The sequence below is a fragment of the Sorghum bicolor genome, chromosome 7, assembly GCF_000003195.3.
Source record: "Sorghum bicolor cultivar BTx623 chromosome 7, Sorghum_bicolor_NCBIv3, whole genome shotgun sequence".
Taxonomy (NCBI): Eukaryota; Viridiplantae; Streptophyta; class Magnoliopsida; order Poales; family Poaceae; genus Sorghum; species Sorghum bicolor.
The window spans coordinates 51,344,809-51,415,704 of record NC_012876.2 but is presented as its reverse complement, the minus strand read 5'-3'; the positions used below and the strand labels follow the sequence as shown (position 1 = coordinate 51,415,704).

General features: G+C 43.5%; 5 protein-coding genes, 1 long non-coding RNA gene and 1 other non-coding gene across 8 annotated transcripts; 3 read left to right on the top strand and 4 right to left on the bottom strand.

Annotated features, from left to right (window-relative positions):
* Positions 3,284-8,308, top strand: LOC8073519. Its single transcript, XM_002445409.2, has 5 exons — positions 3,284-3,746; positions 4,752-5,615; positions 5,891-6,334; positions 6,533-6,725; positions 6,795-8,308. The coding sequence occupies exons 1-5, from the start codon at positions 3,354-3,356 to the stop codon at positions 7,718-7,720; spliced, it is 2,820 nt and encodes a 939-aa protein (XP_002445454.1). The 5' UTR covers positions 3,284-3,353; the 3' UTR covers positions 7,721-8,308.
* LOC8070021 lies at positions 10,757-13,692 on the top strand. The gene is made up of 5 exons (XM_002445408.2): positions 10,757-11,304; positions 11,945-11,982; positions 12,165-12,432; positions 12,685-12,968; positions 13,055-13,692. The coding sequence occupies exons 1-5, from the start codon at positions 10,978-10,980 to the stop codon at positions 13,485-13,487; spliced, it is 1,350 nt and encodes a 449-aa protein (XP_002445453.1). The 5' UTR covers positions 10,757-10,977; the 3' UTR covers positions 13,488-13,692.
* Positions 13,735-16,923, bottom strand: LOC8070020 (endoglucanase 20). The gene is made up of 8 exons (XM_002444238.2): positions 16,566-16,923; positions 16,150-16,362; positions 15,873-16,076; positions 15,204-15,281; positions 14,875-15,021; positions 14,674-14,782; positions 14,374-14,540; positions 13,735-14,294 (listed from the first exon to the last, which is right to left on the bottom strand). Exons 1-8 carry the CDS (start codon positions 16,824-16,826, stop codon positions 13,920-13,922), a joined length of 1,554 nt encoding a protein of 517 aa, XP_002444283.1. The 5' UTR covers positions 16,827-16,923; the 3' UTR covers positions 13,735-13,919.
* TRNAD-GUC lies at positions 36,752-36,823 on the bottom strand. The gene has a single exon. It is a non-coding gene; the product is annotated as a tRNA-Asp (tRNA).
* On the bottom strand, positions 37,291-44,606 carry LOC8073518 (golgin candidate 4). 2 transcript variants are annotated; one of them, XM_002444237.2, is made up of 15 exons: positions 44,241-44,606; positions 43,386-43,484; positions 43,087-43,170; positions 42,865-43,008; positions 42,504-42,636; positions 42,337-42,401; positions 42,044-42,214; positions 41,837-41,944; positions 40,551-40,658; positions 40,062-40,358; positions 39,910-39,975; positions 39,532-39,734; positions 38,263-38,317; positions 37,990-38,175; positions 37,291-37,842 (listed from the first exon to the last, which is right to left on the bottom strand). In XM_002444237.2, exons 1-15 carry the CDS (start codon positions 44,442-44,444, stop codon positions 37,540-37,542), a joined length of 2,226 nt encoding a protein of 741 aa, XP_002444282.1. In that variant the 5' UTR covers positions 44,445-44,606; the 3' UTR covers positions 37,291-37,539. The 2 variants fall into 2 exon arrangements, with proteins under 2 accessions (XP_002444282.1, XP_021320891.1); XM_021465216.1 differs by having other exon boundaries at positions 37,305-37,842; positions 43,113-43,170; positions 44,241-44,272.
* On the bottom strand, positions 59,359-60,295 carry LOC110437379. The gene is made up of 2 exons (XR_002455481.1): positions 60,044-60,295; positions 59,359-59,697 (listed from the first exon to the last, which is right to left on the bottom strand). It is a non-coding gene; the product is annotated as an uncharacterized LOC110437379 (long non-coding RNA).
* Positions 60,458-62,205, top strand: LOC8073517 (aspartic proteinase nepenthesin-1). Its single transcript, XM_002445407.2, has one exon. It carries the CDS (start codon positions 60,575-60,577, stop codon positions 61,961-61,963), a length of 1,389 nt encoding a protein of 462 aa, XP_002445452.2. The 5' UTR covers positions 60,458-60,574; the 3' UTR covers positions 61,964-62,205.

Genomic DNA, 70,896 nt, shown 5'->3' with positions numbered 1-70,896 from the left:
ACGACATCAATCTGGGCGTCTACCTTGGTCAGCGACCATGGTCCAGGAACCGCGATGTCCCGCGCACCTCAATATTGTTCCTAATGGGTATCTCGAAGGCGAGATTGCAATTTCATATATCGTCTCCTTCATCATTCTCGACCTCACATGTCATGTTCGCGAAGATGTCGCACATCCTGAGCACCCGTAATGCTGATTCTAGACACCTACCGGTTTTATAGTCTGTGACATATGCAACAATCGTATATGAATGAATGTATATATGCAAAAATTATGTTAGCACGTAAAACTTAAAATATACATACTATTGATGGGTATGGAGAATACGAGACGGCCTACACCGGCAATGGCGCAAATGGAAGATCGCCAGGGTGGAAACCTGATTCATGTGGCTAGGGAAGTCCACCGCCATTCATCATAACTAAAATTAATGAAAAAATATCCCAATAAATATAGAACCCCCATGTAAATATTACACTTAACAATACTCCATATATAAGTGAAACATATAAATAATAAATCATCAAGAAATAATATTGCTAACAAAGTTCTAGAACTCAATAAATGTTTAACAAAGGTTATGTAGAAATGATTTATAAATAAAAATAATATGCTAACTAAGATCAAGATATAATGTTGCTAATAAAGATGCAGAAAATATAATTTTTGTTACTAATAACAAAGGCTACGTAGAACTCATGTATAAATAAAAATAAAAGCGACCATTATTAGAAAAACACTATATTTTTAGCAATGAAGATTAGAATAAGAAGTTGGTAACTTTTAGAAGATTGAAGATGAAGTTGGCGGCCGAGAGTGTTGGCTTGCTCGGTTGCTCCCACAAGCAAGAACAGGTGAACAAGCAAAACCAGTGTGTCTCGGACTGGGGAATAATGGATGAGACGACGTGTATATATATAGGTGAGGATGGTGCTAGAGTACTTTTAGGCTAATCACCATCGGTTTTCTGCCTGTTCTTGGCTTGAGCCGGTAGTGATAGTTAGACGACCAGTTATTGCCAGTTAGAGACACAAACCGGTAGTGGTTGTTTTCATCACGGCCGGTTGTCCTAATTCCGACAGTGAAGCTGCCGGCACTGATGAATCTATAGTAGTGTAATAAGTTGTGTCCCATATTAGAATAAAGAAACAACCGTGCCCCATGTTCCTTTTGCCCTTCTTTTTTTTTATTGTGCTTTCTTTATCTTCACTTCACCACCCATCGTTGCCTCCTCCATCCCTTTTGTTGTGTGTGGTGCCCAGATACCCGCTCCTCTAATTCCTGTAGTCAGCTAGATGTGGCATCCATGTCTTTGCTCCTAGCCATCTCCTCTCTGACGTATTCTCCATATATATGTAAGTAGGCCAAATCTCACCATCATTCCCGCACCTCATATCGCCTACGCGCAGCTCCACCTCGAAGAGGATGAATACTTGCAGAGCACATAAAGGATGAGGGAGTCCAAGGAGGGGGACGCCCGCAGCAGCAACTGAGTGGAGGGGCAACCGCGATTGTTGGTGCTAGGAGGAGCAAAGGCGTCAGTGGTAGGAAGTAGGAACCAAGAAAAATAATCTGTTTCTTACTAATATATGCATATTAGCATATGAGTATCTTTTGCTATGAACTAGTCCATAATAGTTGACTACATTTTACCTCTGACCAATATATATATAAGAAAATATTAATATTTTTATCATAATTAGTATCATTAGTTAGATCATTCACTATATTTTTATTATAGATTTCTTTAGATATACAAATGTTTATAATATTTTCTATAAATTTAACCAAACTTATAAAAGTTTAAGTTTGATCAGCATAAATCTCATATTAACTTTTTTTATGGAACGGAGGGTCTAGAGTCTAGACTCTCAAAATACTTAGGACGTCCCAATTAACATACCTGATCCATGAGCAGGAATGCAGCATAGAGGTAGTCTGGCATGCCTTCTCACTCGGAACACGGTGCCACACCAACTCATCGACCTAAGTTTTCCAGATAAACATGTGGAACTGAGATCTTAAGTATGAGATATGCCATTCACCTTCCTAACATGAAATTTTTGTCCCCTCTAGAAAAGCCCTTGATGCTTTTTATGGCTCGCGTTGATACTGAAAGGTGATAGATGCTGCATGCCTGTATGTATGCATCAAGTGTTGTGTAATGGATGCACGAGGACATGAGGTGGAGTTGGTCCATCAAACCGTCGGCAACCACCTTCTCATGTGTCCCCTCTGTTCGGTCCTCACCTATAAACTATAATAATATTAACTATATTTAATTTCCATCCATGCATTTCGCATTTGCTTGGACCGTACCAAAATAAGCCATGATGCCTTAATTTATTAACTGATGTGTTGGAGGAAGCCGCGCATATATTTATGAAATTTAACTGCTATAGCAGGTTCCAAACTATATTGCCTGCAAGGAAGATTTGAATAACATTAATTCTTGGAATCGAACACTTTTTTTTAAAAAAAGAAAGGGTGTGTGTCTCTGACCATCAATCACCTCCGTCAAGCCGTTTTCCTTCACCTCGTCACCCCCCGCCTATTTTGCTGGCGGTCATGTCCTCCTCCTCCTCATCATCATCATCATCCTCACTCTCACCCTCGCTACTGTGCTAGGGTTTAGCCGAAGCTCAATGGCTATCACCACGGCCACGAAGCTTCGGCAAAACTCTAATGCACTGCAGTGGTCGTCTTTTTCTCTCACTCCTTCCGCAATGAGCTCCAACCAAACTCCCCTGTCCTGCCTTGGCCTAGCCGACTCTACAACCGCCATGGCCCCTAAACCACCCTACCGTCATCCCCACCGTCTGGGCGACCTTCTTCTCTTACCTCTTCTCTTCTAAGCCCGCCAGAGTTGGAAAAGAAGGTCGTCCTTATCTCTTCTCTTCTAAGCCCACCGGAGTTGAAAAAAAAGGTCGTGGGGCGAGACGAGAGCGAACATCGCAATAGGCCAGATGAATAGGGCTTTGGGTGTGGATGTGGGCATGGTTACCGTGTGGTACATGATGGTTACGCAGATTATAAGTCACCTGCAGAGTAGTAAAACTGTTAAAAAAAACACCAAATTTTCACAAAGCAAGTTGATGTGTCAAGCATCAACATATCGTTGTAACGCATAAATCAAGAAAGGCAACACGTAACTTAAGATGAACGATAATTTCCATGGGAAAATAAAAATATAGGAATTTCATTTGTTAGGTGAGCTGGCGTAGGGTTTGTCGGTTAAGTTGGCAAATAAAACCCGGAGTGTTTTTGCACCCAACCAAAGCAAACACGCGCTTAAACTTGCTCCATCACCGATCTGCAAACAGACGAGATACGGGGAGCATCGCAGACGTAGCATGGCGGCAACGGCAACGGCAACGGCAACGGCAACGGCGCGCCGCTTCCGCGACTCCTCCAACTCCAGTGATCCGGCAGCCGCCACCACCTCGCCGCCGCTGCCGCCCCCACTCCCCGACCTCGGTGTGGCCCTGTCCGCCGCCGACCTCCGCGCCACCGCCTACGAGCTGCTCGTGGCCGCCTCCCGGGCCTCGGGTGCCAGGCCCCTCACCTACATTCCTCAGCCCGCGACGGCGGCTGGCAAGCTCAAGGGCACCTTCGGTCCCGAGTCCTTGCCGCCGTCCAAGGTCGGGAGGCCGGCGGTTCTGCAGCTGGTGCGGGTGCGGATGGGGGTCACGGAGCAGGCCGACGCCAGGATCCGCCGGGTGCTGCTCCGCGTCGCCGCCCGGCAGGTTAGGAACCCCAGCTTCTTGAAAGGGACAATACAGCTTAATTTCTTCATCAGGGATGGCCTTTTTTTTAAAAAAAAAAATCCTTGGGGTTGTTGCGTTGTCGGCTGGTTCGGGTTAGTTTCGTGCGGTTGGTAGTACGTCAGTAATAAACTCTTTGCTTTGATTCTTGATTGTTCGGACTTCGGTTTGTGATTGAGGTTGCAGGCTCAATTGCGGCAAATGGCTTGTTATCATGCATGTTCTGTCCTTTCTGTACTTTGGCCACATCTGATTCAGTAATGATGAGAGTACTTATGTTTCTGTCCTTCCACATAAGGGTGTTTCACGTGTGTGATTGAGTAATGAAGGACTACGTTAGCAAACAATTGCAATTGCAATCAGGGGTTTCTATACATTCTTTTCTCTTGGTGATCAACTGCAGCTAAATGTGTAAATTCGATTATTATGTTACTTTAAGCGAGATGTCCAACTATTTCGTATTATGGTGCCCAAGTAGTCTTTTGGATGGTATTCTTGGTTAAATTACGAGGCATTCTTACAATAGTTGTTGCTTGCTATGCACTTCTTGGATTGTTAGGTGACGTTGTATGATGATTTTTTGTTAATGTGTGTGTGCACTAGTTGGCTGACGTCCTAAAAGCCATGAGCTCTATTCCCTTTAGGTTCTCTGAGCTTTCTCTGCTAACCTGAGTTTATTTTTGGTTATGGATTTTAGTACTATACATGATAAATTTGAATTATGGTTTTCCGTTTCGACATGCCAAATCTGAACTGTATGCTCATTTTTCCTTTTTTCTCATTTTTTATGATTGAAGTTCCTAGAAATCACCAAGCTTCAGCAGGCATTCTATTTAGGAATGTAAATTACTTGAGAGTACTGTTGACAGGGGTTGTTCAGTCACTGTTGGTTTCATAGTCCATCATTTACCTGCAATTTTACAGAACCATTTCTGCTGCGTATATACATAGAGGTTTAACTTACGTTTATTTTCTCCCTTGAAACAGCTTGGCACACATGCAGAATCTTTGGTTTTGCCCTTAGAGTTCCTGCAGAAGTGTAAAGCATCAGATTTCCCTGACCCTTTAGAGTACGAGGCTTGGCAGACTAGGAATTTCAAGCTTCTCGAGGCTGGTGTGCTGGTCCACCCACTTATTCCTTTAAAGAAGTCAGACATTTCTGCGAAGAGAATGCGGCAAATAATACATGAAGCATACGCTGGGCAAGTTGAAACTGGGAGGAATTCAGAGTCCATGCAAAGACTGCACAGCGCTGTCATGTCCCTTGCGTGTAGATCCCTTTGTGAAACTTCCGATGAGTGTCATTGGGCAGATGGTTTTCCCTTTAATCTCCATATCTACAAAATGTTGATAGAAGCTTGCTTTGATGTTGAGGAAGGCACTGTAGTAGATGAGATTGATGAAATTATGGAGCTGTTGAAGAAGACTTGGCCTGTTTTTGGAATCACTCAAATGCTCCACAACATTTACTTTACCTGGGCATTGTTCAACCATTTCATCATGTTGGGTCAAGCAGATAATGGGTTGCTTTCTGCTATGGAGAATCTATTAGTTGAAGTTGCAGAAGATGCTAAAATAACAAAAGATCCAGATTATTGTGATGTATTGAGCTCCACTTTAAACTCAATAATGGGTTGGGAAGAGAAAAGGCTGTGTGCCTACCATGAAACTTTCAATACTAGTAATATTTATTCCATGCAATATATTATTTCAATAGGAATCTCAGCTGCAAAGATTCTTCTTGAAGATGTATCTTATGAATACCATAGTGGAACAAACAGAGATATTGATGTTGTGCGCACCAGGATTGAAACATATATAAAATCATCACTCTGCAAAGCATTTGCTCAAGTAAGTTCCAAACAAGATGACTCTTTTTGCTAAGTTATTTCACTATTTAAGTTGGGTAATTCAAAGTTCATTTTTTTTTCTTTTTAATGATTGTATGTCCTATTATCACCAAATGTGCTAGATTCTGTAAGGCATGGCTGAAACCTTAGACACTGAGTACCGCTGATAACTGTCTGAACATTGCTTCTTTCAACTCACATGAGCCTCTTAATCTAAGAGGTTGAAATTTCAACACTTGTACCAGTGCTTATCTTTTGTGTAGTTGAATCATGCAGAAAATGGAAGAGGCAGATTCAAATCGATCATCCATAAACTGTACACCTGTTCTGTCAATTCTTGCAAAGGAAACAACTGAGCTCGCTATTAAGGAGAAAAATGTATACAGTCCAATACTGAAGAAATGGCACCCCTTTGCTGCAGGTGTTGCTGTTGCAACCCTTCATGGTTGCTTTGGAAATGAGCTGAAAAAATTTATAGTTGGTCTTACAGTGCTCACACCAGATACAGTTCAAGTGCTTAAGGCGGCTGACAAGTTAGAAAAGAATCTAGTTCATATTGCTCTTGAAGATTCTATGGACGTTGATGACAGAGGCAAGTCAGTGGTAAGACAAATGCCGCCTTATGAAACTGGAACTGTACTGGCTAATCTGGTGAAAGCATGGGGAAGAGAACAACTAGACAAGCTTAAGATTTGGACTGACCAGAACCTACAACAAGAGGTGATCTTGTTTTCTTTTCATTCTGACCTACAATATAAGGTTTGGGCAAAAGAATAAATTTGTCGAAACTAAAATAGTTTGGTTTAGAACAAACTCGAAAGTCCTTGTATTTTGAATTGGAGGGAGTAATATCTGTGCAACATTCTAGGATGCAATGAATTGATATAATATGGCATTAATTTTGTAATTGCTATGCAGACTTGGAACCCAAAGGATAATAACAGGGACAGTTTTGCTCCCTCTTCTGTGGAGATGCTGCACATAATTGAGGAAACTTTGGATGCATTGTTCCGTTTGTCTGTACCAATCAACTCTACTCTGTTTTCTGATCTTACAGCTGGACTCGATAAATGTCTACATTATTATATCTCTAAAGTGAAAACAGGCTGTGGTAAGTATATTGCTAATACAGTTCTTGCGCAAAATGATCTTGGTGAATTCATTTTGTATTAATTTACAGGAACTCGGAGCACTCTTTTTCCTCAGCTACCTCATCTGACAAGGTGTGACGTTGGATCCAAGTTATTCAAGAAAAACGAAAAACCACAGTTTCTTATGAGGCGAGGATCACAAGTTGGATCAACAACTGGGAATGAAGCCTCGAGCCTTCGTGGACTATGTTTACGAATAAATACCATTTACTACATCCAAACTGAGCTAGGAAACCTACATGTGAAGATGAAAGAACGCCTGCAGCAGAATGTTGAGTTGGCTCAGCCTGATATTGCTGATGGTCTGAACATAAACTTTGGGTTATCCCAGGTAGCTTGCCAAGAAGGAATTCGACAGCTGTGTGAGACAACTGCATATATGGTGATGTTCAATGATCTGAGTCACTTTCTCCTGGATACTCTCTATGTTGGGGGCCCTGCATCAAACAGGATACTGCCTTTGTTAAAAGAGCTTGGTCCTATCCTTAGGATTATTTCTGCCACAGTGCACAATAAAGTGCAAAATCGTCTCATAACTGCACTGATGAAAGCCTCTTTTGATGGCTTTTTGTTGGTGCTTCTTGCTGGTGGACCGACGCGTGCTTTCAGCTGTCAGGACTATCAGGTAATAGAGGATGATTTCCGAGCCCTAAGAGGCTTATATTTATCGTATTGTGATGGGCTACCTGAGGAATTAGTTGGCAAGGCGTCCTCAGAGGTGAAGAACATTCTGCCACTCCTACGGACAGACACCGAAACCCTCATTGAACGGTTCAAGCAGCTAATTTCTGGATCTTATGAACCTACAGCCAATTCTAGGTTCCCGATGCCTCCTGTACCTGCTCGTTGGAGTCCAGATAACCCCAACACAATATTGCGGGTATTATGTTATCGAAATGATGAGACGGCTACAAAGTTCCTCAAGAAAACATATGATCTGCCAAAGACGCTTTGATTTCTGCAACAAAATAACTTGCAGACTATTGTGTATTTTTGCAGCTTTCAAAATATGTGGTAATTGGTAAATTGGATTGTACTGCCTACTTGTGAAGGATAACACAGCATGAACATGCAAGTAGAGAACTATGAAGTATGAATGCGGCAGATTTCAAGAATGGAAACAGGAGATTTGGCTCTGTGAGTTTTGCAGCTTCATTCGATTATTAATGAGCTCTGCTGGCCCTGGCATTTGTGTGCTTGTGATATGCTCATCTTTGAAGAGGAGCCATATACAACAGAATGTAAAGTACCTGAATAGATGCAAATGTTTACTTGGCTATTATGATTGCCATTGATTATACAGAGGAAAACATGGCAGATCTGTTTCCGTGGGATACTTCACTTGACTGCCTTCTTGTTCAATGTTTCGAAATAAACCGAATTGTCTGTGATTGAAATGTACTTGTATTTAACTTAGTCCTTCCACAGAGTTAGATTGCTTTCAACTTCTTTTCTATCTTCTTTTTTCCTAAAGCAACTAGTGGTAAAGTTTAGAAATTCAAATTATTCGTTGTTAAATATAAAGCCTTGTTTAGTTCGAAAATTTTTTGGTTTTTGGCTACTGTAGCACTTTCGTTTTTATTTGACAAACATTGTCCAATCACGGAGTAACTAGGCTCAAAAGATTCATCTCACAAATTACAGATAAACTGTGCAATTAGTTTTTATTTTCGTCTATATTTAATGCTTCATGCATGCGACAAAGATTCGATGTAACGGAGAATCTTGAAAATTTTTACGAACTAAACAAGGCCTAAGTTTATAACCAACAAAGGAAAAAAAGAGTTGGAGATGGGCTGGCGATTAGAGCCCACAACTTGGCCCTGGCCCATGAAAGATGTAATAAATACAACTTGACTAGGAGTAGAGTAATCAAACCCTTGTTGGCTAGGTGACATTTACCTCACTAGTCCAATCATCTCAAAGAGATTCTCAAGAAACAAGATCTCAAGAACATTCTTTGACTCTCGAGATACAAAAGATGTTACATTCCACAAATAAACTATAAATGAAAAATTTGTATGTTTTCAATTTTTCAATACTTGGTGTTGTGAACCATACAACTCTAATATATGTCAAACCCTAGTCAACCTCACGTAGAAAGTTTATTATTTTTAAGGTTATGTATGCATTATTTAATTGAAGATTAGTAATTATATTACTCATCTCATATCTATTTACTCCATGTTTTTGTTGTGTTTGAATTGCTTCTTATGTTCTATGCTTGAATCACTATTCTGATAAATTTGAATCTATAGCTCAATGTTTGTGATGGCATTGCCTTTATTAGAGTTTGAGATGAATCATGCATAAATAATGAGAATGATCAATCATTTTGGAAAAGTGGAGCCTTCGAGCTTCACTCCAAACCTAACCAACATAATGTGAAGTTTTAGAATGTGTTTGAGGCAACTAGTCATAAGTTACAAAAAACATCAAGTTCATTACAATAAAGCTACCCTTGTCCAAATCCATCAATTGAAGTTACTAAGTCCTCAACTGACAAGACATTCAGAATCCCAAGAGTATTGTTGTAATCACTATCACCATAACAAAGCAATTCATCTTTGTTCTCATTGTCACCGTCATCTTTGAAGCATGCACCCTCATCGGTCTTCATAAATCTGATGAAGTTGTTTCTTTTTCTTCTCCTTCACCTACATCCATGCAAATGTATCAAGTTATGTTGCATATCATAGTTCACAGATTATTAATCTAAACATCAATGTTGTATCACTTGCTAGGAATTCTAGGCAAGTCAGCGATGAGAGCCGTCATGATCTCCATATAGGCCTTCCACACTCTATGATGCAACTATGAAGACTATATGGTTGTGATCTTGACTAAGTAATTTGAACTACTCTAACTTGTCAGTGTTTACCAGAAACACAAGATTGCTTTGGCTTTGTTGGGTATGGTTATACTTCTGCATTGGTGTGTGCTATATCACAACCATGTGTGCCACTTTTAGTAGGAGGGCATCCATATTTGGTTCTTATTGAAACCTCACAGCTACTAACTTGTTAGGGAAGCTCTAAAAAACCCTTTTATAGTAAAATCCTTGACTCACATTGTAAGTGAGTACAGAGGTTGGCTGCCTCGTGAAAATAGGGTTCATAACTCATGGACAAAGTTATATGACTTTTGCAGAGTATTTATTTTAAACTTGTATTGCAAACATGTTCTTGGTTATGAGAGGGGCATGATCCTTTTTTATTAGATAATCATCATGGATGGTTTGGGCTAGCTGTTTAATCTTGATGTTAATTATTTCTATTGACATAGGAGTTCTAAGCATAATCTAGCGGCCTAGGCTTAATAAATAAAATATGACCAACTAAAAATACTTAATACAGTGTACCCGTATCAAGCCTTTTTAAACTTTTATATAAACTCGTGCCATATTTGTTTCCAATATTCAACAAAAATCCTAGAGTGGATAGATGGAGGATTTAAAGGAGTCTCATGAGTGGCATGTGCTCCCCTATCAAATGGTCCTTGTGGAAAATAGAGAACCAAAGCAAAAACTAAGGACCATTTCCGTCGTGTGGCTTTTAAAATATAGAAAATGGGAGACAAGATAGGCAGGAGGGTTTTGTTTTGGGTCATTTCTTTTTTGTCTATTGGCTGCTGAGTTTGATCAACTAGTTAAAGGGTTTAGCTAAAAAACAGCTGATCTATTAATCATCTTATTAATATTGTTAATTTTAAACCTTTTTATATAAAAAACACTTAAAAGAGTGTTTAGAACCATAATTTTTAGCCGTGGATCAAACGGGACCTTATTCGCGTCGTAATGTTTAACACAGTAAAATTAGGTGAAAAAAATCAGCATGACTGATTTATACACTGCCACGCTACCCGATCGGAAACGTCCCTTTTATTTATTTATTTTATTTTTTTGAACGAGGTGTTGATGATGCAAGAGGTCGTGGCCTCTCGCCAGCCAACCACGCAGCCGCCTACTTCACCCATCTCATCAGATCCTTGGCGGGCCCACAGCTCAGTGACCGCACGCGCGCGCGCGCGAGTCCTGAACGGCCCGCTGAAGGAACCCCATCTTCCCCGGCGGAGACCACCGGAGAGAGAGAACCCGAGGAGAGCAGGCGGCATCCACCACGCTCATCACTCGCCTCCTCCAGACCTCCACCCACCACCGCCGCTTCAACTCTCTCTCTCTCTCTCTTCTCTAAACCCTAACCCCAGTCAGCGATGCTCTCGACGGCTTCGGCGCCGTCCACCTCGCTCGCCGCGGCCTTCCGCTCGTACCGCGCGCGCCGCCGGCGCCGCGCCCTCTGGCTGCGCCCCGTCGCGTCCGCCGCCTCGGCGTCCGGGGTCGGGGACGACGGAGGGGCGGAGCGGTTCGCCACCAGCAGCTCCATCACCGACTACCTCCGCTACCGACGCCCCGAGCTTGGCGGTGCCGGAGGAGGAGCGGGAGGCGGAGGTGGAGGTGGGGTGCCAGGCGGGGAGCTGCAGACGGCGGTGGTGCGCTTCAAGAAGCGCTTCCCGTGGACGCTCATCCACCCCTTCCTCAACGTGAGTCTGCTGGCTCTTTTGTGCGTGTGTCGCTCGCCTGTTCCCATGGACACGGGAATCCGATGTGCTAGCGTCAAAATGCACAAAATGCTGTTATCCAAATAAGAAATAGACAAAATGAATGTTGGTCAACCAATGATTAATAGCTCGTGCCACAACATTTCCATTTTCCAACATTAATTGGTTCAACTTGTTGATCGCCTGTGAACTTCTCTGCAGAATGAGTAGGAATTTCCTGCGTTATCCTTTAACAATAAATAGGGAGATTAGCTTAAATCTTGTTTCCACTACAATGCCTCGATTTTGTGGGCTTCCATCAGGAATGCCACTTTGGAAGTTTCAGCATGCTGAAATTTTGTCTCAACTCTGAAGACTTAGCTTAGCTTGCATTTACATTATCTTTGTTTACCCAAAACTTGATCCGACTGCCTTTTTCACCATGCTCTGGTGAATTGCAGTGGTATGGAATGAAAGTGTGCATCTTTGGTATAGCATTTCCATAAGTTTGTTGATTGCCACTTAGCTGATAGAAGAATCCAATAGGTGCAAAACAGTGTCGAGTTGAGTCAATGTCCTAGAACCTTTTTTTTATGAAATTTCTCTAGTTTCTAATCAATTGTCAACTCCTGTTATGCTGCAGGTTGATTTGGTTTCTACAGTCCACATTGCAGACAAAGAGTATGTGCTTTTTCCCCTGTTTCATATTAAAGTATTATTTTCTCGCACTAAGTTTTGCTGTCATGTTGATGTACCCTCCCGGTGCATTACATCGTTCACTTATTCAAACATCCTGCCATTCGTCAGTGTTTATAGCTACTATTACTATGGTGTATTGGCTGAGATTTCCAATTTTTCTTCAGATATTTTGATAGACTGCAGCAAGAGCTTGAAGATTATGACTGTGTCCTGTATGAAATGGTTACGAGTCGTGAGAATTTGAACAATCCGAAAGGTCCAATGGCTGCTAAGAAGATGAAATCTTCACGTAGAGGATTTAGTATTCTTGGTTTCATACAGAAGCAAATGGCTCGGGTTCTTTCATTGGATTATCAGTTAGACTGTCTTGATTATGGCAATGAGAAATGGCAACATGCTGACCTTGACTATGAAACATTCAAGCAGCTTCAGGTAATTATTTTATTTAGTCATGTCATTTCTTTTGCTTTTTGAAATGTTTGGTCACCACATTAGTTACAAAAACTAGGTGTCACATGGTAACAGCTGTTTTGCCTATCATACATGAACCAGTTAGCATTCATGTTTATTAACATGATATACATGTGTTAGACTATACATATCTCTAATAATGTTCCCTGATTGTATTACCCTGGCCATTTTTACTAGAGTATATTTTAACTGCAGTGCCTTTTTTTCATCCAGAGTGAAAGAGGTGAAAGTATTCTCACGTTTGCCGTAGACATGACACTGAAATCAACCAAAGCCTTGGTGCAGCCAAGTAACATGCCGGATGGTCTTGACTTTTGGAGATCCAAGTTACTATGGGCCTCACGTGTGCTACCAATGCCGCTCGTTGGGCTACTCGTCATCACTGGGCTGTGTCTGCCAGTGGAAAACCAAGATGGATTTCCTGAGCTGGAGGCATTGTCTAGGCTAGATTTTGGAGCTGCACTGAAGATTTTCTTGGCAAAGCAACTGACATCTGAGTGAGTAATCTGAAACCAATCAGGCAAATAAGTTTTTTAAGTAAATTTTGGCTGATTTTATTTTCCTTTTTTTTGTTTTATTAAAGGTTCACAGCTGTGCCTACACCCGTTGAGGAGAAATCAGTTATCATTGGTGAGAGGAACAGAGTTGCTACTGAGAAGATTAAGGAAGCAATAAACTGTGGGTACAAGAGAATAGCAGTCCTGTATGGCGGCGGACACATGCCAGACCTGGGAAGACGTCTTCGAGAAGAGCTCAATATGGTCCCAGCCGACGTGCAGTGGGTCACCGCATGGTCAATAAGAAGCCGGGAGATAGACAACAAATCCCTTCCGTTCTTGAAGACATTGGCTGAAGCTTCAGGCTGGCCTTTGAATAGATACGAGACGCTTGCTCTGCTCATCTTCTCTTCAGTTCTCGCGGTGGATCTTTGGTTCTGGGAACTCTTCTTTGGTACTGCAGTGAGTTGGGCATCTCTAGCTGGTTCCTGGATTGACCAGGTTAGCAGTTCATTTTGACCAGCAACCATGAAGGGGAGACAAACAGAAACCTAGTGGCACACTACTATACAGATGGCAGTATAAAGAAAATAGAACAATCCACTTTAGTTTTGATTCGTCCAGCTATTGCTGGAGTACTGCAGCGAACCATTGTAGATAAAACATTGTATTCCCATCAAATTCAAATGAGATTGGTGGTAAAGCTGATGTGCTTTCTCTAGTCTTCTGATTGGGTTCTGCTGAATGATGTTTGACTCGGCAGATATAGTTTACTACTACTGTAAACTTGGCCTTATATTTATTTATTTCTTCTTATCATGTCATACAGGATGATCAAGGGTAGGGGTAGATATAAGTAAACCTTGATGTTACAAGGCGATAGCATGATTGGAACTTTTGACAGACCATGTCCTTAGTCCTTAACATATGCTGTGTACCTTTCTGCTCTAGTTAGATGATGTCCACTGGGGCTATGTTGTCCACAGGCTCCTTGAGCTGGTTCTGCTGCCCGAGGGCAGCAGCGCAGGCACCCACAAATGCGGCGTTGATGTACGTTGCTGGCTCGGAGTGCGTGGAGTCCTCCCTGTTGTCACTGAACTGGTCGTTCCCGTCAGGTCCGCCGACGATGGCGCCGACATGGTTGTTAGGGTTGGCGTTGCTGGTCGGGAACCATGACGAGAAGCCCTCGTTGCAGGTGACCTTCCTGGGGAGAACCTTGATGGACGGGATGGAGGAGCCGCGGTGGTGAATCCGCCTTGGGAACTTGGAGCTGAAGCCCACCATGTACGACATGCCCTTTGGATTGTCTCCCAGGATGTAATCCACCTGAAAAAAAAACCCAAGGATGTGATCCACCTGAAAAACCAAGAAATTAGTAGGAGGTAGTGTGTGTGTTCCTTATTACCTGTGACGTTGCGAATGAACTGATCTGATCTGGAGAGAAACTTGCGGCGCTGCACTGGACTACTTGGTCGCCTACAGAAGTCAGGGTCTTTGAGTAGATTGACAGCAGCAGGGCTGCAGTGGTTGTGTACTGCAGATTGACTGAATCGCGGGTAAAGAGAAGCCCTCCTGCAGTGTGTGAGAGAGGCAGATGAGAAAAAAAAAAAATCTTGTCAAGCATACCATATACTACGTTCGTCTAGTGATCATCTGCATGCCCAGATCATTTGAAGTTGATTCATAATAATGATCAGACACATACCAGGGGTGGTGTGGATCTGCGTGTTGCCGCTGTTGGGCATGACAGCGCAGACGAAAGAGTCCAGGCCCCTCTTGTAGCCCTCCAGCTCTGTCCTTCCACCCAAGTACTCCTGAAGGAGATGGTTGATCAAGTTAGTTACTGATGAATAATGACCAGTTGGGAGTTGGGAGGATGTGCATGCAAGATGAGTGACAGAGTAACCTGTGTTGCAAGCAGCTGAGCTCCGGGATACTTGTTGTCCCAGCTGAACTCGGTTCCGCTGCCGCCCTGGTTGTTCTGCAGGAAGTCGAGGTATTTGCTGTCCTTGGTTGCCCGGTACAGCCATGCCGACGCCCACTGGAGCTCGTCCTGGTACAGGCAGGCAGTCAGGGCGTCGAGCAGAGGCCAAATCACTACTAGTAAATAACCAGTAATAAAAGTAATACAATTTGTACGGATCGGATGTTCTTGTATATCAAGTGTGTTGACACTACTAAAGATGCATGATGAATTGTGATTCATTCGACGGTTAATATATATAAATAATCCACCTGGTAGCCTGAGTAGGAGCAGTAGAATGGGCAGGACAACTGGTAGGATCCTCTGTAATTGTTGGCGAAGTCGAAGAGCTGATATAAATCATATATGTTGGTCACTATGGAGTAAAAAATTAAACACTTACTACTATTCAGAAAACAGCGCATGCATATTTTTATTCAATTCAAAGAAAGTTGGTCTTGTTATTAATCTGTGAATCTTTGTCTTGAAAACGGTATGAAAGTTTTAGATTGTTTTTGAAACATCAAAGTTTTAGATTTTTCAAGAACGAAAGAGACGAAGTTTAGCAGTGTAATATGCCCAAGATTCAAAAAGAAGTTACATTACAGGATTATTAGTTGCAGGTTAACTGGGGTTCGTCGAAGGTCTGGAGGATTTTTTTCATGTGGTGAGCGAGAGGTTCTTGGGTCATTTACATGAGCAATTCACGCACGCAATACCAATACATACGATGCTGCTTGCTCGTGGAAAGCTTTGTTCACTTTGGTGGTGACTGGTGCTCGATGCATGTACTATCAGAATTAGAGGAAACAACAACAATTCATGCAACGGAAATCCAGATGCTCCGATACTCTCTCTGACGGCCGGATAGGGTGCGTGCATGCATGGAGGAGGACAAAGAAAATTAAGAAAATATGAGGCGTAATAACGTGACGACGCACGGATCTGGAGGCGGCCAGGAGCTGCGTGGCCAAGGACTTGTCCCGGTCGTCCCTGAACACCAGGTATGCGGCGGCGAGCGCCGCGGCTGCCTCGCCGGCGGCCTCGGACCCCGGCGAGCTCTGGGTGATCTTGTACAGCGTCCTCGGCGTGTCCATGTCCTCTGGCCGCTCCCAGCACTGGTGGTCGGCGTTGCCGTCGCCGACCTAGTAGAAAAGCATCAGCATCAGCATCAGCAGCAGCAGCAAATCTTATGCATGCAACTGACAAATCCTGTACCTGAGTGTAGAGGGTGGTCGGCGAGGTGTGTGCACGGAGGAGGAAGTCGGCGCCCCACTGGATGGCGGACCGGAGGTACCGGAGCTGGCCCGCCGCCGCCACCTCGTCGCGATACTCGACGGCGCTCCAGCTCAGGAGGGTGACGCTGAACGCCATCGGGAAACCGAACTTCACGTTGTCTCCGGCGTCGTAGTACCCGCCCGTCAAGTTCACCTATGTACATACATATATGCATATGGATTATGGAGCAGCGACGACGACGACGACGAGCTTATATTAGCTTCAGTTCTTTTGGGAAATTCTAGCAGGTTCATCATCGTCAGAGCGTAGATCATGCATGCATGCGACCTTGTGCAAATTAATTCAGAAATATGGCGATCGATGCTAATTAAAAGAAAGAGTAGTAAGCAGTGCACGTTTTCGGGTTGGCCGTCGGTGAGCGCCGAGTCCCCGCGCCACTTGACCCTCTGGTTCGCCGGCAGCCGCCCCGACCGCTGCCCCTCGAAGAACAGGATGGCCTTTGCCAGAGCGCCATGGTAGTTGGGCGAGCTCAGACGACAGCGGCTAAGGCTGCCGGCGCCATCCCTACTGCTGCCGTCGTCAGCTCCAAGCCCTACTACTACTACTACACCGATGAACATCAGTGCCACGACGAACACCCACACCTTCACCGCCATGCTTGGCGTTGCTAGCTCGATATGATCCTTCCTAGCTATACCGCAAACTGTATGTATGGATGTGTCTGTGTGTGTTCTCTCTCTGAATTCTTCGTGTAGATCGTGATGCGAATTGCCATGGCTAGGGCAGCGTATTTATAGTGTGAAGAAGAGATACAAAGCTAGCTGATCGATCAATGAACAGCTGACCCTCACACACACAGTTATTAATTTAGGCCCATACACCTGCACCGATCTACCTACGCAAGGTAGGCCAAGCAATGGATCTTTTTGATACTCATTCACGCTACAAGTTTTATATATTCAGGTTTAATTTAACTGCTTGTGTAATGTAAGAAATTAAAAAGATAAAAAAGATGGTTGCCATCAGATTATTAATTAGTTACTACGTCGTCACTGCTCACTCCCCTCATCACTCCCTGGCGTTGCTGGGCAAGCTTGATCGTCACTGATCATCCCTATGCATGTGAAGCAAGCAAGCATCTTTGGCTTTGCTCATGCAAAATCTGCTTCGCTCTATGGTATCCTTTATTGCGGAACATGGGTATCATTGGCTCGACGTAGCAAGAGATGAACTTGCGGTTTTCTGGGAGGGCCATCCAATATAATGGCGTATTGGGTGCGGCCTGTGTGTCGTCGTCTCTAATGATTGACGATCGGGATAACAAACTGTGACAGCATTGGCTTCTATATATATCGGTGAGCAAGAATTTAAAACTTTACGCGAAACTACTGATAGTTTATTTTAATAGTTAAACATCATCCAGTTTCTTATAAAGAAATGAAGAAAACACTACTACAAAAATGATTTTCAACAATGAGAATTTTTTTTATAGAGGTACACTGTCTCTACAAATCAGTCAAAACCAAGCTACCTCCAAAATTGCATTTAGAGACTGCTATTGTTTTTAACTGCCTCTACAAATACCTATATTTTATATTTTCATCCATCTTTAATAATTGATTTTAAAGATAGCACAACCGCCTCTAAAAGTAGGAGTTGCATAGTGAAATTTAAAATTTTCAAGCAGTCTTGGATGGAAAAATGGCCAAAACTAAAGTTGTAGATTGTGAAAAGTTTGTAATTGACAACTTCTTTATTTAAATTTAACTAGGGTCTTATATACTAATTTTAAAATCAGATAAAGATAAAATAAGGAGAAAGAATACTCACCAAACATGCCGATGCCTCTGCAATGCTCCCTCCTTAATTAGCTAGTTAATCATTCAATTAGCAAGGTAATAATGCTAAGCTATTATACCTATTAATAAAGAGGCAAAAATTTTAGCTATTTTTTGGTCCATCTATTTTTTTTGTCTATTTTCCTCTAACTACTAGATAAAAAAAAGAAGGTTTCTTTCATCTAGACTTCAATATATGATATAACTCGTGTTCATATGAGTTCCGATAGCTCTTGTCTAGTGCAATAGGAAGTCGGATTTCAAAATGTATTGGGTCGCCTTCCAACCCTGCGTCCGTAAAGATATATTTTTTTTTGAATCAACGTCCCGTAAAGATATATTAATGATACACAACGTTTCATTCCTCTTCCAAATCCAGATCAGATATTAGAATTATCAGGTTTATCTCTAGAAGGAAATGCACGTCGTCATCATGTTGGTTTCCCACGCATGCATGTTCGAGATTGCCAGTTACCGCCATAATATTTGCGTCTCTTTATTTTCGTGTCCAGTTACGAGTCACGTATGCTTTTTTTTTTCTTTTGGCGTGTGGAACTTTTGTTCCGTGTCAGAGATCGTCGAGTCAAACAGATATTTTCCAATACGAACATTGCATGACGCAAACCACTATCTGTTTATATCTAACCAATGAAATAAACACCCAACCAAAAAAAACATATCGTGTATCATATCAAAAAAAACATAGAAACAAATCACGAAGAGAAGCATGTACTACTCGCCCAGTTAACAAGGGCAGCTCCACCATCCATATGGAAGCTCCAAACAACACGCAGTGCGCCTCAGTCTCGACAGTGGAGCGCTGGGCATCGGCACACGAGATGAGTGCCCTCCAGGCTCCAGTCCAAGCACCCATGCGCTTTTCCACCTTTCGCGAGCCTGGTCATGCCCTGGTGAGCACACAAAACAACTCTGTCTTTAGGAGACTCATTTGAAACCTAAATCTAAAATGAGTCAGCTATAGCCTCCAACAGAGTAGTCATACAGAAGATCTATTTTGGATATTAGGAGAGGCATAACTCAAATTTGGGTATCCTCTCTCCTCAAAACCCATTTGCAGAGAGTGTTGTCTTTGGTCTTGTTATTGGAGAAGACTAAAAATAGGTATGAAACTTTTTACCTGTAGGGCTACCCAAAGGACAAATGGGTCTTGTATTTTGGGTAACGATTGTTGGAGATAGTCTAAAGTTGCCGAAGATGCTGGCTGTTGACATAGTTATGATTAGAAAAAAATATTATCATATTATTATAAATATGAACTTATATTATGAACTCCATGGTCATCATAAAATAAATTAGTTTTAAATTAAAAAATAAAACAAACTAAATAAATATATAATATCTTTATCGTTGTTTGTCATGTGTTGCCAATTTTTTTCTTATTGCAACGCATGGACATATTTGGTAGTTAGTACTTTAGTTGCTTATTTTTCTTCCGTAAGAATAGGATTAGTGTTTCTTTTGCCTTTTTATTTCTTTTATTTTTCATTACCTTTTTATTTCTTTTATTTTTCCTATACGATACAATTCAATAGCAAGTTTACAATTATAGTAAGTGTTTTGCTTGTTTGTTCTTTCTTCATGTATCTCCAGCTACATCTATATTATTTAGGACTAGTCTTTATGTTCTCTTTCTTATCTCCTTTATTTCTATTATTATCGACATATTTTTCTGAAGTGAGAGACCTGGTGCTAATTAAATTTTGTTCGCTTTTTCTTTGTAATATATATTCACTAAATTTTTAACTTTATGTATACTATAAAATAAATTTTATTTAGATACTATCTATACTATTGCATTGTATGTATTTCTGTTGGCACCGTTTTTGGACACGTACCCAGGATCGGTAGAGTGTGGATCGGCAAGAAAAGGCAATAGTGATTGGTCTGCAGGAAAGTTGCCGATAAGGGTGGTTGCCGGTGAGGAGGCAGCTGGATGTGGTTGAGTCCATAGGTGGTGATGTGTTTATGCCGATGGCCAGTATTGATCGTTGCCGATGGGGAGTCTGCCGATGACGTGGAAGGAAGACTTGGAGGTTGCCAATTGGTCCATGGTGGTGTTCTAGCTTATCGCGGCAGGATAGTTTTATGTTTTCCTTAGTTATTTAAGTCGTTTTGTACACAGATTCTGTTTAAATTTGGAATTCGAATTCTAGTCGTGTCTGGTTGTAGCTCTTTGAGCAGGGTATAAATGTAGACCCTAGGGCGTTGTAAAGATATCTATCAATCAATCAAACACAAGTTTCTACTCATATTCTAGCATCTACTTTTTCGACGACTTCGTCATATTTTCTCCTTTTATTACGAGTTCTTAGGAGTTCGTCGAATTAAGCTCGGCGTACTCTCAAGTTCCGTGTGAATACCTCTTGGCCGTGGCATCCGGGCGCATCGCTGTTGTCGGGACCAAAGTATTCGAGTTATCACCTTTGCCGATAGTAAGATCAAATCGGCTGGCACACCCTAACGTTTAAATCGGGTATTAGCCCTTTGTGTTTGCAGATTAGCTTTTGCATCAACACATCTTTTGGCACGCCCAGTGGGACCAGATTCAAATCAACATGTCGACTACTGAGTGAAGGGTCGGGATGGCGGACTAGAGGGGGGGTGAATAGTCCTTTCTAAAAATTATTACGCCGGCTAACCGAAACAAATGCGGAATTAAAACTATCGGTCTAGCCAAGACTACACCCCTCTAACTAAGTTCTCTAGCACCTTGAAAAGATCCTAAACAAGAAAGCAAGGTGCTACCTTAGCAAGAGCTCATCTAATCAAATCTAGGAGCAAGGTCACACAAACCTATGCAACTAGTACTTTGCAAACCGAGGGAGCTCCTACACAAACTAGTGAGGCAAAGCGCACAAAGCCTAAGCTCACTAGCAAGCTCAATAACAAGGCAACTAATGCCAAATTAGAGAGCGCAACTACTTAGCTACACAAACTAAGCAATGTGACTAACAAGGTTACACAAACCAAATTAGTCACGCAAGGGGAACTACTTCTAGCTACACAAGCAAGAAGGTAACTAGCAAGCTACACAAGCTAACTAATTACAAGAGCAACTACACAAGCACAAGTATATGAATGTAAGAACAAGCTTGTGTTAGGGACATGCAAACCAACGGGAAGAACAATGTTGACACGATGATTTTCTCCCGAGGTTCACTTGGTTGCCACCAAGCTACGTCCCCGTTGAGACAAGCTCCAAGGTTGTCGCCGGTCCTCTTGCTAGTGGTGACCCGCAAGTCACACTCTCCCACGTGGAGTGCTTACCACAAGCTCTAGCACTTGACCCGGCCGGACCACTTGTCGCTCTTCACGTCTCGCTCAACTAGAGTTGCTCTTCGCGATCCCCGCGGGGTGAGCACCGTACCCCTCACAATCTCTTCTCCGGAGCACCGCACAATCTCCTTGCATGCTTCGACGGAGTCACAAGCCACCAAGCCGTCTAGGAGGTGGCAACCTCCACGAGTAACAAGCACCACCGGCTTGCAACACGAACACCTAGTGCCACTCGATGCAATCTCTCAATGCAACGCACTAGAATCGCTCACTCACACAATCGGATGATCACTATCAAACATATGTGAGTTAGAGGCTTTACTAGCACTCCCCAAGCATGGACACTAAGTCCCAAGGGTGCTCAGCACCAGCCAAGGCCGGCCACCACTTCTATTTATAGCCCCAAGGGCTAAACTAGTCGTTGCCCCTTCACTGGGCAAAACACGTAGGCACCGGACGCTCACAGGGAACCACCGGACGCTCCACACCTAGCGTCCGGTGCTCAGCTGACCGCCACGTGTCACTAGCCGTTTGAACTCGACCGTTGCCGCCAACGGCTACTGCGCACGCGCGCCTGCACAGCACCACCGGACGCTCTGCAAGTCCACACCGGATGGTCCGGTGCACACCGGACTCGTGCACAGAGAGCTCCGCAAACTCGCATGGTCACCGGACGCAAGCCACCGGACTCATGCGCAGAGAGGGTCGCCAAACTGCCCGCACACCGGACGCTGAGCACCGGACTCTCTCCGGTGCGTCCGGTGCACTCTGCTGCACCAGACAGCACACCGGACGCTAAAGACCAGCATCCGGTGCCTCCGCACAGAGCGTCCGGTGAGTGTTTTCTACTGAGAAACACTCCCGTGACTTCTCCAAAAATTCCTACCGGCGCAATAGAAAATATACACTTAATTTTCTCAAAAGCGCCAAGCTCGGCGGGAGGGAGAGAGGAACCCACACCCCTCTCAACCCTAGGAACACCACCTCCTTTGTAAATGTGCCAACACCACCAAGTGTGCACCACCATGTGCAAGTGTGTTAGCATTTTCACAAACATTTTACCAAAGGAGTTAGCCTCTCAACTTGCCACGCCACTCGATCCTAACACGTATGCAAAGTTAGATCGCTCAAGTGGCACTAGATGACCGATATGCAAACAAGTTTGCTCCTCTTGATAGTACGGCCATCTATCCTAAATCCGGTCGTAAACTTCTCTACACACCTATGACCGGTGAAATGGAAAAGCCCTAGGTTATACCTTTGCCTTGCGCTTTCCATTCCATCTCCTCCTATGTTGATGCAACACATGCACCAACCAATCACCAAATGATATGATCCACTTCATATCATCACGTGACCGTATTGGTTCATCGATCTTGACCTCACTTGCTCTTCACCGTTGCCTCGGTCCATCGGCGCCAAGTCTTGCTCAAGCTTCACCGTCACACGCGGTCCCTCGCTTCAAAGCCTCCGACTTGCCCTTCACTCTTGCAACCGGTCCATCAAGCCAAGCCTCATCTTGATCTTCTCCACCTTGGTCACATGACTCCATGTCATGTCTCATATGCAATGAGCTCCTTCATCATCACATCATCACCTGTGGACTAATCTCCTGTGTATCTCACATAAACACTATTAGTCCACCTAAGTTGTCACTCAATTACCAAAACCAAACAAGGACCTTTCACTGAGTTTGATCAGGAGAACGTCATCCCCGTGACGGAAGCCAATCTCAAGGATGAGCAAAAGCAAGCTATTGCTAAAGCCATGGAGGATTACAAGCAGCAATGCCTGAGGTCCTTCAGCATGAACAGGAGCGGCGAAGTGATCCAGAAGGATGCGCTGCCAATGCCTCAGCAGGTTACTTTCGATGCCAATCCTGATAAACTTCAAGAGATGGTCGATAGTGCTATCAACCGTGCCCTGATCAACCAAGCTGGTGTGCTGTCCAATACGATTTTCAATGCCGTGGCTAGAACTTTCAAGGAAGGACAATTGCCACCAGATTATATGGCCCCCTCTCATCATCAGCCAGGATCACCGGTGGTCACAGCTCCATCGGCTGCTACAGCCGCTGCGGGTACACAGACTACCGTCCCTCCAAGCACGTTGGAAGTCACTAATGCACAATCTACGCCGATGACAACTAATCCACCAACTTCAGATGAGCAGATTAAGCTCTCTACAGATCTATTGGCGTCGGCAATGTCAGGACCAGTCCCTCCTCCTAACTGGTGGGGTTTTGGTATGCCCCCGGAATACTTGAAGACACCTGGCACATCTCAGGCAACCGATATGAGAGGCAAGGCTCCTATGGCATCGGCACCCCCAAATATGCCGATGAATCAGAGTTCCCAATATACTACAACCACCACTGCGAGACCTTACACTGGGAACTCTCAAGCTCCAACTTTTCAGATGCCCAACGTATCGGCAGACTCGATGCTGATGCAACAGAGGCTTATGACTCAGCCAGGGTATGTCAATTCAATGATGATGCCCAATTATCAGTCATCGGCAGGGCCTATGTCGATGAATGCTAATAGTGGATGGCTTGGACAACAAGTCTTTCCACAAACGCCCCAACAGAATCATCAGGCTACAGGGTTCCAGCAAGGCTAGATCTACCCCGGGTTCCATAATCAGGGACCACCCAACCAGCCAATGAATCTTGGGCAGCAAATCGGCGGACAGCAGATCGGTGCACAGCAGTTTGGTGGTCAGCAGGTGGGTGGCCAAATGATTAACCCAATGTTCCATGCAGATCGTGTGCCACACAGACACGTGGAAGCTTACCAGCAGGTGCCAGATCCGCAACCGCCTCATCGGCAAGATGTCGATGCTTATTGGGCCGATAAGATTGCTGAAGTGATGAGAGACCAATTTGGGATAAAACCCAAAGTCAACACTTACTCTTATCGGACACCGTATCCTCCCACATATGATTTGATCCCGCTTCCAAATCGGTACAAGGTATCAGATTTTACTAAGTTTTCTAGGCAGGATGACACATCAACAATGGAGCACGTCAACAGGTTCATCATCCAGTGCGGAGAAGCTGCTAATAGGGACGAGTTAAGGGTTCGCTTATTCTCGTCGTCATTATCTAGATAGGCTTTTACTTGGTTTATATCATTACCTCCCAACTCAGTGGTTACTTGGGCCGATCTGGAGAAGCAATTCCACAAATACTTCTTTTCTGGTGTCCATGAGAAGAAGATCACCGATTTGGTCAAATTAAGGCAACGCAATGATGAATCGGTTGAAAGTTTTGTGCAGAGGATCCGAGAGGTCAAGAACAAATGCTATAGCCTGGTTCTGGATGATCGGCAGCTAGCCGATCTGGCTTTCTAGGGTTTATTGCCGCACATAAGGGACAAGTATGCATCTCAGGAGTTTGAAAGCTCAAGTCATTTGGTGCAAAGAATTTCTGATCAAGATATCAAGCCTTTCGAGCCCAAGAGAGCATGGAATAAAAAGGTATCATTTGTGGATGAAGCTGCAAGTATCGGCTTGGCAGAATGGGTGAAAAATAAAAAGCTGATGTCTTGTCCTTTTGGACATATAGAGCCAGAGAAATTCATGTTTGACATCACTAAGGCCGATAGAATATTTGACTTTCTACTTCAAGAGGGTCAAATCAAATTGTCACCCAATCATGTGATCCTGTCGGCTGAGGAATTGAAAAGGATGAAATATTGTAAGTGGCATAATGCAACTTCTCACGACACTAATGAGTGTAAAGTTTTTAGACAGCAGCTGCAATCGGCTATAGAATCTGGGAGGATCAAATTTGACAGCTCCAAAACTCAGAAGCCGATGAAGATTGATCAACATCCTTTCCCAACAAACATGCTGGATGCTAAGGGAAAGGCCAAAGTCTTGACGTCGGAAGCAGCTGAAAGAAGTGCATCGGTAGATCCCCAGCATCAGGTCACTACTGTCGATGCAAAAGGAAAAGGCTTAATCCAGGAGGGGACTAATTCAGGAAGGCCTCCCCGATCTGGTATCGTGATAACTCACAGAAGGCCTCGGGAAACTTGGCAACAATGTGAGGATCGGTATCGGCGCCAGCAGGAAGATTATCGTCGGGAAGAAGAAAGACGCCGACAGGAGTGGAATCGGCATAGGGATCACTGGAATTGTCCGTTCTTCGTCCATTGCTGGGAGGAAAATATCAAGCTTCCTACTGTCAGAGATTGTCCTGAGTGCAATGGTTATGATCGGTATGACAGATCTGATCGGCGCTATCGTGACGACGATCGGCGGTTTAATGGGCCGATTAGGGGGAGAGCATCCGTTCACGATCGGCTGGAGGGCAGGCTCAGTGTGCATGACAGGCTCGGCGATCGTGTTCAATATTTTCCCAGGAACCAGGAAGAACTTGAAGAGATGGCTAATGCACGGGTTCCCGATGAGTTCATTCTCTGCAGGGACGCCAATACTTATCGGATGGAGTCAAGAGAATATCATCGCCCATCGGTAAGGCAACAACAACTCCCTCCATGGTGTCCAGAGGGGTTGACCAGGACACAGAAGAGAAGACTGCAGCGCGAAAGGCGAGAGGAGTTAAGCAAGGGCGAGAACTCTGGTCAATCTGGGGATCAGCAGTCAGATCCTAAGGGGAAAGGGCCATCAGCAGACGTCAACATGGTATTTATGTTGCCGATGGAATTCCTGGCGCCGTCTAGTGATGATGAGCTGGAGTTTTCCGACCAAATAGCTCAGTTGGCTCTGGATCCAATGACAGCCATATTTGAAAAGCCTGCCGATGATGAAAGGCAGTATCTCAAGGCTCTGTTTATCAAAGGAAGGGTTGATGGTCAGCCAATGACCAAGATTTTAATTGATGGTGGAGCTGCTATCAATATCATGTCGGGTTGTTTGAATGGATAGTCATGACCTTCGGCTTGAAAAATGCTGGTGCTACTTATCAGAGGGCTATGAATTTTATCTTTCATGAATTCATCGGCAAGCTGGTGGAGATTTATATTGATGATGTGGTGGTTAAGTCTGGAGATTTCACAAAGCATCTTGCCGATCTACGAAAGGTGTTAGAATGCACAAGGAAGCATGGTTTGAAAATGAATCCCAATAAGTGTGCATTTGGTGTATCAGCAGGACAGATTCTTGGTTTCATGGTGCATCAAAGGGGGATTGAAATTAGTCGAAGATCTATTGATGCCATTAACAAAATAGTGGCCCCTACCAACAAGACCGAGCTCCAGTCCTTGATCGGCAAGGTAAATTTTATCAAAAGATTTATATCTAATTTGTGTGGCAAAATTCGGGCTTTCAGGCCTCTTCTTAAGATAAAGGCCGATCAAGAATTTGTTTGGGGGAGAGAACAACAGTTGGCTCTGGATGAAATCAAGAATTATTTAGTGAATCCTCCAGTCCTGATCCCACCTCAGCAAGGGAAGCCCTTCAGATTGTATTTGTCTACCGATGGGATGGTTATCGGTTCGGCTTTAATTCAAGAGTTTGAAGGGAAAGAGCGTGTAATTTATTACTTAAGCAGAAGGTTGATTGATGCTGAGACCAGGTATTCGGCCGTTGAGAAATTATTCTTGTGCTTGTATTTCTCTTGTATCAAGTTAAGGCACTACTTGCTATCGGCCGAATGCACTGTCATTTGCAAGGATGATGTGGTCCGGTACATGCTGTCTATGCCGATCATGAGTGGCAGGATCGGTAAATGGATTTTGGCGCTGTCGGAATTCGATCTGCGTTACGAATCGGCCAAGGCAGTTAAGGGACAGATTATGGCCGACTTTGTAACTCAACATTGCGGTGCAGTGGAGGCTTTGGAAATTGTACCTTGGACGCTCTTCTTTGATGGATCCACATGTGACCGGGGGGCAGGAATCGGCATAGTATTAATTTCCCCTCGGGGAAGGAAGTATGAGTTTTCCTTGCCGATTGTTGCCACATCGACGAATAATCAGGCTGAGTATCAAGCTTTGGTAAAGGGATTGGAGTTATTAAGAGAAGTTTATGCTGATGCTGTTGAGGTCTTCGGGGATTCTATGCTAGTTATAAATCAATTGGCTGGGAACTATGAATGCCGAAGTGAAGTTCTCATAACTTATTACGAAAGGAGTATGCAACTGTTAAAGGAATTCAAAGATTTCTGATTAGAGCATGTTCCTCGATTGCATAATGAAGAGGCCAATCGGTTGGCTCAGCATGCCTCGGGATATCAGCCTATGATTAATGCAGTATCGGCAATTGGTGCCGATGATTGGAGAAAGGAAATTGTTGATTATTTAAAGGATCCGTCTAAGAAAGTTGAAAGACGTGTTCGGTTTCAAGCTACCAAGTATGTGCTCCTCGAAGATGAACTATATTATCGTACTATTGATGGGGTTCTTCTCAAATGCTTAGGTGATGATGAGTCTAAGAGTTTGATGGGGGAGATCCATGAGGGGGTGTGTGGAGCACATCAGTCGGCATTTAAGATGAAGTGGATGATTAGAAGAAATGGGTATTATTGGCCAACTATACTTGAGGATTGCTTTAAGTATTTCAAGGGGTGTCAAGGATGTCAGAAGTTTGGCAATGTTCAAAGGGCGCCCGCATCGGCCATGAATCCAATCATCAAACCTTGGCCGTTTCGAGGATGGGCTATTGACTTGATCGGCCAAATTTATCCACCATCCAGCAAGGGGCATAAGTTCATCTTGGTTGCCACCGATTATTTTACTAAGTGGGTTGAAGCTATTCCCTTGAAGAAAGTTACATCGGCCAATATGATTGATTTTATGAAAGAGCACATCATTTACCGATTTGGAATTCCTCAGACAATTACTACCGATCAGGGCACTATGTTCACATCGGGGGAGTTTGATGAATTTGCAATCGGTATGAGAATTAAAGTATTAAATTCTTCTCCTTACTATGCTCAAGCTAACGGGCAGGCCGAGGCATCTAACAAAGGGATTATCAAGCTTATTAAACGAAAGATTGAAGAAAATCCTAGGAGGTGGCATACATTGTTAAGCGAAGCTCTATGGTCATATCGGATGGCTTGTCATGGATCGACCAAGGTTTCGCCTTATCAATTGGTGTATGGGCATGATGCAGTGCTACCTTGGGAAATTAAGGCTGGATCTAGGCGACTATCTTTTCAAGATCAATTGGCGGCCGATGATTATGCTACCTTGATGACAGACGAGTTAGATGATCTAGGAGGACATCGGCTGAAGGCCTTGATGAGCATAGAAGAGAATAAGAAGAGGGTTGCCAGATGGTATGATAAAAGGGTAAAGGCTAAGGAGTTTGCCGATGGAGACTTAGTATGGAAGTTGATCTTACCGATCGGGACTAAAAGTTCAAAATTTGGGAAGTGGTCTCCCAATTGGGAGGGTCCCAATCGGATAAGTCGATCGGCTCCTGGTAATGCCTATATTTTAGAAACTCTCGAAGGAGTTGAATTTCCCAGAGCATTAAATGGCAAATATCTAAAGAAGTACTACCCAAGTATATGGGTCGATGCATAAAAGTTTAAATGCCGATAACACTCCTATCGGCTGGATCAAAATGTGTCTGGGGCCGGACTTAATGTTTTAAAAGATGCCGATAATAGTCCTATCGGCTAGACTAAATGTCAGGAAATTTGGAAAGCCGAAAGAAGCAAGTATATTGCCGATGAAGGGTTCACATGTTCAGCAATGCTTGGATCGCTGATATAGCACGCATGCGGATCTGGTTGGCTGCTTCTATCTCTTTGATGTCTTCATCGGCAGAGCCTTCCACTGGTTTCAATTTCTTCTTCAACTGCAGCGCTTTGCGGCCATGGACGTTTCGCTCTTGCTCAAGGAGTTTGATTGCCTCGGGCAGCTGGTTTTCCTCTTGTTGAGCTTGGGACAGAGCTTCTTCCACTTGCTTAAGTTCTGCCAACAGGGCTTCTCTTTTTGCTGACAGATCAGAGATCTTGTGCTTTAGTGCATCTCCCAAAGACTTCAAGGTGCCGATGTTCTTATGCTTTTCATCGGTAAGAAGCTTTTCTTTCATCATCTCCTCAGAAAGCTAAGTCTGAGCGGCTCTGTCGGCAAGGCGCTGGGCAGCCCTCTGGTACTGCAGTTGACGGCTCTCCAAATGTGCTGCTTGGAAGAGAACTTCTTCGGCATCGGTGGGGATTTGGTCTCTCAGGGTCTTGAATAGAGCCTTAGCCGGATCAGAATCATCGACTAGTTGGGCTGTGTCTTGGTGGAGGAGAGCTGATAGTTCTTCCAGCTTTGCCCTGACCTCTGCCGATGTGATCCCAACTGTCGGAGAAGAGCTTGCTTCTTCGCCTTCATCTTCAGAAATGTCAATGGCGAAAGAGAACAAACTATCAGGAGAGTCCTGCTCCTAAAAAGGAAAGAAAAAGAGTTATTCTACGGTCAAGTATTGATAAAAGATATAGACAAGGATTGGATAACTTACTTGTTTCAGGGCGATTTCTTGCCTCTGACTGGAAGATGCCAATGGAATCACAGGTTGATCGGCTAGAGGTGCCGATGGAACTATGTCAGCTGAAAGAATAACGGAAATAATTATGAGACGGAAGAAATGAGTTTATCGGTAATGATTTCATAGGAAGTGTGTTACCTTGAGGAGGTACAGTGCTTGTCTGGATCGAGGAAACTACCGATGATATGATTGATCCTACTGGATCGGTAGTCTGCTCGCCCATATCAGCCGATATGTCTTCTGGCTGAGGTGCTTCTGGTTGGGGCTCTTCTGGTCGGGGTTCTTCCATTTGAGGTGCTTCTTGCAGCTGAGGGGAAGATGGTACTTGTTGTGTCTGTGTTTCTGGAGAAGAGGGAGAAGACTCTACTGGAATTGGAGATACCGGGGGAGGAGGAGCTGTTGCTACTTTTTGGCGCTTTGCTTGTGCTCTGGTACTCTTGGCACCTTTTCTCTTCGGCTGACTAGACTGGGGGGCATCGGCACTTTTGCTTCTGGTCCTTGCCGATGCGCTGGTGTGCTGATACAGAAAGGAAGAATTGTGAGTACAAGTGCAACAGATATAAGAGTGAGATCGGTATAAAAAGTTTGAAGATGTACCTTGAACGCCTGTGCCAAGGTAGAGGCAACTACCGATGGAGATATCTGAGTTCTCCTGGTGGTGACTTTTTTGAGGCGTACACCTCGATGCATGATGGCGGCCAGAGTAGGAGCGTTGTTGCCGATTGAAGAGATCGGACCTGATGGGAACAGATCAATCGGCTTGCCACTCCTGCTGACCGATGGAGGAGTGTCATCAACCTGCAACATAACACAGAAAGTGAGTTACTGATGAAAATGAGAATAAAAAGATTAGAACATTGGTTTAGAGATACTTACGGTGTCATCGGGGACCTTGTATTGGGGATCAATCATCCCACGGTATGTAAGGGCCGATCTGCAGAACAAATGCTCCTTCCATTCTTCCCACCACTGCTTGTACGCCTGAGTAATGAAGAGGGCCGTAATCCACTCTGATAAATCTGCATCTGTATCGGCACTTGATGGCAGTTGGGCTACTCGAATCCACTCGAGGAGGTTAGTAATGGCTTCCCTGGGTTTTATCACATCGGCATAACAGAGCGCAATCGGTAGCTGGCCGAAAGCTAATTGGCGAGCCAATGCCGATGGGTTATAAAACTCATAGGTTTGATTGGATGTTTTTCCACTGCCAAAGAAGTTTACTGGTATGGCTCTTGGAGTGATCAGTGCCATCATCACTTCGTGATCCTTGTTGAGAGCATCGTTGAACGGATGAAAGACCAAAGGAAACATGGTGTCTAGATCATCATAGGGCAACCATGCTCGCTGTTCTCTGGTCAGACCTTCATATAAGGTTTGGAAAAATCGGCTGACCTGGTCTGCATTGCCCCCTGTACCGGGCAGAACTATGATAGCCTCGCCAAAGTTTAGGGGAGGGCGAGTTGCCGATTCTTCTTCATCCAGTTCATAATCCTCAGTTATGTCCCTAGGGAAATGCTGTGCGAAGAGATCAAACTCGAGACGCTTGTGCATGTGGAGACTGAGCCACATATTAATGAACCACCAGGGACCCCCCAAGTTGCCGATGGGCTGACCAAGCAGGAGTTTCCTGGTTACTTGGTGGAGGAGGTGATAGGCTGCGCCAAGCAGGTATCGACCGAGGGGAAATCGGCCACCATCGGCTCATCTTTCTGCTGCTGCTAGATAGACAGAAGTTGGTCCTGCCGATCGACCACAAAATACAAACTTGTCCAACCACATGTTCAAGAAGCTAGTCTGTTCCTTTATGTTAACATGACCTGTTCGTTTGTATTTTTGGATGTATCCTGACCAACCGCCGATGGAGCGAGTTTCTACCTTAGCACTAGGTTTGGCATCAAAAAAGTGGGTGCTATCGGCAGAAGATACATCTAAACCAGTGAGCATAACTACATCGGCAAGTGTGGGGGAAGCAGGGCCGTGACCAAAGACAAAGGCATTGATGGTGTCCGACCAGAAGTAAGATGCAGCTATCAGCAAGGACTCATTCCTATGTATATCGGCAATGGACAGCCTGATGCATTGATCTAGTTTTCTCTCACCCCATTGGACTTCATTTGAGTGGCTAACTCTCAAAAACCAATCCTTCCATCCCACGGTAGGACTGGGCCAGGAACGGAAAGTGTCTTTCCACAGATCTAGAGAAAAGTTCTCAGCTCTGAAAGGGATTCTGTTTGTTTCCGCGTTAATAAGATTGGTGGGATCTGGATCCCCTAATGGACCAAGACATTAGAGGTGTGGCTGATCGGTAGGGATGACAATTTTATTGGACAGGTCCTAATGGTTTTGAAGGTAAAAGAAGAACAAAGAAAGAAAAGGAAAATATTCAGTAAAATAAATTACGGATGAACAGGGATACGGAAGAAGCACAAAAGGTGGCATGAAGAACTAACCTCAGGGACAGTGAAGTTGATGACCATCTCTTCACAAAAAGGTTGATCGAAGGCTTCGAGGTTGGTGATGAAGAGGCTTTGTTGGAGTTCTTGGAGATCCCGAACAGCGCCGCCGCTAGAAAGGTAGAGTTGGGACGGTGGAATGATGCGATGGGGAAGGAGTACCCGAGAAGGAACTATTTATAGGACCAAATGGGCAAGGGTAAATCTGACTTATCACTTCGCCGTATCCGTGAAATCCGAGGATGCCTAGGAAGATATGGTAACTGTTCGCACGGTAATCAAGGGATTGTGCAGGTGATTTGATAGGAAGCGGTCGTAATCTGGAGATATTTTACTATGCGGGATTTCCTGGTTGGTCCATCGGCAGCACCTTGCAACGGCAATATTGCCGATGAGCGGATAGAGTGGGAATATCCATTTGGGAGGATAAGATGCTTCATTGAACAGGACGTCCTGGTCAGTCCATCGGTACGTTTCTGTAACGGTAACATTGCTGACGAGCGATTAAAGTGGAGATGTCTGTTTGGGAAGTTGAGGATTTCGAGGAATCTGCGGAGGAATCAAACCAAGGTTGATTCAGATTAAGGTTGTCGGTTACCAAATTGGGAGAATTAATTGCGGAAAGGCATCGTTACTGCAGAGAATTTCGAAGCATTAATGATTTCATACTCTGAAATTGGGGGGCATGTGTTGGCACCGTTTTTGGACACGTACCCAGGATCGGTAGAGTGTGGATCGGCAAGAAAAGGCAATAGTGATTGGTCTGCAGGAAAGTTGCCGATAAGGGTGGTTGCCGGTGAGGAGGCAGCTGGATGTGGTTGAGTCCATAGGTGGTGATGTGTTTATGCCGATGGCCAGTATTGATCGTTGCCGATGGGGAGTCTGCCGATGACGTGGAAGGAAGACTTGGAGGTTGCCAATTGGTCCATGGTGGTGTTCTAGCTTATCGCGGCAGGATAGTTTTATGTTTTTCTTAGTTATTTAAGTCGTTTTGTACACGGATTCTGTTTAAATTTGGAATTCGAATTCTAGTCGTGTCTTGTTGTAGCTCTTTGAGCAGGATATAAATGTAGACCCTAGGGCGTTGTAATAGACATCTATCAATCAATCAAACACAAGTTTCTACTCATATTCTAGCATCTACTTTTTCGACGACTTCGTCATATTTTCCCCTTTTATTACGAGTTCTTAGGAGTTCGTCGACTTAAGCTCGGCGTACTCTCAAGTTTCGTGTGAATACCTCTTGGCCGTGGCATCCGGGCGCATCGCTGTTGTCGGGACTAAAGTATTCGAGTTATCACCTTTGCCGATAGTAAGATCAAATCGGCTGGCACGCCCTAACGTTTAAATCGGGTATTAGCTCTTTTGTTTGCAGATTAACTTTTGTATCAACAATTTCATCATCTATAGTTGGCTTAAATGGCCCCTTGTATTCAAATCCTGGCTCCACCCCCGCACCCAGTAGTAAAACAGCTCCGCCGGCCCGTGCCGTCGTTGATTCTTCGTCACATCGAATCTTGCGGCACATGCATGGACCATTAAATATAGATAAAATAAAAACTAATTACCGAGTTTGTCTGTAAATTACAAGAGAATCTGTCACATCGAATCTTGCGGCACATGCATGAACCATTAAATATAGATAAAATAAAAACTAATTACACAGTTTGTCTGTAAATTACAAGAGAATCTTTTAAGTCTAGTTACTCCATGATTGGACAATGTTTGTCAAATAAAAACGAAAGTGCTACAGTATTATTTTCCCAAAATTTTTGAAACTAAACAAGGCCTTTGATTTTTGGAACTAAACAAGGCCTTTGAGGAGCGCGAGCTGCTTCTGCAACCGGAGCCTGTTGTACCCTGTAGCATGCAACTACATGAAGTTGATGCTCGTTGGCGTGGACAGTTTGGCAGCCGGCGATGGCTACTCGGACAAGAACTTAACACACGGGCGAGAGGGACAAATGAATATATAGGAGAAACACATGAGGCAAAAATGTTTAAATGGATTAGAAATTTTCTCGTGGAATTACCTAGTTAGCCTATATTTTTTAAAAAAAAACAAAAATATCAACAAAAGGTAGTTCTTCCCTACATAGTTTAGTACTTCTCCCTCTCGAAATCTCCTATTTTTAGTTTTTTTTATAGCATTCTATTTTTTTAGCGGAAATGTGGATTTCTATTACTCAGAGAGAGCTTAATCTTTAGAAATTGAATGTTCCATATTTTTCTGACCACAGTGAATCTAAAAAAACTTTGAAATTAATTTTTGCTTGCCCAGATCCCAAGAAAACTGAATACACAAAAAGTACTTCTCTGATTTCTTGTGTTGAGACAAAATGTGTACTGGACAGGTCGAACTAACAAACCAGAACAAGACTCACAGTGTCACACCATCCGACATGTGTTCTCTTCTCTACAGATGTATCCAAAAAACATGTGTGAGCTAAAAAAGAAAAGACTGGCAATCTGTAATCAAATCAATGAGTAATGCAAACAATGCTTCTATCCTGACATTTCCTCCCTGTAAAAGACCATCACTGTGCTTGATATGACAATAGAGGGAAAAGAAACGGGAGGTGAGCATGCAGAGGTGTCGCACCATCCTTATTATCCTCTTGACATTTATTTATTTTTTATTTTCCGCAGAAACTAGCGCGATGTTTTAGTAGTTCAGTTTTTCTGTGCTTGCTTCCTTAATTAATTTGATGGTGACCTTTGTTTCTTTTCCTTCCATTGTCAATATCAGGTAATGGCTACTAATGGAGGACTAATGGTGACGATGAAAATCTAGAACTAGCGATGCATGGTCTTCTACAAGGAGGAAATGTCAGGCTGGAAGGATCCTTTACATGGCTCATTGATTTGATTACAGAGATTATCAGTCTTTTTTTTAGCCCACTCATGTTCTCTGGATGCATCTGTACAGAACACATGTCGATCTATTAGTTTGTCTTGCGTACACATGGTTGACGTGGATCGCACTATTGCTCTTCTTCAGAGAATGTGCATGCTATGCTAAGTTGAACATGAAAGGGAGCATGCATGCATGTCTGTTGATGATGCGCTTTGTTTGTTGCTACATGCATATGGTGGAGTTATATATATCTTTGTAACACATGCAGATCATAAATCCTAATGAAGTCTTATTACTCAAGGTCTCAAGTCCATGCAGGCATACATGAGTGTAACTGGAAAGGTAGCCTGCCCAACATGCTGAAACTGAAGATGCAGAGGACACACAATTGAATTACAGGACTGAATGCAGATCTATCCCTGTATGTACACAGGCATATTGCGCGGCGCTTTAATTTGCATCCATTTATAAACTTTGAAAATTTATAACAGTTACAGAAACTACTTTGAGACATGATATTTGCTTGTGCAAATAGACCAAACGGCGACAGTTTTTTCTCATTCTGTCTCTTGAAGCCTGAAGGAGTTACACTGTGATCATTCTGTACTTTGGTTTTCTCCCCCCCCCCCCCCCCCCCCAACACACCCCCACCCCCAAATACCTATCCAGTATAAGGGCCAAGGCTCTTCATGTTCCTTAAAAAAAAAGGAGTCAGATCAAACTACTGTTCTCTTTTCCTCGTCTCTGAAAACAAATCCAATTAGTTTCATTACACAAATCGCTGGAGCTGGGAAGCAATAATAAACAAGATGATGAGAGGAAGTGCTGCGCAAGCTACCATGTTTGAAAGCTGAACACGAGAAAACGAAAGCTTGACGAAGAAGAAGATATGGGCAGAGGGCATGCACGGTCGCTGGCTGCAGTGCTGCACTGTACCCAAGTCATCTAACTGTGTATGGCTTTCCAAAATTTTTCAAGATTTCCCGTCACATCGAATCTTGCGGCACATGTATGAAGCATTAAATATACACGAAAATAAAAACTAATTACGCAGTTTACCTGTAAATCGCGAGACGAATCTTTTGATCCTAGTTAGTCTATGATTGGATAATATTTGCCACAAACAAACGAAAGTGGTACAGTAGCGAAATCCAAAATTTTTCCCAAACTAAACAAGGCCTATGCTTCTCCGTTGGCAAATGAGGATTGCTGGATTTGTAGATAGGTACATTGCAAGCGAAACAAACAGGAGGCAAGGAATTCGCGTTGGTAGTATATACGATTCCGATGGCTGTGTTTCCACAGTATGCACGTGATGACCCTTTTGGGTGGGTTTTGTGTAGTCATGTTCATCATACGGCTCTTCATAAATTGCAGTATGACCATAATTTTCGGAAGAAAAAAAACAGCACACGCAATCCTGGATATACGAATTAGTGGTTATATATATCGTCTATTCATATATACCAGGTCAAGTGGAGGAGCATGAAAATGATCAAACGGCTTTTGAAAAAAAATCAGATAGAAGAACAGCATAGACATAATGATATTTTTTTAAAAAAGTAAAAGAATCAGACGGAAGAACAGCACAGATATAATGATAACTAATTAATTAACTAATTAAATTAAAAGTAAAAGAAAGTAAAAGTGAACGACTGAAAATAATAATAAAAAGAAAACGCCGTTGCCGGGGATCGAACCCGGGTCACCCGCGTGACAGGCGGGAATACTCACCACTATACTACAACGACTTCGATGGTGATCCTGACAAATGTACCTTAATATTCGTTTCCGTTGTTGGTTACTGTTATATACGAATGACAAATGTTTACAAATTTTCTATTGAAACTACGCAACACCATCTATCAAACATATAGACTTTGTTTGTGCTCAGGGTTTTAATTTTTTTATTCCGTTGTACTATCTTTGTCTGGGAAAAGGGAGCCCAGGGTTTCACAACAAAGCTCCATTCGCAAATACTGCAGTACACAGATTCCACTACCAGTCATATCCATAATACTCAGTTCGGAACTTTGGATGCAAAGCAAGATGCTCTAGGGCAAGTTCAGTTAGGGTAAATTCTGCTAGGAATAGTTCTTGGTGAGGACTATAGATGCGTTCCTGGCAGGAACAGTTCCAAAACCTCATTCCCCAACGGCCTTACTCATAGCGGTCAAACACCGGCACAAAGCATTCCAGCATTCCAGTTCTCAAAAGATACGTATAATCAACAATCTCATTTTATCTCCATTTGTTGTCAAGGCCTCGAGGGTAGGAATCCATTTTTACATACTGAGATCTTTACATGCCCAAGGAGGAAAAGGAAGGTAATTTCTGAATCAACTACTATCATCATCGCATTATCAACGAATGGAACAAATAGCTTAGCCTTCGGATGCGGGATCACTCCCAGAACAAAAAAGGGGACCAATAGTCCGGTACTGTACAGTGTACACTTTGATTGCAATCATCTTAGAGGTGGTCTTGAGAACGGATTCGGCGCAGACGAGTATGATGATGACGATGATGATGATGCTAGCGGAACTGTTGAGAATTCAGAGTCTGTACTACCCAAGAGATGTGGCCTTGTGGATGGGCCTGGTGCCAGGTTTGCAGGGTGCTGCGATGGTTGCTGGATGCTCGACGATGTACTTGGACCCGTGGCGGTATGACTCTCTTCCTGTGATTGCCTTGCAGCTTCTGAGGCTTCCCGTTTCTCCCTTTCTTCCGTCTCCTTGAGCAGGAAGTCCACCCATAGGTCTGCAAATGACTGCACATGATGGCATGAGGACACAAATATCAACCATCAGGGTGTAACATAATGCAAAGTACAGCCTAGTGCTTCTCATTGTCAGATGAACTTTAGAGGTAAGAGGAAAGGATCATTAAAAACAGGTATCAGGTATATAGATCCCACCTGGCTATCCTGAGACGCTTGAGTAGATTTGCCAGATGAACCTCCACCAACAATTCCTCCAACTAGGCGTCCCGGGAGACCCAAAACACCACGGACAACACCCTTACCAGCATTATTTTGTGCAAAGCCAATCCTTTGCTTGTCTTCCTCAGAGAAACCAAGCATACGGACCATGAGATCCAGAACCTGCCGGTACCCCAACATCAGCAAATTATTGGATAACAAAACTAATTTTGGAAGTATGACACTAAATGATTTGGAATAGCCACACACCTCTTTGCTGTGATTTCGTTGGAAGTAGGTGACTAGCAGTTTGATCACAATTCGCCTGCAAGCACAAGTTTGATTCTTTTATATGTTGCATATATCATATAGCATCTACTGATTTGTCAGATGAGGTGATGAAAGTACAGAAATAAAAGAAAAATCTATTACACAAGATATATCATGTGAAACAGAGAACTTTGGCATAGAACAGGATGATAAAATTTAGAAATGTTAAGCTGCAGATGGCATGGTAACCATAGATTAACCAGCAGTTAAGCTTTGGTCATCAATTCTTATTTCAAAGTTAAAGAAGAAAAGGTGAAAACAAGAGGAATAGAGAACACAATTGGCCTAGTTTTATTTTATCATACACACAGGACTTTATATTAAGAAGACAAAAAAGGGGCAAAAGAGCCCAATCAAAAGAAAATAAACCCACACACACCAAGACTCAGTCACTCATGCATAAGGGGATGGCAAGCTACAATTACACCATTTACAAAAGAACAAAACAACCACAAAAATGGCCGAGGGTGAGCTAAACACAACAAGAAGCAGAGCAATCAATAAAGTGATGCCTTTAGCTCCAGCCAAATACCAAAGTCTCATTTCCTCAATGGTCAAAGCCAAATCATTTCGCACAACAGGTGCAGCCCCATTGAAGAGACATTGAGTGCAATTATTCTTAAGGGACCAAGCTCCAAGATTCCACTTCTGGTGTATTATTCTAATACAAAGGTTTGGGAATGAATGTTTGTCCATGGTCTCATTTATATGAGTATATTTAATTCTTACTGTTATATCATGTATTGGACAAAAATTGCCTTCACCAAATAATACATAGCTATCTCTATCATCCGTACCATGGTTTCTGAGGCGTTGTGGCATCCTGCGGTGCTAGGGGTACACAAACCTGGATGCCTTCTAGGCAAAATGTCTAAGAAATATGGTGTAAACTAAAACCTTGTGGTGTCATGTGGCGCCTGGGATATGCCTGCACACCTAGGTGACAAGTTGGTACAATGGTTTTTGAGGCATTGTGGCATCCTATGGTGGTAGGAGTACGCCTGAAGACCTAGACGCATTCTAGGTGATGCCCAGGCGATATGGTGTGACTAAAATCTTTGTGGTGCCCCGTGGCGCCTGGGGTATGCTTTGCAACATGCTATGTGATGCCTCAAGAACCATGATTGGTACATAATTATATATATAACAGGTGTCCTCCATAGATGCATTCACTAAATCGCTACAGAAGAAAAAGTAACCATTACCAACCTGTCAACGGAGTTATCTGAATCTAGTGACATCCTATTCACAGTTGTCATGCTTTGTTCTAGTGCTCTCCGCAATCTTGAATTGTCATCCTCAAGCTTCTGCATGGATCGCTTCCCATCTGCTAACATCCTCTCTGCTTGTGAAAGTTTGGTAGCTATATCTTCCTTCTCCCTTCTTGAAATCTCAATAGTTTGATTTGCCACCTGCATAAAAAGGACATGCCTTAGTAATGTAACTAGGCAATAACAAAGACTAAAGTATGTGGGCACACCATAAATTTAGGCCTTCATGAATCCAATGAAAATAAGAGGTACAATCACAAGTACTGAAGTTGGTCAGTGCTTGCTCAAGCATCTAAAAGGTATGCTCTGTTTTTACCTTTAATGACTCTGCCAATTTAGACAGTTCTTCCCTAGCAACAGCTAAATCACCTCCAAGTCGTTCCTACATACAAATTATAGACCATAATCAATCTGACAATTTTTAAATTAGTAAGCTTCAAACAAAGAATAGCCCAAGAATTCAATCACCTTGGCTTCACTCTCAGCATAGTACTGTCCAAGGGCAGTCTGAAGATTTAGCAGCTCCACGTTTTTTGATTCAAGTGCACTCATACAGCTTGCAAGTTTGTACTTCAAATCTTCTATTTGTTCATTTGACCTCTGGTGCTCTTCACTTATGATCTTTTTGTTCTCCTCCTGCTTTGCCATCTCAACCTTTAAAGCCCTCTCTAACTGCATTATATGAGCCCTTTGCTGCTCACAGACTACCCGCAATTCTTCAATGAGTTTACTATCTTCATCCATCTTTTCTTGGTCTTCAAGATCCTAATGAAAGTGAATTGTTAGTTTGCACATCATATCTTAGAGTAAACAGGTTGTCCATTAAACATAAAGGTGTTGCAGATAGCTTGTGCGTAGGTAGTACAAATAAAGCAAGGGACCACATAATACTTTGCCTTGTCTCACGAGTACTACAAAAAAAATGCAAGAAAAATACAAATACCAATATATGGTTACCTTATCTAACAAATGCTGCTTCAGCCGAGCCAAATCCTGCACTGCTTTGTCTCTCTCACGGGAAGCATCCTGTAATGCTCTTTTCAAAGAATCCATCTCTTCCTTAACCTTCACAGTGGAACTACAAGCACATCAGTACTTTTATTCGCTTTGCCATTAGGTGGTATCGCCAGTAATATATACTACTACAAATCCTTGTTTTGTTGGCCCATAACTCTTAGGTAACAAGTCATCCATAGTGACATTTACAAACTCTATGATCTTGGCAATTTTTAGATGACTTAATAGCAAAAACTGTGGAAAATTCATTTCAGCACATTAAGCAACATATAATGCATTGAAATTTTGGTTTAACATCGAATCCATAGTGAAATGTACAAACTCTATGATCTTGGCAATTTTCAGATGACTCTTACTAGCAAAAACTGTGGAAAACTCATTCAGCACATTAAGCAACATATAATGCATTGAGATCTTGATTTAATATCGAAGTTTTGAATAAACAAATACAAGGTTTCAGAAGGTGCTAGGGGCTAGGCAGGCGCTACGCCACCGATTAGTGGCTAGGGCGCCTAAACATAGAGATTTAGTTGCATAAATATGAAAGAATAATAAATAGAAAAGGAAGAGCAATGCCATAACAGCCCACTAGCCCATCTGAACACCATAACACCAAACAATGCCCTACCACCACCTATTCCCAGTAGGCAATCCTTGTGAAGCCACACCACCTCTCCACCTGTGTGCCCCAGTCCGTCACTCTACATCTCCATGGTGCACCACCTCTTCTCCTCCTGCACTCACCAGTCTGCGCCTCCATGCGCCCCACCTCTACTCTGCCCATGTGCAGCACATCCTCCCCCTGCATGGCACCCCTGCTTTGGTTGCGCTCATGACCCTTTGGAGAAATCAAGCAGAAGGGGCTACATCGAACATGAGCATAATCGAACTGACTTGGACACCAAGAGGTAGGCATAGTGGCATAGATTGAATCACGATACAACAAACAATTTTGCCATCCAAAACCTCTTCTCTTCTCTTCCTTTCTTCACCATCCATGGGTTGTGACAGTTCATACAGTGTTTAATTGGACGCCTATGGACTAGGAGCCATGATAGGTCTCTGCCTAGCACCTAAGCGAGCGTTTAACAACATATTTTGAACACTGAATAATAACAAGTAGTGTTTGTCATTGAACAAAAAAAGTCAACCCCATGCATCTTCCATAGCCATTGATCACCATTGAAATTATATATATGAAGCACAGCTTAAGAGCAAGATCATACCTTTTCCGAGTCAGAAATCTTGTTATTAGTATCTAATGCACTGTCAACAGTTTTTTGTGAGGTACTCTTCATACTCTTGAGATCTGCCTCAAGCTTGACTTTCTCTATCTGCAGAAGCAAATATTGTGTTGTCAAAATCTGTTGCAAAGTTTCCATATGTTCATTGTATTAGCACTACATTATAGCAGATGCACGATCTATTCAGACCTTTAGGCTAGAGTTCTCCTTCTGTAGAGCCATCAACATATTTCTTAGGCTCTGGAGCGATCCGTCCGACACATGCTCCTTATCCCTTCTGCTTACCTCATCTTGAACACGTCTCAACTCCGATTTCTTCTCACTCAGTTCCTTGTGTAGCCCTTCCATGCTAGTTGATATCTGCAGAAGAACATAAGAAAATAATCTTCATGCCATTGGAGTCAAATCCATTATCTTAAACATACTGTTGACAGTGGATCAAGATACATAGGCATCTCTTCCATAGGGAAAAAAAAACTTACCTTCTCTTTGTTCATCTTGAGTTCATTTAGTTGCTGCTGAAGAAATTCATTCCGCTTGGTTTCATCTAAAATGTGGAAACAGAAGATTTAGAAAACAAAATATCACTAAATTTAATATAGACTGCTAACTGTTTCAGATGTAACAGTTTGGACTACATCAAGCATACCTTCTAGCCTCCTTTTAGCTTCAGTTTCTTTCTCGGAATTATTGCTGAGCTGCTGTTTCAATTGTTTGATTTCATTTTCGAGACTAGCTTGCTTGGCAATCAAGGATGATCTCTCTTCCTCCAATGCACTTCCCTGTAGCATGATTAAAATTTAATGAAGAGTATTGATTATTTTAACTAAGTACACAATTTCTTTGCATGCAACAAATAAAGATATCAAAGCTGTTGTTTTTAACGCTTCACCACAGGATAAAAAAAATCACATCGACAGCTTTTAAGTAGGACGGGGGTGGGAAGGGAATACAAACTAGGAATATATAATATAAGCAATGTAATGAAACTCATTATAAGTAATAACTACCTTCTGATACCCTGTCACTGGATGCAGACCATTTGCCTGAGCACCGTGAAAAGAACCACCGCCATATCCATTCTGCTTGGTGAGATTCAACGGATTTTCCTGAACTGCATTCCTTTGTGCTCTGGGTGATCTTTCCAAAGTACCCTGTGAGATCTTATGTTAATAGTTTACCATAGTGGCATGTTGCATAACTCTATTAAAGTGAATAAAACATAAAATTACATTAGAATTGGCTGAAACTGCCTTACAGCTCTCCATGCTTCTTTTAAGAGATCCATTTTCTTCACGAAGTTTTCCAAGTTGTTCCTACAAGAATATACAGACCACATGTAAGAAAGATTGTAAGCCTGCCACGTAAAATCAGTAAAGTTGTACATAAATATTAAGCATGACACCTTATTATGATGTGGAAACTAGCTAAAAATGATTCCCGCATCCAAAAAAATATGTATCAAGTAAAAATGATCTGGCAAGCAGATACGCATAAAAGGGAGAAACAGGGACCTTTAAAGAAGGCATACCTCTTTTTCCTTCAACATTGCAGCATAATTGAAAGATAATGCCTTTATTTCAGCCTCGGAAGCTTGAAGCTTTTGGATGTCAACCCTCAGTTTAGAAATCTGCAAAGGAAAATGAAATTACATAAATTCATACTTACTGCACTGCTTTCACAATTTGTCATGTGGGAATTGAACCAGTAGGATCTGTTCTTAGAACTAGTAGAACCTCGTGCAACCTAACAAATAATAGTTCACTTCACAGTTCAATATTAAGAGAGATTGACAGACAATCAACAAGTTCCATATAGTCCACCAGTCCCCAAGGATAGCTTCTGTGCAATATGTCCTGTCTAAGATCACAAGTAACCAACCGCATTTTCTGCCACATGATATGCTAGGAAAGAATTTACTTCTCACTGCATTTAACCATCTATTAGAACAAACGCTTGACGTAATACACAACATTTCTGTGGAAGCAGCATTTGAAACACTAATATATCAGCATTCTACCAACTTAGATGAATTTATGCACCATAACTTGAAGCCACATTAATCACGGGATCAATTAATCAGAGGCAAAAGCTATATTAACCTACTGATCCCTTACCGACCTTGCTATCAACACCCCCTTAAACTCGGATATAAACACTCTATACACTCCTTTTTCTTCCAACAACAACAGACTGCTCGTCAATGCAAAATTTCCCCTAGTACATTGTCTCTGCGTGCTGGTTGACTGATTGAAATCAATCATACTATCTAAAAGGCAGTTGACTAGCAAAGGTAGCATCGAATCCCGATAACATAACAGACACAGGAACCTCTACTCGAAGCCAATTCACCTGATGAATTTGCCGCGGGGGATGGGGGTTTTACCTCGTCGGGCTCGGCGGCTTCGGGGCCGGGGCCAGGGCGGGAGTACCGTCGGCGCCTCCCCGACGACGGCGGCGTGGCGGAGAGGTCCCCGCCCCTAGCTGCCGGGGCCAGCGGCGGCGCGGGGACCTCGTCGGCCGCGGCGTCGTCGACCTCGCCGGCGAGCCGGGAGAGGCTCTCCCGGTAGGTCGCGATGGAGCTCCGCATCGCCGCGGCGGGCGCCACCGCTACTCCTCGTGGCGCGGGGCCGGGTCTGGCCCGATCCAACGAGGCTGAGGGGTAGGGTTTGGAGGGGGCGGTGGCGACGCGAGGCGGGGAGGGGTGGGGAGATCTGAGAGAGGTGGGAGGAGTGGGATGACAGTAACGGAAGGAGGCCACACGACGCTAACGCGGGGTTAGAGACGAAGACAATTTTTCCTTTTTTTTCCCCCGTTTTATTTTATTGCTTCATTTAAAGTTGTCCGGTTTTTTCGCCGGCTTGACTAGCGCGAGCTGCATTTGTACAGCGTGGCCGTGGTGGATGCGGATCTCGAGCATGGACGCTGACTCGCCGTGCACTCCATTTGTGTGTTGCCTCGGTGCAAAAAAAAATTGCATGTCAAACAATTCTAATTCTAAATTTAACTAAGAGCAACTCTAAAAGTTTGGCTAAAATTAATAACTATATTTTATTATTTAGCCATTTTATAAAATAGAAAACTTCTTAAAAAAGAATAAGTCAACAATAGTCTTGCTATTTACGAAATTAGATGCCAGCGTCAGTGGTTGGCTATATATAACCACCAAAATTCAAGAGATAGCTAACTTTCTATTTTATAAAACCAGATAACACATTATATTTTTAATATACAAATTCTAAAATAGCCTCCATAACAAAAATAGTCAAGCTCTTGGAGTTGCTCTAAAAACCTATTTATTTGTGTGAAAAGTTATGACTGAAAGTAATGTTCGCTGATTTGTTATGAGAGAAAAAACACTATAGCAGATTCGTCAAGCGTGATTTGTTATGAGAGAAAGATTGGTCAAGCGCACAGGACCCGATCTATACCTATTAGGCTAATCGGTTGTGCTTATTTTGGTTGTGCTTTTGCTGACTTCTATTACAATGACTGATGATTGTTTCTACTATATAGAAGACAATATTATTATTATATTATAAACGAGCATCCTGCTAATCTTTATTTTATTTTTAAAAAAATCTCTAGTGCTCTTCCTTGGGCTCACCATGCATCATGTAACACAATAATAGTTTAGTGTTAGCATAATATAGAGGACGTGCTCTATGTACTTGTCGTAGGTTCGTAACCATGGTAAATATCGTGTTGTTCAAGGTGGGTCGATGTGTAGATCTTCGGTGGCTTAAACAGTCAAATACTCTAGGACACGAACGATATATCCTGGTTTGGGCCCCTGAGCCCTATGTTTAGCAATTTGGTGCTCGTCGTATTAGGAATGCTCAAACGAGAGAGCTCACTCAAAACACATAGGGTCACGAACGATTATCCTCATTTGGACCTCTGAGTCATTTGTCCAGCAGTTTGGTGTTCTTTGTATTAAGAATATTCAAACGAGAAAGTTCTTACAATGGAGCAATCATGACAAAAGAGTAGGGGAAGCGTTATGTTGGCCTAAGGTTTCAGCCTGTTCAGTTGATTGATCTGTTGATCTCCTAATGTTCTACTATATATGTTCAATCTTTCGGTCTTTTCCTAGTCCCTTCTAGAGGAGCTCATGCCTCCCCTTACATATTGAGGAGGGCATGGGGGTACATTAGAGGGTTTTGTTTAGGGTTTCTCGCCCTTATGCTTTTAGTTCCTTTATCTTGGCGTCACTAGGTCCTTCTTTGTCTTGTAGCTAGGGGTGAACACAACCTCAACTACTCCCCAACATCTCTGTTGCAAGCTAGTGCTTTACCATCAGACGTTGTGCTTTTGCATTGTCGTAGTGGAACCTTTCCTTGGTGAGCCTTCTCCTAGCTTCTTGGGCACATCAGGCCTCTTCCTCTACCCGGAGGGGCTACCAGGTGGGGCTCGAGTCCCCTGCCATGGGCTTCAAGGACTTCTTGTCTTGACGCATCACGCTCTAGGCATGACACTACCGAGGGAGTGGCCAACAACGCCTCGTGGCTCTGAATGGGGTGTAGTGCTTATGCACCTGTTAGGATATGAGCACCTAACATATTTTGGAGCTAGCTTCTAGCTTTGCCCAAGACGAGTGTTCACATTGGCCAAAGGTTGCGATGGCTATGGAAGCAATAGTTCAACTAGGGCTCCCCTTTGGTTCAAGAACTCGCATCTTAGGTGAAGCCCCTGAGCCCCCAGTGAAGGCGACTCTGCCTTCTTAGGCTCAACCTCTAATATCAAGTACTCCTTTGTGGGAGGGGTGCCTATGGGCTACCGAGCCATCTGAAAGGTCCTTGTTTGGTTTTGGTAATTGAGTGACAACTTAGGTGGACTAATAGTGTTTATATGAGATACACAGGAGATTAGTCCATAGGTGATGATGTGATGATGGAGGAGCTCATTGCACATGAGACATGACATGGAGTCATGTGACCAAGGTGGAGAAGATCAAGATGAGGCTTGGCTTGATGGACCGGTTGCAAGAGTGAAGGGCAAGTCGGAGGCTTTGAAGCGAGGGACCGCGTGTGACGGTGAAGCTTGAGCAAGACTTGGCGCCGATGGACCGAGGCAACGATGAAGAGCAAGTGAGGTCAAGATCGATGAACCAATACGGTCACGTGATGATATGAAGTGGATCATATCATTTGGTAATTGGTTGGTGCATGTGTTGCATCAACATTGGAGGAGATGGAATGGAAAGCGCAAGGCAAAGGTATAACCTAGGGCTTTTCCATTTCACCGGTCATAGGTGTGTAGAGAAGTTTATGACCGGATTTAGGATAGATGGCCGTACTATCAAGAGGGGCAAACTTGCTTGCATATCGGTCATCTAGTGCCACTTGAGCGATCTAACTTTGCATATGTGTTAGGCTCGAGTGGCGTGGCAAGTTGAGAGGCTAACTCCTTTGGGAAATTGTTTGTGAAAATGCTAACACACTTGCACATGGTGGTGTACACTTGGTGGTGTTGGCACACTTTGCAAAGGAGGTTCCTAGGGTTGAGAGGGGTTTGGGTTCCTCTGGTGCGTCCGGTGCACTCTGCTACACCCGACCGTACACCGGACGCTAAGGGCCAGCTTTTTGAGAAAATGAAGTGCTTATTTTCTATTGCGCCGGTGGGATTTTTGGAGAAGTCGCGGGAGTGTTTTTCAGTAAGAAACACTCACAGGACGCTCTGCACGGAGGCACCGGACGCTGGCCCTTAGCGTCCGGTGTACTGTCGGGTGTAGCAGAGTGCACCGGACGCACTAGAGTGAGTCTGGTGCTCAGCGTTCGGTGTGCATGCGGTTTGGCGACCCTCTCTGCGCATGAGTCCGGTGAGCACTGGACGCTCAGGGTGCGTCCGGTGGCGCGTCCGGTGACCCTACGAGTTTGTGGAGCTCTCTGCGCACGGGTTCGGTGTGCACCGTACACGTCTGGTGTGACGCAGTAGAGCGTCCGGTGGTGTTGTGCAGGCGCGCGTGCGTAGTAGCCGTTGGCGGCAACGGTCGAGTTCAAATGGCTAGTGACACGTGGCTGACGCCTGAGCACCGGACGCTGGGGGTTGAGCATCCGGTGGCTCCCTATGAGCGTCCGGTGCCCACGTGTTTTGCCCAGTGAAGGGGCAACGGCTACTTTAGCCCTTAGGGCTATAAATAGAAGTGGTGGCCAGCCTTGGCCGGTGCTGAGCACCCTTGGAACTTAGTATCCATGCTTGGGGAGTGCTAGGAAAGCCTTTAACTCACTTGTGCTTGCAAAAATGCGAATCAATAGCGAGTGAGTGATTCTAGTGCGTTGCATTGAGAGATTGTTTCGAGTGGCACTAGGTGTTCGTGTTGCAAGCCGGTGGTGCTTGTTACTCTTGGAGGTTGCCACCTCCTAGAAGGCTTGGTGGCTTGTGACTCCGTCGAAGCACGCAAGGAGATTGTGCGGTGCTCCGAAGAAGAGATTGTGAGGGGTACGGTGCTCACCCCGTGGGGATCGCGAAGAGCAACTCTAGTTGAGCGAGACGTGAAGAGCGACAAGTGGTCCGGCCGGGTCAAGTGCTAGAGCTTGTGGTAAGCACTCCACGTGGGAGAGTGTGACTTGCGGGTCACCACTAGCAAGAGGACCGGCGGCAACCTTGGAGCTTGTCTCAACAGGGACGTAGCTTGGTGGCAACCAAGTGAACCTCGGGAGAAAATCATCGTGTCAACATTGTTCTTCCCGTTGGTTTGCAAGTCCCTAACACAAGCCTGTTCTTACATTCATATACTTGTGCTTGTGTAGTTGCTCTTGTAATTAGTTAGCTTGTGTAGCTTGCTAGTTACCTTCTTGCTTGTGTAGCTAGAAGTAGTTCCCCTTGCGTGACTAGTTTGGTTTGTGTAACCTTGTTAGTCACTTTGCTTAGTTTGTGTAGCTAAGTAAGTTGCGCTCTCTAATTTGGCATTAGTTGTCTTGTTATTGAGTTTACTAGTGAGCTTAGGCTTTGTGCGCTTTGCCTCACTAGTTTGTGTAGGAGCTCCCCCAGTTTGCAAAGTACTAGTGGCATAGGTTTGTGTGACCTTGCTCCTAGAATTGGTTAGGTGAACTCTTGCTAAGGTAGCACCTTGCTTCGTTGTTTAGGATCTTTTCAAGGTGCTAGAGAACTTAGATAGAGGGGTGTAGTCTTGGGTAGACCGATAGTTTTAATTCCGCATTTGTTTCGGTTAGCCGGCGCGATAAGTTTTAGAAAGGACTATTCACCCCCCTCTAGTCCGCCATCTCAACCCTTCACCATCCCTTGTTTTGCTAGTGGGTGCACATGAGTGCACCTAATAGGTGTAGCCCCCGAGCCATCGGCTGATTGATAGGTCGAGATGGGGGAATAGAGAAGGTGAATAATCCTTTCTAAAACTAAATACACCGGATAACCAAAACAAATACGGAACTAAAACTATCTGATCTAGCCAAGATAACACTCATCTTTCTAAATTCACAAGCACCTTACAAAGAGATCTTAATTGAGCAACTAAGGTGTTGGGCTATGTAAAGCTCACTTATACAACTCTATTTGGCAAGGTCTAGAGCTCTTACACATACTAGTGGTGCAAAAGCGCACAAAGCCTAAATACTTCTCTACTAGTAAGTCTACACGAGCCAAACTAGAGAGCTCAACAACTACTTAGCTACATAAACTAAGCAAGACAACTTAGTTACACAAGCTAAAAGAGCAACTAGCTAGCTACACGAGCAAACTAGCTATACAAGAGCAACAACATAAGCACAAGTAATAACAAGTAAATACAAGCTTATGTATGGAGATTGCAAACCAACAAGCATATGATGACACGATGACTTATAGGAATTGTTACTTCTTTAATATGATGACATGATGACTTATAGGAATTGTGCTCTTCTTTTTAATGAATAAGTGAGATACAGAATTAAAGGCAAATTCTACTTACTCTAATTTAATGACAGAATTTAAATACTGAAAAGTAAATACTAAAATAAATACTAAAGATAAATGATAGAATATATACCAAGGTGAAAAGGTGTTCACCTTGTGGGGGTTCTCCCCCAAGCTGCATGTTGCTGAGCTTAATAATGTGGTGGAGGTGGTGGTGGGAACCCCATGCTATCTATCAGGTACTCCAACCCGGTCTGCATGTGCTGCTGTCCATAGTGTAGCTGTGTGAACTGCTGGTCCGCCTGGTGCTGCTGTTGGAACCTATCATCAATATGATGTTGCCACTGCTCGTGTCGGTGCAAGGTGTCGTTCATCGTTTGTTGTCAAATGCATGGATATGGCAGGGTAATCATTAATGGGAGTCTCGGAATGTTGTTTAGGTGGCGACATGTAGTCATTTGCCGGCGGTGCATGGAACGGATACGGTCCACCAGTAGTGCGATCTGTATTTCTACGCACAGAAAATGATGCACGATCTCTCTGAAAATTCTGTCCAGTGTTATCTGGCTCCTATGTGGGGAATGTTCCCCATTCTATTGATGTAGAAGACTCTCCTTGCTGATATGTGGTTTGGTCCTCGCATCCTGAGTGGGTGGACCACGGCTGATGTGGCTCATGTGAAGCACCTGGATCATCAAAGTTAGTGTCATAAAAATGAGCTGGACTCGATGGTGCTGGGTCAGTGCCAATATATACAACCCTGGACACTCTGCTGATACATGCTGATAGACACCTGCCAATGTTAGTACTTTCCGGAAAAATAAAACTATTAACAGAATAAATTCTCAGTTCCCGGTCAGACAGCTCGTACTCATTTCGGTATTTTTTATAAATCATGATTACTTTATTATCACGTCATTTCAGCATATGAGCATAAAAAAAATCATATCCAATAATTCTACGGTCATCAGGAATAAATGTGAATGTAGCTTTTGACAGTAAATCTAAGCTCACAGCTAAACGTGTGATCCAAGATATGAAAGAAATATTGCACTTTCTCATGGGAGGTATGGTTTTCTAGTAGCTCAACATTAATTTCACAGGTGATGCTTTTCTCTTCTTAATCATGATGTACAATAAATGCAGCTCATCCTGTCTGATGGTATTCAATTCCTCTCTAGGAAAGAAAGTAAAAGCTAGCCATTTAAACATAAACCTCAGTGTATGATGGTGGACTTCCTCAGTGGTATATTTTTATTTATATTCGGGTTGCTTAGCAGTGATGTTCTCCCAAAAATCATCTTTATTAAAATCTCCAAGAACATCAGCTATATTCACTATACACTGATCCGAAAATCCTAATGCTATACTGACGGTTTTCCATGTAAGAGTGAAAGGTTTGTTGAACATCCTAAAGTGAACATTATCATCATCAAAGTCTAGGGAGCTAATAAATTCTATAGTGAGTAATTTGCTACCCTGTTCAGTGATTTCCCATGCATCTTCCCATCCAATCATTGTAAAAATAAGCTCAAACTCATAATCCATTTCGGTTTCATGGAGCAAAGCATTATCAAATATTAGGGTATGAGTAAACTCTTTTGTCTTTACCACATTTAATATCTCAACTTAAGGCCTTAGTAGTAATGAAATTTGATTAAGGTTCATTAATTCATACCTCTCTTCCCGTTGGGAAGAGGATGATGGGGTGTGATACTCGGGAGGTGATGGAGGATCAACGTCCATTCCAGAATTGGTACGTGAAGGTACTTGAGATGATGAACGGCTTCGGGTGCTGTGGAAGGAGAGTGTTCTTCTGATGCTCTTGAGTGCACCTCTAACTTTTCGATTCATCCTACCTGAAGAACACGACAAGAACAACAAGAACTCGAAAATGATTAGGATTAGCAAACCAAAGAGAAAAGGGGATCCTTGTGAAGAACTTGCAAATCTTTTCTTTCCTCTTTTCCTTGCTAATTAATGGGGATTTCGAAGAATGGAGTTTCATAGTTGCAACTAGCCGTGGGGCAGAGCTCTATGGACTTAAGAATGGAAGAGGAGAGAATGAGTGAAGAGAGAGGCAGAAGGGGAATAGTAGGGCGCTGGCCGGCATGGTGGTGGGGCCGGCTGTTGATATTTGGGAACGCAATAAGGAATTGATCCGCAAGCGCACGGATATCGGTGAGCACTTCACCCGGGAAATTATCCAGAGTATCGTATTTATTTTTCTACCACTAGGAGAAAGAGTGCATCTGACTAACCGGTCTATTACTACTAACCCTTTAGGCACAAAGAATGTCTTTCGATGTGAGTGATAAATAGAGAAGACTACAACCGTAGTCTCCTTCTAACCTTGGTAAGGATGATCTACTGTTCTAATGGGGAGGCTAACGGAATCTAGACACCACAAAGGATGTTCAACCCGCACCTATAAACCCTATCCTTTCTGCTAACGAGATATGGTCTGCAAAGGTAACTCGGAATTGTCACGTTCCTCACTACTACCACGGTCCAGCTAGTCAGGGAATATCTATGAGTACCCCAGCCTAAACACCACGTTTACGCCAGCAATGATTACTCTAAACTCTACGCGAAGAGATTAAAGTAAACTCATAAACCAGAAGAACAATAAAACAAGAACTTACTAGAATTTAGAGGTCGAAATACTGAAGAATCCTTGGAGCAAGCTTCGGGTTAGGAGAACTTGATCCCGCAGGTACAAACTTGGAGTAGACACCGACAGGCCGGGCTTCCTCCAATCTACACCTCCACTCTATCTCTCTCAATCTAGTAGAAACTAGAAGATCTATTTCTACTTTACATTGGTTGCTAAGCCTAAAAAGAAATATTAATTAGAGAAGAGGTTTTCCTTCGAGGGCACCCCTCAATCTCTATGATAATTTCTTCATGTCTTCTCCAGGGGCCAGGGGGGTCTCCTTATATAGTCCTCCTCCTCTATGCGTTTTTGGGTCGGTAGGCGAGGTGGTACTATGTTTTTCTTGATCCAATAGGTCGGTGGAATATCCCGTGCGAAGAGAGTCCTGATTAGCATCCAACAGGGGGCGGGCGCCCAGGTCACCAGGGCGGGCGCCCTAGGCCTGGCCCCTTTCGGTCTCCGTCTTCTTCCCGTGGCTTCTGGAGTCTTCTAGATGGTAGAAAATCGCGCGGTGCATTGATATCTCTATGTAATCCCGACATGTGGGCCTTTCTTTCTTATTTCCTGATAACCCCCTGCAGAAACAGATAAACAACAAAACTCGTGAAATTCTATCAGATCAAACCCTAATTCTAGGTGTTGGTTGTATATTGGTCCTTTCCCTTGTTTATTTGATAATTAAAATTTATACTTAAGAACCGTCAACACCGGCCGGCCCACACCTTGGCTGCTTACTTTCTCCTTTCTCTGGTGTCGACAATGGCATGCAAGTGATTAGAAGGCTACCTCCTAGGGTGCTCTTTCGGTGGCAGATAGTAGTGGAGGTGGTACAAGCATGCATGTGAGTGATAATTTGAGTTTTTGGATGGTGGTGAATGATGGTAGGTGTGATGTGATGTGAGGTGACTTGATGTGATATGTGTGGGTCTCATATGTCTCCCGTATTTCTACCATATAATGACACAAGGATGAAAAACTAAATTACTTTTATGAATCTATGAAAAATTAGAATTCTAATGATAGTATTTTTATAATTTTCTACCACCATAATAAATTTTACTGACAGAGATTTTACGCTCCGTTAGTTTCATGGGGCTTAGGTTTTATAAATGGTATGCTTATGTTTAATTTTCTTTAATAATGCAATTGGTAGAAAAATAAATATGCTATTTAATGTGAGAATTTAAATTACTGATAACTACCGAGTTACCTCCCGACGAAGGTTCGGGGTTTTTAAGTCCACTGACTTGGACTTCTCTAGTTGAATTATTCTCCATGATTGATCTCTGCTATCGGAGATGTTGATGCATCTTGTTCTTCTTGATCCTTCGGAGTCTTGCATTGCTCGGGTCTTGGCCTGAATGTGAATCACTCTTCTTGCCCATTAATGGTGAATATTATTTCTCCAGCTCCAGTGTTGATGGTTGCATTTGCAGTGTTTAGGAATGGTCGCTCAAGGATAAGAGGTATCTTCCTCTCTTCCTGCATGTCAAGTACCACAAAATCTACAGGAACAAAAAAGTCACAGATTTTTACCGTATATTTTCTGCTATCCCTGCAGGATAGCAGACTGATTGGTCAGCTAGTTGCAAGCACATTGTTGTTGGAGTGAGTGTGGAATAGTCGAGTTTGTCAAAGACCGTCTTAGGCATAACGCTGAAGCTTGTTCCAAGATCACATAAGGCATTCTCGAACATCTGGTTGCCTATAGAGCAATCTATAGTGGGACATCCTAGGTCCTTCTTGATGGGAGAAGAATGTAGGATTGCCTCACTACATGCCTGTGTTAGCTTGATGACTTCAGTCGAGGGGAATGGTCCCTTGTTGTTGACGATGGCCCGAAGGTACTTTGCGTATATAGGTACCTGCATAGCATCTAATAATAAACTATTGATAATAATTTCTGAATGACATCTACAAACTTACTGAACCGCTCGTCAGTGGTGGTACTCCTCCTCCTTTGTGGGAAAGGTAGGAGAGTAGTATCATGGAAGTCTTGCGTTAATTCGGGCTCTTGTGGATCAACCGTTGGTGAAGGTGCTTCAACTTCTTTTTCTTTATTATTCTTTCCAGCTTCTTTGTCTACCTGCACTGGATGTGAAGGTCTACATGCCCCTTCTGGGTAGGGTGGATCACGTGTAATCTTACCTCCTCTAATAGATATTCCTTTAATCTGTTCATGGTTAGTGGCAGACAAAATAGAGGCTAGATGTGTAATCTGTGATTCTATTTTTTTATTGAAAATTATTTGCTCTTTGACTGTTGGAGAGAAATTTTCCAATTTTGAATTAATTCCTTCTAACATTTCATCTTTAAAAGCAAGCTTCTTATAATACTCTCATTAATTTTAGCTTGTTCTAATATTAATTCTCTCAAGGGTGGTTGTCTTTGATTTGAATTGTAATTACTTTGATACTTACCTTGGCTTGTTGCCTGAGGTTGACTCCATCCTTGCTTCTTTATGATTGCACTGATATCTTCTTCATATTGATCTTGAGAATTGAATGCATCTTGAATGGCTTGATGATTTATTTTATATTTATCCCTCTGCTCTAGCCAGCTCAATAATACATCCATCTTGGTTGATAGTGCACACAACTCCTCTGGAACTTCTTCACTTCATGGCATGTCTGAGTGTTGAATGTCCAATTCTGATTTTCTGCCATCTTTTCCATAATAGCGTCAGCTTTTCCAGGGGTGACTGACATAAATAATCATTCAGAAGTGGCATCCAATTGCTCACATGACCTTTGGGTTAGTCCATGATAGAATGTTTGCATGAGCAACCACTTCTCCATTCCATGATGCGGGCAGTCTGATATGTATCATTGAAAACGCTCCGATGCTTCTAGAATAGGTTCACCTTTCTGCTGATGAAATTCTAAAATCTTCCCTCGCAAGATATTCGTTTGGCCTATTGGGAAAAACTTCTCTAGGAAAGCTTTTGAACATTCTCTCCATGTCTTGATTTGATCTTTACTCTGATAAAACCACTGGTTCACTCTTCCCTCTAATGAGAAAGGAAACAAGCGAAGTAGCACGACATCTTGAGGAATGCCTTGAATGTCAATGGTGTTGCCAATCTCCAGAAAATTCTGGAAATGGGCAATGACATCTTCATCCTTCTTTCCACTAAATATGATAACCTGCACCATTTTGATGAGGCTTGGCTTGATCTCATAATCATATTCTCTAAGGTCAAAAGTTGGACCCACACGAATTTTCTCGGTGCTTGGAGCAGAGAATTCACGCAGAGTCTTCTCAGCCATCACTTCTCAAAATGATGTAAGACCCTTCTTTCTATGGTTGTTCCTGATAAGAGTTAAAATACTACAACCAATCCTGCTCTTAGCCTATAAAAAATTGCTACATAAAACCTGGATAAGTTTGCTAAAGCAAAAGGCTATGTCCAAGATATATTTAAATGCTTGATTTCCTATAGATGGTTCTATGAAAGATTTACTTGCATGAAATTCTAGAAAGTATATAAGTCCTAGTTAATCAATAAATCCCTTTAAAGTTATCCTAATAAATAAAATTGCTATCCCCGGCAACAGCGCCAGAAATGCTTGTTGGTATTTTTAACATCACTTCATATTAAGTTGTCATCCCTAACATGATGCCAAAAACTAACGATAAAAATAATCTACACGCAATGACTCTAAATAGAATATATCCGCAAGCGCACAGATAATTCACCCGTTATAACATTTCACCTAGGAAGTATTTCGAGTATCGTTGATTTATTTTATGCCAAAAGGACAAAGCAGCATTGTATTCATTAGGCTTTGGTAATCTTATAAAGATTAAAGAAATTATGTAAATCTATCATAACCAATTGCACTAATGCTTTAGTGATAACTAGTCAACAATATGATAAATGATAAATGATAATTGAGTAAATGAAGTAGATGGTATTCTAGAGATAGAAAATAGAGACTCACTAATATAGTAAAGCAATCTCGGGATTCAGTTAGAATAAAAGAAACCTATGTAATTACTAATATAAAGTCTACAGCCTATGCCATGCTACACATCTTCATCTATAGCGTGAATAACTCAGAAAACATCATAAGGAGCATCAACTAATAAGGATATTAAGACACAAGGGTCACCTCCTTCGCGACCGTGCTCGGCTAGTCCTACGTAAGGGGGGGGGGGGGTGGACTACAGAGGAACTAATGCAGCTGTCACCTGCGTAGACTACCACACGACCCGGTACATCAGAGTGCCTTCGTAGGTACATAATATATCTAGACACTACGTCTATATAATGTGCACCACCTAACTCACTCGAGTATTGAATTAGGCGCTTTATGATCATAATATAATGATAATCATCATAAATCACATATATATCAAATATGCAACTAGAATAAACTAAGAACTGAATAAATAGTAATATATTAAAATAGAGCAAAGTCATAATGAAATACAAGATAATATTACCAATTTCTAGATGACAGATCTGGAATCCCGAGTGGAGCGCCCGATCTCTACTTGAATCTTGCTAGACGCCTATACTAAGAACTTGAAGAACTAGAGCTCTACTTCTAAACTCTAGAAATCCTAACTTCTGACTACTCTTGACAAATGAAGCAGGAGGAATGAATTGATTCTAGGGTGCCCTTTGGACGGGGGCCTGCCCTTTATTTATAGTCTTGTGGGATGCGCGTGCGCCGTAGGATCAAACTGACTTAACCAAGGGCCGAGATGCATTAGGAGAGGCGGTGGAGGAAGCTTCCGAAAGGGGGAGGCAAACCCTAGCCATAGGGGGCCGACCGGCACAGGAGTGGGGCTAGCTGGCCCCACCTGGTGGCCTCTGCTGGTCCTGCTACTTCGGGTGTCTTCTGGAGCCTTCCTGACCCGTTGGCGGTGTTGTTGCGTCGCGGATAAGTTTTGTGTTTATTTTGCACTTGAATCTCTCTTTTCAACTCTGTCTAAAATGAACCCTGGAAAATACAGAATATGCAAAACTCATGGATATGGAAATTGTCAGTTAAAACCCTAGACTAGTGTGTTTTCATGTTTTCTTCTGGGTTTAAAGTTCTAATAAAAGTTGACGTTAACCACCGTCAACAGAGCATTGTGAGGATCAATCCTGACAAAATCATACACATAAAAAACTAGGGAGAGTTAGGACCAAACTAACTCCATTTTTTGCTACATGTTTGGCCTCCATCCAATGTCTTGCAACATAACACACATGATTTCAAATTTGGAACCGTAAACACCATCAACATGCCACAAAACCCTAACTGCACATCGCTAGTACAAAAATGATTTTTGCAAGAGAGTGTATTTTTATTAATGGAGGCGGTCACAAAATCTAACCTGCGATTAATGGAGACGGGTAATTTTTATTTACCGAGGTGGGTACTTTTAGCTGCCTCCTAAAATCGATTTACGAAGATGGGTGTCTTAAGACAACCGCCTCCAAAAATATTCTATTTTGGAAGGCGGTTGCCTTAGGGAGCCCGTCTTGGTAAATCAATTTCTAGAGGCGGGCACACTATAAGGCCCACCTCCAAAAATAGTGGCCCAACTACCAGCCTAGGCAAAAGCCCATCTCTATTCTCTTATCGGGTTCGTGTATAAACTAGACTTAGGATTTCTCTTAGTATCTCTCCCTCACTCACTCCCGAGCCCCCTCCCTCTATCTTGACTCCATCTATGTATGATGCTGCTCTCACAGCGTCCCTCCCTCTCTCCTAACTCTCTCTACGGTGCCCCTCTCTCAGCCCACCACATCCCTCCCTCCGAGCGGGCAGCTCCTCCCCCGGCGGCCGATGCGCTCCTCCTCTCACGGCGAGCTCCTTCCTCGTATCCTCTCCCGGTGGTTGGCACACTCCTCTTCTCCCTCCCGGTGGTGAGCTTCTCTTCTAGAAGCCAGTGCGAGCTCCTCCCCCTAGCACCGTCTCTAGTGACCATAGTGGCCGGATCCATCACTGCTAGCCAGATCCACGATCGTGTTGGCCAGATCCGTCGCCAAGGGCTAGACTTGTGACTGTGGTGGTGAAGTGGAGGGCAATGGCCTAATCTAGTAGAGGTGTGGTGGTACAAGGTGGAGGTGTGGCAGCCCCTGCTCCAGCGGAGGTGTGGCGGCCAGATCCGACGGTCGAGCAACCTCGGTTGTGGCACTCACGGGGTGAGGCCTACTCCCCCGACGGAAGTACATAGGGGTGGCGGTGCGAGGCCCAAGTCTAGGCCCGTTAGGTCTAGGTTGTGGGGTTTTTTATTATTTTTTTGTTTTTTCGTACTGATTAACCAAGGCGGGCAAAGTGCCTGTCTCCATGGTCGGTCATTAACGGTGACCTTTGATTAGAGGCGGTTGTAATACCCGCCTCCAATAAGATTTATGTACTAGTGCAATATCACAACCACATATGCTGCACTTAGATCTAACCTTGGAGGGCGTTGTGTTGTGCTACGACTTGCCGCTGCTGTCTCCATGCTCCAGTTAGCTATGGCCACCTCCCCCAATCCTCATCTTCCGCCACCGTTAGGAATGAAAGAGTGAGAGCGAGAGTGGGCAAACATGGGCAGACGGACGCACGGTAAGGCTATCCTCAATGGGGGTTTCATAATGCAGTTTCCAACACATCTATATTTTGGAAACAGTGCAGAAGAGTTTCACGGAGATAAAACTCTCTCTGCTCCCATGAAATTCTTATCATCTCTCTCTTCATTAATATAGTGATATATCAACATATTTAATGTGTATGAAACTCTAATGAAACTCCATTGAGACTAGCCGGGAAACAACAGGGGCTTTTTTGCGTGTGTCTATGTGTTTGAGGTAAGGCAAGTTCCACGTTGGCGAGGTGAACTGGTGTGCCACGTCAGTGAAAATGACAAAAACTTAAAGTACCTACTATTGTTAGTGACAATTTTGTATTTGTCCTTCTAAAATCGAAAGAGGTAGCCTCCGTATGAGTGTCAAATAGTTAAATATCCTCGGCAACCATACTATTAACGGAAAGATGACATGTGGTTGGTCTGCGTGGATCTGCGTTATTAATCCAAATGGATAATATTTACACACGAGAGATGTCTAGGTTTCTAACTAACTTCCGTGATAACATGCACGAAACTTTACCAAATTTTTACCATAGCATCCACATGTGTTCCAAAGACGTGTCGCTAAGTTATGTAATTTTTCGACTTCATTTGCATTTTATATAATTTAATAGCACTTCACGCGCAACTTGGTCGCCGTGTTCCGTGCGCGAGATGTTCGATATTTCATGCGTGCTCCTGGATATGGCCTTAACATACGCTATGTAAAGCGAATATCAATTTTTGAACCGTCGAATTCGGAGATTCGATACACCTGCAGTTCAAACCCGCGTTTATCGTAGAAATTCAATTAAACCAAATTAACTAAAGATATATAATAAAAAGATTTTAAAAACTACCAAAACCTTAACATATACATTAAATAATGTGTAATGCAAAACAAAAAAGTTTGGAAGCAAAAAGTAAAAAAAAAAATTCTTTGCCGAGCGCCAAAAGTCAGCGCTAGGCAAAGAGAGCCTTTGCCGAGCGCAAAAATTCAGCGCTAGGCAAAGAGATGCCTTTGCCGAGCGCCAAACGTCAGCGCTAGGCAAAGAGATGTCTTTGCCAAGCGCCTAACGGAGGGCGCTCGGCAAAGGGTGACGGCAGGTACCCCATGTTACATGTGTTATCTCTTTGCCGAGTGCAAGCCGTTGCCGAGCGCTTGGCGCTTGGGAAAGATGTCCTTTGCCAAGAGCGGGCCTTTGCCGAGCGTCTGGTGCTTGGCAAAGACGTTCTTTGCCGAGCGTCTCCGTTTGCCGAGGGCACTACCCTCGGCAAAGAAATCTTTGCCGAGCGCTGTCTTTGCCGAGAGTCCTGCGCTAGGCAAAGGTGGCCTTTGCCGAGCGCCCGATTTATAGCGCTCGGCAAATAACCATACGCTAGGCAAAGGCGCTGTCTGCCGTAGTGAATGGATGCTAACCTATATCTTGTTGGGCAAAAATTAGAGCCTAATAATTAGAGTGAAGCGCCAGAGAATTCGGTGACCACAGAGATTATCTAGGACTACTAGCCACTTATTGACGAGGCATATTGTGCGGCTACAAACGTATTTGCCCACTTTAAGGATTACTCCAGTATATATATGAAATTGGTACACAAACCAACCAAGCAATCGTGAAATTCTGAGCATCGATCGAGAGCTAGTGTCCCCAATGCAAGGCATGGCACACCATCGTCGTCTTCACCGCCAGCTCCAACTCGTGTGCCTCGTCGCCGTCGTGCTGACGGCCGCCCCAGCTGCCCATGCCATCTTCCATTTCGACTTCCGTTTGGACAGCGACAGCCCGTTCTTCGGCCGCTCGGCGGCTGCCAGGCATGACAATTGGCGCCGCGCCGCCCTCGAGAGCAACGCCCGGCAGGCGAGGAGGCTCGCCAAGGCCCTCGACAAGCTCAGCGGGGCCGCCCCCGGCGCCCCCGCCGCCGCCGCCACCGACATCGCGGCGGCCGACGTGACCATCTCCCCGTACGCCCACCAGGGCCACAGCCTGACCGTGGGCGTGGGCACGCCGCCGCAGCCCAGCAAGGTGATCCTGGACCTGGGCAGCGACCTCCTCTGGACGCAGTGCAGCCTGGTTGGCCCCACGGCGAAGCAGCTGGAGCCCGTGTTCGACGCCGCCAGGTCGTCTTCCTTCTCCGTCCTGCCCTGCGACAGCAAGCTGTGCGAGGCCGGCACGTTCACCAACAAGACCTGCACGGACCGCAAGTGCGCGTACGAGAATGACTACGGCATCATGACGGCCACCGGCGTGCTCGCCACTGAGACGTTCACCTTCGGGGCGCACCACGGCGTCTCCGCCAACCTCACCTTCGGCTGCGGCAAGCTCGCCAATGGCACCATAGCCGAGGCGTCCGGCATCCTGGGCCTGTCTCCGGGCCCTCTGTCCATGCTGAAGCAGCTGGCAATCACCAAGTTCTCCTACTGCCTCACCCCCTTCGCCGACCGCAAGACGAGCCCGGTGATGTTCGGCGCCATGGCCGACCTGGGCAAGTACAAGACGACGGGGAAGGTGCAGACGATCCCGCTGCTGAAGAACCCGGTGGAGGACATCTACTACTACGTGCCCATGGTGGGGATGTCGGTCGGGAGCAAGCGGCTGGACGTGCCGCAGGAGACCCTGGCGATAAAGCCCGACGGCACCGGCGGCACGGTGCTGGACTCGGCGACCACGCTGGCGTACCTGGTGGAGCCGGCGTTCACGGAGCTGAAGAAGGCAGTGATGGAAGGCATCAAGCTGCCGGTGGCGAACCGGAGCGTCGACGACTACCCGGTGTGCTTCGAGCTGCCGCGGGGCATGTCCATGGAAGGGGTGCAGGTGCCGCCGCTGGTGCTGCACTTCGACGGCGACGCGGAGATGTCGCTGCCGCGGGACAACTACTTCCAGGAGCCGAGCCCCGGGATGATGTGCCTGGCGGTGATGCAGGCGCCGTTTGAAGGCGCCCCCAATGTCATCGGCAACGTGCAGCAGCAGAACATGCATGTGCTCTACGACGTGGGCAACCGCAAGTTCTCCTATGCGCCCACCAAATGTGACAGCATCTAGCTCAGCTGCTACTTATGCTTTGCAGCTAGTACTATATATACAAAGATAATTTAATTTGTTTTTTTTGTGTATCTTCAAAATTCAGAGGCCAAGATAATTTCTCTCTCTATATATAGGCATTAATCATCTCATCATGAAACCTTTTTGTAGGGTAGACATTCGTGCTTGCATTCTGTAATAGCCAAGGGATAAAAACAAAAGAGATGAAAAGAAAAGAAATCATGACCTTTGATGCTTGACGCCATGACCTTTGATGCTGTGGTTGCCATAGAGTCCATATTGATATAGTGAATATTACTTTCGATAGTTAGTATGGCATTCTAAGCCATTGGCGGATTCAAGGGGGGGCTGGGGGGCTGCAGCCCCCCTCTTGGACTCAAAAATCTTTTAATAGATTTTTTTTTGCAAAAGATTTTATATATTTGGTATTTTTTCTATGTTTATTCTATGAATCTTTGTCTTTGAAAACTTTAAATTAATATTAAATTATCAGTCTTAGCTATATCTATTAGTGCACTGCATTGAGCAAGAAAAAAAATTAGCTTATGTTATTTAGCCCCCCTCTTGATCCGTTTCTGGATCCGCCACTGTTCTAAGCCCATGTATACGCAGAAAAAGGTTTTGAAATGTAAATCTTATTATCGACCAGATGTTGACTGAAGCACCAAAAACTGCTCAAGAACTGACGATCACACACTACTACAAAAAAAATCATTTACGAGGTGTTTTCAAATAAGGCTTCGAGGTGAGCAGCATATTCAAATGGGCAATCATTTTTTTATTAACTGAAGCTGCTGCCAAAAATCGTCTTGCAAAATCGATTAACTGAAGCGGACAAATTAAAATACCCACCTCCATTAATAACGATTAATTAAGGTGGTCATCCTAATACTACCACCTCGGTAAATCATTAACCGAAACAAATATTCTAAAGCAACCGTGTCTCGGTAGATAAGCCCAGCTCACTAGGCCCACTTGAGCCTAGTGAAACCTTTTTGTAGGGTAGACATGCATGCTTGCATTTTGTAATAGCCAAGGTGCATGTTATTACCAAGAAAAAGTGAACAAATAGAGATGAAGAGAAAAGAAATCATGAATAGCCAATGGCCTATTATTACAAGAAAAAAGCTCTGGGTGTCAGAAGACATTACTGATGATCAAACGTTTCAGCAAAGCTTTGACTACTCACAGTTCATAATTCAGCATTGTTTTTACCAGAGGAATATTTTAAAAATAACTTGTGGTAGCAAATTTGGAGATACTATCTTTGCAGACATGTAAAATTTAGAAAACAAATATGCGGCATACATTAATATTGTTTCGCTCTTAACGTATCATACAAATACAAATAGGCACTTGTAATAGCTGGCGAGGAGTATCGCAAGGTGACTTTTAGAAGTGTGCAAAAAAAAAAAAATCAAATTCGAAACTAAATCTGATCACAACATAATATGTTCTTCAAATTCAAATTCAAATCTGACCACCACATATATACATATATTCATCCACAAATACATAAGCATAATATAAACCACAACAAGCCATACTTCACAAGTTGAAAAGTCTAATTCACAAAAACCATCATTACGACATTACATAAAAGCCATAAACTCATCAAGATCTACATTTGTTATTTTGATCAACTTTTCATTCGCCAAAATTTGAGCAATTCAAATTTTGAATTTCATAAAATGACACCTGCAAACATTAGACACATACATAAATATAGTCTCACACACGTACATAAATATAGTTCGACAGACATACATAAACATAGTTTCACACACATACATAAATATAGTTCGATAGACATACATAAACATAGTCTCACATACATACATAAATATAGTTCGACAAACATACATAAATATAGTCTCACACACATACATAAATGTTGTCTCACACACACACTTACACAAACTAGCTAGGCCCCACCGTAACAACTTTTCCCTTGCCACCTTTTTGTTCCCATAGCAGTATGTCTTTGGGTAGGTGCCTTTCTACTGCACTGATCTTGCTACTAAAGTCAGTGAATCTCATCATAGTCATTGTAAGCTCCAACATCATCCAGACCATCGACTCCGATGTTGTTTCTCGGAGGCCACCACATGCTTAGTCCTCTTCTTTGGGGGGAGGTTACTTAGTGGGTCGTACATATAAAAAACTTGTGCAACACGTGAAGCGAGCACCCAAGGGTCATCATGGTAGCCTACATTCTGGAGGTCCACGACTCTCAACCCAATCTCATTGACTTCATGTTGCTTGATCTAGCGGCATCGAAACAGGGCCATCTTTAGATTTCTTTCATTGTTAAGCTCCCATATATCTTCAATTATGCCAAAAAATTGGACCTTTCACCCCAGTCCATCGAGAGCCTCTACTCCAACGTCGCTATTTTGGTTTACACTTTTACTATCCTTTTTGTGGGTATAGTATGTGTACCCATTGATGTCAGCATTCCAAGATGTTACTTGTCTCGATGGCTCCTTTACCAATCTACTGATGGTAATAGAATCTTCACTTTCTCAGGGTGGTATGTTCTGGTCCCTCAACCATTGAGTTAGGCATCGCCTATGCTGTTTCATGACCCAATCATGTGAATGGCCATTCCTCTCCTCTATAATGAGAGCCATGTGTTCATCAATGTACCGTTGTATGAGTTTTGTGCTCTGCAAAACACAACAATGCACCTAACTTACTTCTTTGTATTCATAGTTGATGAATGTTTTTCTACCACTAGTGCCCTTTCCAGCCAGCCTACCCTTGTGATGAGAATCGAGATTGTCAATCCCTCTCTATACTTTCAAGTACTCTTGACAACACTTGATGACTTCTTCAGTACTATAAACCTCTATCATGGAGTCCTCTAGGTATGCTCGATTATGCATGTATCAGCTTAGGACTGACATGAACCGCTCATAGGACCACATTTCATGCAAGTAGCAAGGGCCCAATGCCTCTATCTGATGAACCATGTGAATCATGAGATGTACCATTATATATAAAAAAGCGGGAGGTAAACACATCTCAAGTTGGTTTTGGGTCTCCACCATGAAATCATATAGGTCTCTCAGCTCTATCCTACGAAACGTCTTCTGTGAGATCTTTGAAAAAAAGTAGCACATGCGGGTGATGGCCATCTTCAAGAACTCTGGCTTTATAGTCCTGATGACAATTGGTAGGTACATGGTCAACATCATATGACAATCCTAAGCCTTGCAATACTGAAATGAGAGGTCCTTCATCGACACTAGCTTCTTTGGGTTAGCCAAAAACCCAGTTGGGACTTTGATCCCCCTCATGGATGTGAGTAAAGCTCTCTTATATTTTATGTCAAGGTTGTAGGTAGCCACTGGCAGAGTGTATTTTCCATTATCTTGAAGTACCGAGTGAAGCTCTGGCATCACCTTTAGTTGCTCCATGTCCCTTCGTGCTTTCAGACCATCCTTTGACTTGGCTGTGTCCATCAAGGTACCGATGAGACTCTCAAAGACATTCTTCTACACATGCATAGCATCAATGGCATGGGTGACAACCAATTCTAGCTAATAAGGTAGATACTGAAAGAAGATCAATTGTTTCTTAAAAGGTACGCCTTTGATAGGAGGTCTGCTTCTATCTTTGATTGTTCCATCCAGATTCTTCTTTCCATATATGATGCTAATGGTTTTCACCATTTTGTACACATGTTGTCCATTATGATGTCTCTCTGGAGGGGGTTCAGCCTCCTAGATGTTGCCATAGTATCTTAAGTATAATTTTCTGTGGTACTTGTGACCTATCTTTAAGAAGCGACGGTTCCTTAGGTAAACAACCTTCTTGGATCCATCTAGGTACACCCATTTAGTATCATCTAAACAAACTAAGCATCCCATCTTGCCTTTGATCTGTCCAGACATGGCAAACAACATAGGGTGATTGTTGATAGTCACAAATATTATTGCTCTTAATGTGAAGTCCTCCTGTCGGAATGCATCATACATTGGCTTCCCAAACCTCCATAGTCTCTTGAATTCTTGCATGACATGCTTGAGGAACACGTTTATATCAATGCCTGGTTGTTTAGGGCCAGAAACAAGAACGGTGAGGAAAAGGTACTTTCTCTTCTAACACAAGTACGTTGGGATGTTGTACATGGTCAGGATCACTAGCCAAGTGGTGTGGTCAGTCATCCTCTCATTGAAGGGATTCATTCCATCGGTGCACAAGGCGAACCGTACATTCCTTGGGTCTAAATTGAATAGTTTGTTATTCTTATCAAAGTCTTACCGCTGACTACCATTGGCCGGGTGTGCAATCACATCATCATCGACCTTGCGCTCATCGTCCCACCATGTCATGAGCGCGGCTTCCTTAGGGTTCAAGAAAATACGCCTAAAGCGGTCAATCACTAGCACGTACCACATTACCAAGGCTAGAACTTTTCTCTTATTTATATCGTTGCCTAATGGAGTGTCCTCTAGTGGTTGAGATTCTTGTACCGTCTTTTTTGCAGCCTTCTTATTCCTCTTGTTCCCCGTGGAGGCTTCTTCACCACTGTAAAGGTCATTTTCCTTGTATTGACTGGCCCCACACTGAGGACATTTGTCCAGACCTTTGAATGTATCACCATGAAAAAGGATACAATGGTTGGGGCATGCATGAATTTTTCAACACCCATTGTGAGTGGACTTATAACCTTCTTCGCATAGTATGTATTGGCAGGAACTAAGTTTGGCTGTGGCAGCACCCATGATAGGAGACACAACAGATCATGAAAACTGTAGTCAGATCAACCGTACTTAGCCTTAAAGATGTGTAACTCAAGCACAAAATGGAACAATGTCTAGTGTGTCAGACAACCCTTCTCAACACCATACACAGTATCCTTCGACGTTGTTTTCACCCTCTCTAGATTTTCTAGACCTTTATTTTGTAGTAATATTTCTGGTCCAATGGCCTGTAGCATGTCCTATAAATTATCACTGTCATCTTCATCCCCCTCACGTGTTCCACCATCTATGCCGGCACCACCAGCAACATTAGCACCTTGTTTATTGCCAAAGTCACCACCTTGTTTATTGCCAAAATTATAGCCCATGTCTTAGTTCGGCGTCAAGTTCTTGATCATTGTTGTCGTCATCAACAACCATTGTCTCACCATGATGAATCCATACTGTGTAGTCCAGAACAAATCCTCGCATAACTAGGTGTGATATTATGGTATTCATATCTACAAATGCCATATGATTCTTGCAATCTTTGCAGGGACAAATAATTGTATTCCTATTATATGTCAATGTTGATGCATGCTTCTCAGCGGCTACAATAAATTTATCCACCTCTTCACGAAAACCGTCATCGATCCTTGACCAACCATACATCCAAGAGTTTCTGTATTCCATCTTTTAAAAAACAAAACAATAAAATAAAATACATGAAATGAATCGAATCATTAATTAATTAATTAATTAATTACCTATTAATGCATAAAAATATTCAAAATCATATATTAAATGGTTAAATTATAAAATTTGATAGACACAAATTAGCAACAATTATTATTTTACCCACTACCTTTTGTGCCAACCCCATTCCAATTTCATGAAACATAAATTAAAAAATAAAAAACAAACCCTATATCTAGAACTAGATGAAACATATATGAAACTAGGTGTAATCTCCACTAAAATCAAGCAAGATCGACTAATAATGGGAGCAAGCTCATTTCTCTATGTAATGTAAACTAACGATTCAAAACAAGGGTCTAATTTGCTTCATACAAAGCTCAACCACCATGGAAGAGAGAGAAAAGCAAAACTCAAATTACACACTAACCAACCATTAGAACTTCAATTAAAGGCTTGAAATAGTATTTTCTTACCTTCTATAAGCTTTCCACCAAAGGATTTGAGACCAAAACCTCCCCCCTTCCTAGAGCAATTTTTGGGAGGAGCCCAAGGCCTCCCAACCTTTTTTCCTCGGGTTGGAGCTAGTGACCTGAGGAGAAAGAAGGTGTTGGAGCAAGCAACACCCTGCAATAGCTTGACCGCGCTGGCAATGTCACCAGTGGTGACCACGGCGAGATACAGATTGAAAGTATGAGACTAGGGTTTGTTCACTGCGGAACGTCACAGCCTTTTTGGTTCTTCTTCTTGCTATTTATAGAGATACAAGACGAGATCATGGAACATGCCTCCGTGTATCTCCACGCCACGCTACACACCGTGTGCCATGCCGTTCTTGTGCGACGCACACCACGTGCTGCAGCGCGCATCATGGCGCAAACCAACTGACTGGACCAGACCATGTCATGGGTTGAGCACGCCTCCAACTATGCACAATCTTCTAACCTGACTCTAGATCATAACTGAACAAAGATTTGCTAACTAACCTACGCAACAATTTAGCAGCTAACAATACTGCCCCTAAACTTGTTGCAGCTTCACCATGCCAATTGCTCCCCTCAGGTCGATGAACCTGGCATGCCCTAGAGCTTTAGTAAAGATGTCGACCAACTGCTCCTTAGTGCCTACATGATCCACCTCCACCTTGCCCTTCTCAATGCGCTCACGTATGTAGTGATACCGTGTATCTATATGCTTACTCCTATCATGGTGCACAAGATTCTTGCTCAGGGCTATTGTAGACTTATTGTCCATGAGCAACTTTACTAGCATCTCCTTTGTTCCCAACAGATCTCCCAAGAGTCGGCTCAACCATACCCCTTGACAAGCTACTGCTGCTGCCACATATTTAGCTTCACATGAAGAGAGAGCAACAATCTTCTGCTTCTGTGAAGACCAAGTAACCATATTACTGCTAAGGAAATAGACTACACCAGATGTGCTCTTCCTATCCTCAATATCTCCAGCAAAATCACTATCACTGTACCCAAGCAAGAAGGATTTCAGTTCTGTGCCTTTGCCATACTTGCAGCCATAGTCCATAGTGCCTTTTAGGTACCTCAAAATTTGCTTCACTGCACCCCAATGTGCCTGACTTGGAGCTTCCATGAACCTACTCACAACTCCAATAGAGTATGCTAAATCTGGCCTGGTGTTCACAATATATCTTAGGCTACCTATGATGCTCCTATATTCTAAAGGTCTGACAACCTCATTCTCTGATCTCTTGCAGAGCTTGAGCCTAGCCTCCATTGGAGTTTCTACAGGATTGCAATTTGCCATCCCAGCAACTTCCAAAATCTTCTTAGCATATGCTGACTGGCTCAGTGTGATCCCATCTTCAACCTACTTTACTTCAATGCCTAAATAATAGCTCAGAAGTCCAAGATCACTCATGTTGAATTTTTTCTTCATCTCCACCTTAAACTATTGTATCTCCCTAATACTAGGTCCAGAGATGACCAGATCATCAACATACACTCCCACAAGTAGAAAAGAGTTCTTGTTGCCTCTCCTATACACAACATGCTCCAATTTGCTTCTCACAAAGCCTAGAGCAAGTAATTCTTTATCAAGTTTGAAGTTCTAGGCCCTGGGAGCCTGCCTCAAACCATAAAGTGCTTTGTGTAGCTTTAGAACTTTATCACCTTTGCCCACAATGAAACCAGGAGGCTACTTGACAAACACTGATTCACTTAAGTCACCATTTAGGAAAGTAGATTTAACATCCATATAATGCACTTCCCAACCTCCTTGAACTACTAATGCCAGCAAAACTCTGACTGTTTCAATTCTAGCAACAGGCGCAAACACCTCTTCAAAGTACACACCTTGCACTTGAGCATAGCCTTTAGCTACTAGCCTAGCTTCATGCTTAACAACCTTGCCATCAGCATCCTTTTTTAGCTTGAAAACCCACTTGAGGCTAATTGCTTTCTGCCTTTTAGGCAGATCACTCACAGACCAAGTTTTGTCGTCTTCAATTGCCTTCATCTCGACTTTCATAGCAAGTTCTGCTGTCTTCAATTGCCTTCATCTCGACTTTCACAGCTTCCCCCCAACTATCATGATTCAGAGCTTCTTCTACTAAGCTTGGTTCTTCTGTAGCAACGAGGCAAACAACACTGTACTCTATATCATCGACCACATTAGTAGAATCCAGCAAATCAGCCACTGTCCTATACCTCAAGAGCACACCTTCTGAATCTTCTAAACCACCAGTAGGGGGGTCGCCCATTAAATCTATGAACCAGGTGCTGATGCAACTGATCCAGTGGGCGCTGGTGTGTGTGGTGGTGAATCTGCTTCACCTAGATCTCCAAGGCCACCATGGGATGGAATTTATGGCTGTGGGGAAGCCTGATCGCCGCCTGCGCCAGTCACATCAGCAACCGGTACTGCATCATGGTCTGTTGTCAGACCATGAACAGTATCCTCATACTGTATTTCAAATGCCCAGGGCACCACGGCTTGTGTGCTTCCTGTCTTCCCATCATTTTTCTCCCCCCAATTACATGCCTTCTTTTCATCGAACACCACATCTCGTGACACCATCATCCAACTTTTCACTAGATCATAAATTCTGTACCCCTTTGTCCCTGGCTCATAACCGAGGAACACACTAGGGATCACTCTGTCAGCTAACTTGGTTATGGCTGGACCAAGATTTTTCGCGTACGCTGTACAACCAAAGACACGCAAGTGTTTTACTCCAGGCCTTCTCCCAAACCAAGCCTCAAAGGGCGTTTTGCCATCTAGGCTCTTAGTAGGAGCCCGACTTCTGTCTGAACTCCTTCACCCCAGAATTTTCCGGGGACGCTCATCGACTTCAAGAGACACCTCACCATCTGAACCACGCTCTGGTTGCATCTTTCCACGACACCATTTTGCTGTGGCATATACGGTGTGGTGGTGTTATGCTTGATGCCTTGCTCTCTGCAGAACGTCACAAACATCCCAGAGTTGAACTCACCTCCACAATCAGTTCTGAATGCCTTGAGTTTGCATCCTAACTCTAGTTCTGCAGCAGCTTTTATCTTCTTGAAG

Bases quoted from the DNA above. Each gene is read 5' to 3' on its own strand.
- LOC8070021 (XM_002445408.2), top strand. From the start codon at position 10,978: ATGCTCTCGACGGCTTCGGCGCCGTCCACCTCGCTCGCCGCGGCCTTC. The intron at 11,983-12,164 runs GTATGTGCTTTT...ATTTTTCTTCAG, and splicing joins GTCCACATTGCAGACAAAGA to ATATTTTGATAGACTGCAGC. The intron at 12,433-12,684 runs GTAATTATTTTA...TTTTTCATCCAG, and splicing joins AAACATTCAAGCAGCTTCAG to AGTGAAAGAGGTGAAAGTAT.
- LOC8073517 (XM_002445407.2), top strand. From the start codon at position 60,575: ATGCAAGGCATGGCACACCATCGTCGTCTTCACCGCCAGCTCCAACTC.
- LOC8073518 (XM_002444237.2), bottom strand. From the start codon at position 44,444: ATGCGGAGCTCCATCGCGACCTACCGGGAGAGCCTCTCCCGGCTCGCC. The intron at 39,976-40,061 runs GTGATTGAATTC...ATTTGTATGTAG, and splicing joins ATGCTGAGAGTGAAGCCAAG to GAACGACTTGGAGGTGATTT. The intron at 38,176-38,262 runs GTGTGTGGCTAT...GGGTACCGGCAG, and splicing joins AACGAAATCACAGCAAAGAG to GTTCTGGATCTCATGGTCCG.
- LOC8070020 (XM_002444238.2), bottom strand. From the start codon at position 16,826: ATGGCGGTGAAGGTGTGGGTGTTCGTCGTGGCACTGATGTTCATCGGT. The intron at 15,022-15,203 runs GTGGATTATTTA...TGCCTGTACCAG, and splicing joins GCTCCTACTCAGGCTACCAG to GACGAGCTCCAGTGGGCGTC. The intron at 14,541-14,673 runs GTATGTGTCTGA...CACACACTGCAG, and splicing joins GCAGATCCACACCACCCCTG to GAGGGCTTCTCTTTACCCGC.
- LOC8073519 (XM_002445409.2), top strand. From the start codon at position 3,354: ATGGCGGCAACGGCAACGGCAACGGCAACGGCAACGGCGCGCCGCTTC. The intron at 3,747-4,751 runs GTTAGGAACCCC...CCCTTGAAACAG, and splicing joins TCCGCGTCGCCGCCCGGCAG to CTTGGCACACATGCAGAATC. The intron at 6,726-6,794 runs GTAAGTATATTG...ATTAATTTACAG, and splicing joins TAAAGTGAAAACAGGCTGTG to GAACTCGGAGCACTCTTTTT.